Here is a 59,057-nt window from a genome sequence, read left to right on the forward strand (position 1 = left end):
CGCGTGAGCTGCAGCTTTGGCACTTCTGGCTCTTCCTGGGCATCTACTTGGCTGCGCTCCTGGGCAACGGCCTCATCATCAGCACCAGAGCCTGCGACCAGCACCTCCACACCCCCATGTACTTCTTCCTCCTCAACCTCTCCCTCCTGGACCTGGGCGCCATCTCCACCACTGTCCCCAAATCCATGACCAATTCCCTCTGGAACACCAGGGCCATCTCCTACACAGGTTGTGCTGCACAGGCCTTTTTCTTTCTCTTCTTGTTTTCAACAGAGTTTTCCATCCTCACCATCATGTCCTACGACCGCTACGTGGCCATCTGCAAGCCGCTGCACTACAGGACCCTCCTGGGCAGCAGAGCTTGTGTCCACATGGCAGCAGCAGCCTGGGGCAGTGGGTTTCTCTATGCTTTGCTGCACGCTGCCAATACATTTTCAATGCCCCTCTGCCGAGGCAATGCTGTGGAGCAGTTCTTCTGTGACATCCCCCAGATCCTCAAGCTCTCCTGCTCTCATTCCTACCTCAGAGAAGTTGGGCTTCTTGTGATTGGTTTCTGTTTAGCATTTGGGTGTTTTGTTTTCATTGTGGGGTCCTATGTGCAGATCTTCAGGGCCGTGCTGAGGATCCCCTCTGAGCAGGGACGCCACAAAGCCTTTTCCACGTGCCTGCCTCACCTGACTGTGGTCTCCCTGTTTCTCAGCACTGGCACGTTTGCCTACCTGAAGCCCCCCTCCATCTCCTGCCCATCCCTGGATCGGGTGGTGTCAGTGCTGTACTCGTTGGTACCTCCAGCAGTGAACCCGCTCATCTACAGCCTGAGAAACCAGGACCTCAGGGATGCTGTGAGGAAGCTGATGACTGGATGTGTTTCAGCAGCCGTACACTGCCTGCTTTCCTCTGCAAAGGGCTCCCAGTGTAGGTCATGACAGGCCAAGTCTGTCTTTTCTGCTTTAGAGTTGTTCTCCTGTTTCAATTTATGATGTTCTTGTCATCATAGAAATGACAATTTTTATCTCCTCCTACTTCAGTATCCACCCGTCTTGCGTGACCCACAGACACTGTGTCAGTGGGGGTGTCTCACTGTATTTAAGGGAAATAAATTACCCTGCAGCAACTTGTTCTCTATGCTATGTCCTCATGTAGCAAAAATGAAGGGGAAAGAAATCAGCTTTCTGGCTGCTCCACCTCTGGGATGGCTGCTCTGTGCCTGGAGCAGGAAGAGCTCTTGAGGAGCCCAAGGACCGGGGCTGTTGTGCTAGTGTGGGAAGGTGGGATGGCATGGAGGGGCTGCAGAGCTCTCACGGTGTCCTGGAGAGGAGAGCAGCAGACACAAGGTGCCTCCTTTCCCTTTTGACCTCCATGTTCACCCCTATGTGGGGCTGGCTCCTCGCTGACCCCCAGGAGCTGCCGTGCCCTGCACAGGGGCTGAGGCTGTGTGTGACTGCCCAGAGCACCCTGCAGTGGGCTCTGCTGTGGGGCCAGCCCCAACAGAGCTGTGCTGGGGAGAGGGCATTGGTGCTGCAGAGCGGGCAGGGGAGGTGAGAGAGCTTTGAGGGAGCTGGGCTGGGAAGTACCTGGGAGAGAACAACATCAGTGTCTGTGTCGCACTGCATGACCATGCAGGGTGAGGACTCACACCAGGGCGCTGTGGTGCAGAGCCAGGGCTTGTGGAAGGGGTCACAGACATGCAAGTGCAGGACAGAGGAGGCTGGTCTGAGCCCTTGGTGGCAGGAGCAGACCAGGGAGGTGTCCCAGGTCTGTTGTCACCACCCGGCCATTGGCCATGTCTCTCTGGCAACTGCCAGCCCTGGCTGCTTACCCCAGTTTATGGGTGAGTTTTGCTGTGGTTTCATCTCCATCCTCCTGCTGGGCTCAGTGCCTGTGTCAGGTCAATGGCCAGCCCTGCCCAGCCTCTGTCCTGGCCAGACCCTGGCAGACCTGGAGCAGGGCTGTCTGTGGAGCCCAACAGGGGACATGGGCTCTCCAGGAGCTTGGAGAGGCTGCCCCACAGGAAGGCCATGGGAAGACAAAGCACCAAGGAATGCTGTGGGCATCTTGTCAGAGGGACTGTTCCCCACCCTGAATGCACTCTCTGAGGGCACTGACAGGGGCCATAAAGCAGCTGCCAAGGGGTGACAGCAGCACAGGTACAGACAAGGGGTTTATGTGCATTGCCTTTGTGTGCAGGTGTGACTTTGGGAAAGGCAAAGCTCACCAGGAGCTGGTGCCTGCACGACAAAACAAGAGAAGAGCTTCAGGACTTGAGGAGGAAAATGCAGGGCTGCTGCTTGGTGAGGAGGTGACCAAAGAAGCAGCAGACACCCGTGGGGCTGAGGGACTCAATGTCTGCTTTGCATTTATGGAAAAGGTCTTGCAGACCTCTGTGATCAATGAAGGGGCTCCAGGAGGAGGAGAGCATGTATTGGCAGGAGCCCCAGGAAATCCCAAAGGGACAAATGCCAGTTTCTGCCCCTGCAGGGGACTCACCTGCACTGGCACAGGCTGGGGCTGCCTGGCTGGGAGCAGCCCATGGCAAAGGTCTGGGTGGGCAGGAGCTGGACAGGAGGCAGAGTGTGCCCTGGCAGCAAGGGAGGACAGCAGCATCCCGGGCTGTATGACCAGGAGCACGGCAGGAGAACAAGGGAAGGGATGCTCTGGAATACTCCATCCAGGTTTCAGATCCCCAATTCAGGAATGCTATTGGCAAGCAGGAGTGGGTTTAGCAAGGGGCCCTCAGGACAGGCAGGGACTGGAGCACATTGCCTGTGGGGAGAGGCTGGGGGAGCTGGGCTTGTCCAGCCCGGAGAAGGGAAGGCTGATGGGACCTGAGATCTTGGGAAGGGAAGGCTGTCGGGGACTGGCTGCCTGTACCGGCAAGGAGGCCATGGAGAATCCAGAGCCAGGCTCCTCACCATGGTGCCTGGTGGGAGGACAAAAGGCAATGGGGGATAGTGACAGAGGAGAGGTTCAGCCAGGACATATGGAAACCTTGTTCCCATAGGCTGGGGCAAGTGCTGCATCAGGTCACCCAGAGAGGCTGTGCATTCTCTGGCCTTGGGGTTTTCCAAGTGGGACTGAATCAAGCCTTGAACCACTTGCTCTGACCCTGTTTCTGACAGGTTGGACTGGAGACCTCCTGGGGTCCCTTCCAACCTCTCTTCTCTTCTCTCTTCTCATAAGCCCATCCTACAATGATGGGCTTATGAAGGGCCACAAAGATGCTCCAAGGGCTGGAGCACGTCTCTGATGAAGACAGGCTGAGAGAGCTGGGGGTGTTCAGCCTGGAGAAGAGAAGGCTCCAGGGAGACCTTACTAAGCCCATACCTAAACATGGCCTACAAGTAATCTGGAGAGGGGCTTCTTACAAGGGTGTGCAGTGACAGGACAAGGGGGAATGGCTTTAAGCTGAAAGAGGTGGGATTTAGATCAAACATTAGGAAGGAATTCTTCCCTGTGAAGGTGATGGAACACTGACACAGGGTGCCCAGAGAAGCTGTGGCTGCCCCATCCCTGGCAGTGTTCAAGGCCAGGTTGGACACAGGGGCTTGGAGCAACCTGCTCTAGTGGCCCATTCTAAAACACTCCCATAACACCCAGAAACACCCCTGAAACACCTCAAAAATAACCCCAATCCACCCCCACAACACCCGATGGATGCCCTAAAACATCCCCAGAGCCCCTAAAACACCACTGGGATCCCCCAAACTCCTCATCCTTGTCCCCTCCCTGCCATGATGCCATGGACTAAATCAAATCCTAACCCTAACGCTAAACCCTATACCTGAGCGAAACCCATGTTCCTGACCCTTACTCTAACCCTCACTTATTTTTATAATAAGTTATAATATAATGTAATTATAATTAATATCTATTATAAATTATGCTCTCTAATATAAATGCGTTTCAGCCCGGTGGGCCCATGACACCTCAGGCCACAGAAACTGGGGGAGTCACCCAGATGGGACAGATGGCTGCTCAGGTTGGGCTGGGTGTCACTCAGCGGGTGCTGAGCAATTATATTGGGCATCACTGCTGGCTATTGGTGCTTTCTTTCCCCTTTTGGTTCCATACCTCTCCCCTTGTTGTTTCCATTATTATTAATAACAATAATACTAATATTACATTGTACTTGATTTCAGCTTCTGACCTGTTCTCATCTCCACCTGCAGCTTTTACATTGTTCCCATTCTCCTCCCCATCCCACCCAGGTGCTGAGCGAGCGGCTGCTGGTGCTGAGTTCCCAGCTGGGTTTCAACACTGACCCTGTCTTGGCCCCTTTGCTGTGGCAGCAGGGGCTGGACGTTTGCACTCCTGGAGCTCGGCTCTTTGGATGGGCACGGAGCTGGAAGCAGCATTATTTGGCTGAGGAAGCGCAGCTCCCGAGTGTTGCTGGGGCTGGGGCAGTGCTTGCCAAGGGCAGGGGAGGCCCAGCAACAGCTCCTGTCCTGGCACTGTTGCTGTGGGAGCACAGGGGCTCCTGCGGGCATTGCCACAGTCAGGATTGCGCAGAGGTGACCAGAGCCCACCAGCTCCTTCCTACCATCTGCAATGCCCGGTGGGCTTCTGGGCTGTGCCTGCACCTGCCAGGGCCTTTGTCACCTTTCAGAATGCATTGCCAGAGCCAGGCAGAGCACTGGAGCCTTCCGCAATGCCCGGCGCTGGCCTGGGCTTTACCAGAGCCCACCGGGACCCCTCCTGCCTTCCGCAATGCCCGGTGGGCTTCCGCACGCGTTTCCGGAGCCAGGCAGGTCCCCTTGTGCTGAGCTCCCAGTGACAGCATCAGCAGCTGCACTGCCCAGGGGCTGCTCCTGCCCTCACACCTTCTCAGCACCTCTCACACCAGCAGCTCCTGCACACACAAGGCTCCTGCTTCGCCCCCAGCACCTCTGCAGCCACAGCTGAGCTCCAAGCACATGAACAAGCCCAGGGCCACCTCCTCACCTCTCCCCTGCTCCTCCAGCTGGGATGGCACCAGCACATCTCCTGACACCATCTCCTCCTTTTAGAGCATGCACCCACAATGTGGTTCAAGCGAACACTAAAGTCGAATTGAAAAGTCAAAGAACACGTACCTGGATGCGCAGGGCAGCCTGGTGAGATGCAGCCTCCTGAGGGAGGGGTCTCCTCTGCACTGGTTCCTGCAGGGCTCTCGCTCCTTAAATAGCCCACGCTCACCGTGAGGGCCCTCATCACAATGGGCGTCTCCACAGCGACCGCCACGGCTTTGTGATGGCAGCAGCATCGTGCCCATGGCCATTGGGCACCCAGGGGTGCTCTTGGAGTTCCTCCAGAGCAGGGCTTCCCTCTGCACCACGTGAGGGACAGGAGAAGACAGGTCCCTTGTCCCGGGGCTGGCTGCAGGGTGTGAATGTGGGTGTGCAGCCAGGGGTGCCCAGCACTGTCCTTGCAAGCAGGGTCCCTGCAGCCCAGGGGCTGTGTGCCGGGGCAGGGACTCTGCTGCCTGCCAGGGTCAGCACTCAGCCTGCCCGGGAGCTCCCCACAGTGCTGGGGGAGAAGCTGGGGGGGAAGGATTGACCCCAGCAGGGCAGACGAAGGGTGCTGCTGTAGAGAGGGTGCTGTGGGGGTCAGGGTTCCTCACACCTCCAGGTCACCCCAGGACATTTCCAAGGGGACTTTCCAAGGGGAAGCTCAAGGCAGGGGTTGCTATTAAGAGAAGGCGCTTTTCTGAGCCTGTGTTCTCCATTTCCTATTTGTGATGTATTTGGGGGTAGAAATGAAAAGGAGCTCTCATGCTTGAAGAAGTCTATGAGACTCCTGAGGTGTAAATGTGGGTGACCAGCAGGTCTGATATGAGCATCCTGAAGTGCCGTCAGCCACTCCTCTGCCTATGGACAGCACCAGCATCATCCATCAGGCTTGGTCTGACCTGCCCTTCTCTACCTGCAAACAGGAACATGTGCCCAGGCAGTTACCTTAAAACAGGCAGGTTTCTGGAGCATCAAGGTGAGTTCACATGAGGTTCTGTGGGCACTCACAGGGAAAGACATGGGACAGGGAAACACCTCCCAGCAGGAAATCTTCAGGTAGCAGGGATATGAACGGGAGAAAACTAAACCCAGCACTGCTGTGGCAGGGATGTTAGAAATCATAACGTTTGATTAACAGAAGTTTAATCAAGTTTTAATCTATATATATATTATAGTATTTAGTCTCACTGATTTGGTTAATTTGTGTTTTGTGAAGTTTGTTACTAGGTCAGAAAGGCCTAGTACCTGGGATGTGGACGTAGATTTATGAGACTATTCAAGCGATATCCTTATAAGGTGGTGGTTTGGTAGGAACAGTACTTTAAAGATTATTCAAGTAGAACTTTTAATTGTGTTGAGAAACAGAGTTGTATACTAAGAACCAGTCAAGGGGAGAGAGAAGAATACTGGCGCAAGCACAATCGTTGGGACTTATCCAGGACTCTAAAAGGTAAAAAGGACATAGCGAGGAAGACGTCTTACTTCATCTGAGGAAGACTACTTACTTCATCCTGACGACCACCAGAAGGGGGCTGCGCAAGCGCAGAAACAACTGATGATGTAATCAGGAGATGATGCAATTTATAAATACATATGTATGAGAGGAGGATGTAACCTGTTGAATATACATTAGATTGTGAAATCTCAGTAGGATAAATTGCGGGCGCGTTGTGACGGTCTTTGGAACCAGATTTGGGTGCGTACCCCTGGTTCCCGGGGCCTCGAAATAAAGCACCACATATAACCTCCTCAGAGCGGTTATGTGTTCTTCTCTCGGCTAACAGGGAGAATTCAGAAGTATCCGTGTGAGCCCTTGTATGCAGAGCCCTTCCTCTGAGCAAGTCCCCTTGGCTCCTCTCCCACCCAGCACAGCTCTGCCCTCAGGGCCAGGGTTCCAAGGCGTGACCCCCCCTCCCCTGCAGACAGAGCTCCTGCAGAGCCGTAGTGCCGCCTCCCCCACCCGCTGCCTCTGGGCCCCAGTGCTCAGGGGTAGACCTGGTAGCCCAGGCCCGGCAGCAGCCCTCTCCTTTGCCCCTCCCTCGTGCCTTCGGGCAGACCCGGCCTCCCCCAGCTCGCTAAGGGGGGTGAGGTGTGGGGGATGGTGACGGTGGTTGACCAGCCTCTGCTTTTCTTTTCCCCAGGACCTACCTCACTGTTCTGTGGTGTCGAGACGGCCTCCGGCCCCTTGCTCCCCCCCACCCCCCGCGCATTTAGGTCTGCGCCGCGCCCGTCCACCCAATCGATTCGTTAACGAGTTGGTGAACTATTCGTTCATGGATTCATGCATTCGTGAATTCATCCTTTTAGTCCTTCGTCCTGTTCTTTCTTTTTACTGAATACGTTTTGGTTTTTAATTTTATGATAAAATTTTTATTTATTCATTTTTCTAATCTACCGATCATCTCTCTCGCCCTCCCTCCGCAGCAATCGCCCTGCGGCCCTGCACTCCCTGCACCTCCCTCCCCCCCGGCGGGAAGGCTTCTGTGTGAAGAAATACGCACGCACCCTGTTTCTTTTTGTATTCTCCTTCCCTTTCTCTCTCGGGTTCTGGTCTCGGTCTCCCCGTCCCTCCCTCCCGCTCTCCTTTACCGTCAACCTTCATTGGATCCTGTTTCCCGTGGCCGGGAGCCCGCTCGTCTCTCCCGCCCGGCAATATCCCGGCTCTGCCGTTGGAGACGGGGAGGGGGAGTCAGGGCCGAGCGCAATGCCCGCGGGCGGGCTGGGCAGCGCCGGCTGCAAAAGAGAAGGCGGCGGCGCTGCCACCAGCGGAACAAACCCAGTTCATGTCTGTCTGCAGGGGCGCGCAGAACCCCCCGAGAGGCCCCTGGACCGACAGTCCCCCCAGTCCCAGCCTGTGCATGTGTGTGTATGTGCACATGTGTGTGCATGTGTGAGTGTGTGTGAGTGTGTGTGAGCATGTGTGTTCATGTGTGTGCGTGTGCATGTGTGTGTGCACGTGTGTGTGCATGCGTATGTGCATGTGTGTGTGTGCATGTGTGTGCTTGTGTGTGTGCGCGTGTGTGTACTTGTGTGGGTGTGCACGTGCTTTTGCGTGTGTGCGTGTGTGTGCGCTCATGCATGTGCATGTGTGTGTGTTCATGTGTGTGCGTGTGTGCTTTCATGTGTGCACGTGCGTATGCATGCCTACGTGTGCACATGTGTACGTGTGTGCGCGTTCAAGTGTGCGTGTGTGTGCGTGTGTGTGCATGTTCAAGAGTGCATGTGTGTGCGTGAGTGCTCCTGTGTGCACATCCGCGTGTGCAAGCATGTGTGCACATGTGTGTTAGCCGAGAGAAGAACACATAACCACTCTAAGGAGGTTATATGTGGTGCTTTATTCCGAGGCCCCGGGAACCAGGGGTACCCACCCAAATCTGGTTCCGAAGACCGTTACAACGTGCTCACAATTTATCCTGTAAAGTATTACATATGCATCACCTTTCCCACTATGCTGATACATATTCATGACCTATCCCTGCTTCGTATTATAATGAGTACAAAAGTCATTTCCATATGTTCTGCGCTTGCGCAGTGCCTCCTGGTGGTCGTGGGCAGGGGTCTCAAGATGAAGTAAGTAGTCTTCCTCAGATGAAGTAAGACGTCTTCCTCGCTGTGTACTTTTCACCTTTTGAGTCCTGGATAGGTTCCAACGATGATGCTTTCACCAGCATTCTTCTTATCTCTTTCTGACTGGTACTGGTATGCATCTTCGTTTCTTATCTTAAAGGTTCTGCTTTGAAGTAACCTGGGGAGTACTGCTTCGCCTGGGGAGTACTGCTTCGCTTGGATAGTCTCATATATTTATCTCCACATCCTAGTTACCAAACTTTCCAGTAGCCTTGAGTGCAGACACCCAGCTCGGCCAAGGTCTGTCTTTGCTGTCAGGACTTTTTATGCGGTACTAAAAAAACTCAGCAAGTTTCAAACTGTTAGCAACAGGCTTAACGGAACATAAATCAAGCAACTCACAAGTCTAATTACTCTATATATCTAACATTTCCCCCCTTTGAAAATACTTCATCTTTTGCAAGTATTTTCACTCATGTAGTAGTTTCCTGATAGGTAAGAGGAGGAGTTATTGGGTGTCGTGGATATTCTCGAGTCACTGCTCCAATGATTTTATGTGTCCAACTGGTATTCCGGGTTATTTTTCTTCGAATACAAAAATATACCAAATAGATTACGAGGAACACAAGCAATAGGATAAACACTGTCTCTATGAGGGAATGAATCCACCCAGTAAGGTGAATTCCCAATCCATCAAATAATGCTCCTACCCAATTTTGACTTATTTCTTCCTTTTGCTTTTCAGCTTCCTTTTCAATTTTCCCTAATTGAGCAATGTCATATTCTATATCTGCAGTTACGTTTGGTATATGCACACAGCAGTGATCGGCTCTATCCTTGAGATATCCACAAACACCATGTTCTTTCAACAACCATTTCACTGTTTCTTTAGCCTGATTGATGAGACAGGGAGAGGCTTCTGGCCATCCAGAAAAAGTGTCAACCCCTACTAACAAGTATCGATATCCCTGTATCTTGGGTAATTCCACAAAATCAATTTGCCAATAGTCACCCGGCTCTATACCTACTCTGATATTTCCCATTTCTACTTTCCTTTTGACTACTGGATTGTTTTTCAAACAAATTTCGCATTTAGATCCTATGGATTTTGCCATTGTTAACATCTGTGTAGAGATCATTCCTCGTTTTAAATATGTTACCAATGCTTCTGCCCCCCAATGACATTTTTGATGTTCAATTTGTAGAATCGTTCGCATGATAGCAGGTGGTACCACCACTTGTCCAGTAGTGGTTACGTACCATCCTTTCGAGTTCAATCGGGCCTTTACTAATTCAGCCAATTTAACATCTTCTTCTGAGTATCTTGGTTTTTGGTTCATATAATTCTGTAATGGGCTTACCTTCGTTGGTATCAGAGCCATAACTGTCCGTACCTGTCGTGCAATTCGTCTAGCCATCCGATCCGCAAATGTATTTCCTTCGGCTATCTTAGAACTTCCTCCTTGATGCGCTTTACAGTGCATGATAGCCACCTGTTTTGGTAATTGCACAGCAGTTATCAAATTCAGAATTTCCTCTTGATATTTTATGTTTGTCCCTTGTGAGGACAGGAGTCCTCGTTCCTTTCATAGAGCTCCATGTATATGGGCCACACCGAATGCATATTTCGAATCAGTCCATATATTTACCCGCTTTCCTTTGCTCAGTTCTAAAGCTCTGGTGAGAGCTATTATCTCTGCCCGTTGTGCTGAAGTCCCTGGGGGCAAAGCTTTTGCTTCTATTAGGGCGTTTTGTGTAGTTACTGCATACCCAGCATAACGGACCCCACCTTCCACAAAACTGCTTCCATCAGTAAAAAGTTCCTGATCAGGTTGCTCAAGTGGGGCATCCTTCAAATCGGCCCTCGTCGCATATGTATATTCAATCGTCTCCACACAATCGTGTTCTAATATGCCGTCCTCTGTGTTTGTACCTAGAAAAGCTGCTGGATTCAAGAAGTTAGTCGTCTTTAGAGTCACATCATCTTGTTCAGTTAATACTGCCTGGTATTTCATCATCCGACTTGGGGATAGCCAGTACCCCCCTTTTTGTTCTAAGACAGTCATTACCATGTGTGGCACATATACATCAATATGTTTTCCTAAGGTCAATTTTCTTACTTCTTGTATTAATGTCACTGTTGCTGCTACTGCTCGTAGGCACGATGGCCATCCAGCACTTACCGGATCCAGCTGTTTGGAGAAGTATCCCACTGGTCGCTTCCAGCTTCCCAGTCTCTGCGTCAGAACTCCCAATGCCAATCTCTGTCTCTCGTGCACAAACAGCTGGAAGTCCTTGGTTAAATCCGGTAATCCCAGGGCGGGTGCTTTTATTAACGCTTTTTTTAGCTTCTTAAAAGCTTCCTTTTGGGACCCTTCCCAAATGAAGGTCTGAGATTTCTGTGCCTCATATAAAGGTTTAGCTATCAGTCCATAGTCCGATATCCATAACCTGCACCAACCCGCCATTCCAAGGAATGTTCTCAGTTCATGTAAATTCCGAGGCTCTGGAATAGCACAAATTGCCTTTATACGATCAATTCCCAACCTCCGTTGTCCCTGGGAGATTTCACAGCCCAAATACATTACAGTAGTGCAGGCAATCTGGGCTTTCTCCCTCGAAACCTTATACCCATTTAGTCCCAATTGATTCAGGATCTCTATTGTTACTCGTACACACAGTGATTCTTGTTCAGTTGCAATGAATATATCATCTACATATTGCAATAAGAGATATTGTGTTCTTGGTACCTGAATTTTCCCTTGAGTTACCCAGAGTTCCAATTCTTTCGCCAGCTGATTTCCAAAAAGCGTCGGGCTATTCTTGAATCCTTGTGGGAGTCTCGTCCAGGTTAACTGAGTCTTACGTCCATTGTGCGGGTTTTCCCATTCAAAGGCAAAGAGTTTCCTACTACTTTTGTCAAGGGGAATGCAGAAGAAAGCATCTTTTAAATCAATTACTGTGAACCATTTATATTTCTCCTTTACAGATGTCAACAATGTATATGGATTAGCCACTACCGGATAGATATCCTTTGTTATTTCATTTATTGCCCTTAGGTCCTGTACTAACCTGTATTCACCATTCGGTTTCTTTACTGGAAAAATTGGTGTGTTATATTCTGATTCACATTCTTCTAAAATTCCAAACTTTAAAAATTTCTCAATCGTTTTCACTATCCCATATCGTGCCTCCAATTTTATGGGATATTGTTTTATCCGTACCTGTCTTGCCCCTTCTTTCAATTCCACTACTACCAGCTGAGCCATCTTTGATTTTCCGGGAATTTCTGTTTCCCAAACTGTGGGAATCACTGCTTCCTCTACTTCCCTAGGTATCCGGGCATTTGGACTGTTCTTTAACACTAGTATCTGTCCGGATTGTGATTCCGGTACCTGCATAATCAATTCCCCATTTTCAAAAATAATTTTAGCGTTTAATTTTGATAATAAATCTCGTCCCAACAGGGAAACAGGACAGTCCGGCATGTATAGAAACTCATGTATCAATTCCTTTCCCCCAAACCGTAATTCCAGGGGTCGCATGAATGACCGCACCTCCTCTCTCCCTGTGGCCCCTATTATTGTGGTAGTCTTATCCCCTATTTTCCCATACAGGTCATTTAACACAGAGTAAGTTGCACCAGTATCGACTAAAAATTGTACCTCCTCTCCCCCCAGCCTTATTTTTACTAGTGGTTCACCCTTTTCCGATTCTAGTCAGCTCTGACTCCCATATTCTCCCAGAACCATGGCTTTTGCCACCTCGGATTCCCGAAGGAGTATCCAGATTGCGGGTTCTGTCTCAGTCTCTGAGGGCATTCATTTTTCCAATGCCCCTCCTGTTTACAATAGGCACATTGATTAATGCCTAATCTGCCTGATCCTGACCTTGGATTATTAAATGTTCCAAATCCTCTTCCTCGCCCACGCATTATTCCTCTACCTCTTCCCCTATTACCTGGGGTACCTTGTCCTCTGCCTTGCATTATAGCCAATAAATTTCGCTGCTGCCTCTGAGCACCGTCTTTTTCTCGGTTATTATACACTTTCCAAGCTGTTTCCAGCAGCTTAGCTAAATCACGTAACTCAGCACCCTCTAATTTCTGCAATTTCTTCCTGATATTATCCTGAGATTGCCCTAGGAAAATTAGAGCCAGCTGAGCCTTAGCCTGTTCCGTTTCTACATCCAGATCCGTATATTTCCTGGCCACTTCTTTAAGTTGCTCCAAAAACACGGACGGAGATTCTGTCCTTTCCTGTCTGACATTATATAACTTTGACCAATTTATTGTTCTTGGCATAAGCCCCAGTGGATTGTTTCCAAAGCACCAAATCTCCCGGAGAAAAAGGAACTTTAACATACACAGGTCCCTCTGTACCTACTCCCTGATGGAGCGGCGCCAATAACACACTAGACGTTTGAATTCTTGCCTCTTTACCCTGCATATCTTGCTGTCGGGTCCGATGTGAAACCGGGGTGAAGGGACATTCCTGTTCTTTTCTACATTCACATCCTTTATTTACTTCTAGGTTCTTATCATCACTGTCATCCCTTACTTTCCTGCTTCTTAAGGCAGGTGGGATTGACGGAGTTGGTGGGGCTATCAACAAATCAGAATCATCATCATCTTTCTGAAATGTTGAACTTGCCCACCTCGGCGCTGCTCACCCTGCCGCTGCCGCTCTTTTGTCCTTGGCGGCGGGGCTCGCCGCGCCTGCGGAGGTGGGAGGCGACGTCAGTTGCCGCAGCCGGCGCCGCGCCGCGGACACGTCACGTGGCCCAGGCGCGCGGGGCGGGGGGGCGCGCGCGGACAAAGGTGGGACCCGCGGCGGGGTGGGGGGGGGGGCGCGGTGTGTGTGGGACGGGGCACGGGACGTGAGCGCTGCCGCTGCCACGGCCTGCTCCGAACGCCACGGACACGGCGGAGCTACCGGCACCGCCGCGCCCTCCCGACACACCCCCCACCCCCGATAGCGGGGCGCAGACTGATGCAACACCGGCGGGCGACTGTCACACCGCCGGACGGCGCCTCCCGCGCCGGGGCTGCCTCTGTGTTTACCTCCCCTCTTCCTCACCGGCGACACCGGGCATCCCCGGCGCTTTCAATGGGAAAATGCAAACCGGTCGCGGGACATCACCGCGCCGCAGCCGCTCGGGGTTTTTCCATCCCGGCGGCGTGTCCCTGGGCGCACCCGCCACCGCGTGTCCCGGTGGAGCACGGTGGGACTGGGCGGCAAGGTGGGGGGCTTCCGCCGGTAAAGGCTGCGCCCTGGAAGTCGCCCTGTTCTTCTTGCCGCGCCGTACCTTCTCCACAAGGTCCGGAAAGCAAAACATTATTCACAGCCATGCATCTCATACATTTCTTCTCACCCACACAGCCTTTACATTGTTCACTCGATTTTGCATTAACAACCATTATTCCACACGCCTTTCTCCATTCATCATTGTCTCTTAACATAAAGAACAGTTCCACATATGGGACCTCGTCCCATTTTCCTTCCCGTTTGCAAAATAACATTAATTGCATAATCGTATCATAATCTAAAGTTCCATTCTCCGGCCAGCGGACTTGATCCTCTAATTTATATTGCGTCCACCACACATTACAGTAATCAATTAATTTCCCTTTTTGCATCCCTTGTCCAAACCGCCCCTCCTTCCAGTGACTCAAAATACACCCTAACGGCGACGACTTTGGTATTGATGACATTCCAAGCTTATTTCAATACAGGCTAATACAGACAAATTCGATTTCAAAATATGAAAGTATACCAAATACTTTACCAGACCATGAAAGTATACCAAATACTTAACCAGACCACTGTTTGCCTGAACCTGCAGGCTTTATACCAAATAGTTTACCAGACCAGACCACTGTTGCCGAACCTGCAGGGCTTTCGCCACTGTCTGACGGACGGCGCCTAGGCTTCCCCTGGAGCTCCGTAGCCCAACCACGCACAGCTTTCGCCGTGTCTAACAGGCAGGCTTTTACCAGACCAGGAAATGGTACCAATACCAAATAATAAAGCACCGTCTCTTACCAATGCCGTTGGTCCGTCGAGAGCACCGGAGGTCGGTCGCGGTCGATGGCTCCCCGAGAATCACTCGGTGCCGGCTGGAGCTGAATCGATGCGCGAGCCGCCTCAGCAATGCCCGCGAGGTCCCATCTGGGTCGCCAAAACTGTTAGCCGAGAGAAGAACACATAACCACTCTAAGGAGGTTATATGTGGTGCTTTATTCCGAGGCCCCGGGAACCAGGGGTACCCACCCAAATCTGGTTCCGAAGACCGTTACAACGTGCTCACAATTTATCCTGTAAAGTATTACATATGCATCACCTTTCCCACTATGCTGATACATATTCATGACCTATCCCCGCTTCGTATTATAATGAGTACAAAAGTCATTTCCATATGTTCTGCGCTTGCGCAGTGCCTCCTGGTGGTCGTGGGCAGGGGTCTCAAGATGAAGTAAGTAGTCTTCCTCAGATGAAGTAAGACGTCTTCCTCGCTGTGTACTTTTCACCTTTTGAGTCCTGGATAGGTTCCAACGATGATGCTTTCACCAGCATTCTTCTTATCTCTTTCTGACTGGTACTGGTATGCATCTTCGTTTCTTATCTTAAAGGTTCTGCTTTGAAGTAACCTGGGGAGTACTGCTTCGCCTGGGGAGTACTGCTTCGCTTGGATAGTCTCATATATTTATCTCCACATCCTAGTTACCAAACTTTCCAGTAGCCTTGAGTGCAGACACCCAGCTCGGCCAAGGTCTGTCTTTGCTGTCAGGACTTTTTATGCGGTACTAAAAAAACTCAGCAAGTTTCAAACTGTTAGCAACAGGCTTAACGGAACATAAATCAAGCAACTCACAAGTCTAATTACTCTATATATCTAACATGTGTGTGCATGTGTGTACGTGCATGTGTTCATGTGTTTGTGTTTGTGCGTGTGTGTGCATGTATATATGTGTGTGCATGTGGGTGTGTGCACGTGTGCGCGTGTGTGTGGTTTTTTGCCTATATGTGCGTGTGTGTGCGTGTGCGAGCGCGCACGTGCATGTGTGCATGTGTGCATATGTGTGCATATGTGTGCGCATGTTCATGTGTATGCATGTGTGTTCATGTGTGCATGTGCACGCGTCTGCATCCATGAGTGTGTGTGTGTGCATGTGTCTCCATGCGTGTGAGCATGTGTGCACGTGTGTGTGCATGTGCGTGTGTGTTTTTGTGTGTGTGCGTGCCGCGGGGTGTGTGTACAGGCTGCGGCGTCTGCAGAACCCCAGCCGCATCGGCTGCTGTATTTCAGTGTCAACTAAAACCAGCCTCAATGACAGGGAATGAGGGCAAGTGATGTGAAGATGCGGGGGAACAACCTCGACCCCCAAAGCACACGCCCCATTGTGCACACACAATCCCGTCCCGTCCCCCCCCCCAACCTATGAGGAACATAGGAGTGATTAGTGTCAACAAATATGAAATCTTAGTGATTATTATGTGTAAAAGAATATGATAAATGTCCCTGTCGACATCACAGTAAGAGGGAAGAAGGGATAAGGGAATAATTCCTTGGTTAATCACACAATTGCTGAAAGAAATGTTTTGTTCCTTGTTTGGTTGCTTAGATGCTTTTAAGGGGTTAGGAAATGTATTCTGTTATTGAATGTTGTGGAACCTAACCATATAAAAATGGAATGTGTGAGGGCTAAGATGGTGATAAGACTCGTGATGGACATCTGTAATGTATATAGTTCCTATGTTTGCAATGTTTTTTTTGCAAGGTCGTTTGGCAGGCATTGCAGCATACCAGCCTAAAACCGGTCGGGCCGGTTTTGTTGCTAGCCGAAGCAGGAGAAGTTCAGGACACGCCTATCCCTGGGAGGTCGCTGCTAGCCGAGGCGGGAAAAGTCCGAAGCGGGAAAGTTTGAGACACGCCTATCCCTGAAAGATATATAAACCAGGGGCGGGAACTGTGGGGTGTGCGTCTTGGTGGGCAGAGACTCCCGGCGCACCCAGCGCTGTTTGCTTGCCTTTATTCGTTTAATAAATTCTAAAAATCCCATTTGGGACTCGATTAATTTATCACAATTGGGGGCTCGTCCGGGAGGGCTTTTGCTCCTGATTTCTGACTTGATCCAGGGGGAGGCGCCCCACCATTACATTTTGGTGGCTCCTGTTCGAGTCGGGTTGGGACTAACGCCATCCTGAACCTGAATAGAGGCAAGCAAAGAAAAATTTTTTATATAAGCTCCCTTGCCGGCTGCAGCACTAGGTTTTGCCCGTAATTCTGCACGCGAAGATCTGAACGAAGATGACTGGGTCGTAAGTATAAAGCGTATACCGTTCGGTTGGGTGGGATTCGGTTGCCTGTGTGTGGAAGAGTGTGACTGAGACACGGACTGGGTATCCTGGATCTGTGAAGGTACGGGCCAGGACATCGAGATCTGTGAAGTGAGTGTGGAGGTCTTCTAACCGCGGTTCCAATCTCCCGCGAGGGACTTGGCCAGTGAAGGACCGAAGCGCTTCCTATAGGAGGATTCGTGGGTGGGTGATAGACTCCAAACCCCGTGCAAGACACTCTTACAAGGTAACCAAGGGCTGTAGGAATTGCCATATTAAAATTCCTAGATGGGTCAGAGTAGGAGTCGTAACTCTGGCCCAGGAAGGGGCCCACGGAGAGGTCCCAGGAATAGAAAAGGGAGCACACTACCGGACATACCACCAGAAAGTCCATTAGGAATAATGATTAGGAACTGGGGCTCTTGTCCGTCCCAAGAGGGAAAGAGCAAAGAGAAAATGGTCCATTACTGTATGGAGGTATGGACTAAAGAGGAAATTCGGCCTGACCATCTATATTGGCCAATATTTGGATCCTTTGATGATTGGATTTGTCAGGTTTTAAATTTATATGTAAATGGCAAAGAACCTTTTAGCCAGGAGGAGAGCGATTATGCGGCATTGTGGAAAGGATCATTTGTAATGGTTTCGTTATTTCCCCTAAGGGAAAAGAAAGGGAAAACAAATAAAACAAATGAACCCTCATGGGAGCCGTTGGATAATTTACCACCCCCCTATCAAAGACAAAACTCGGGAAATAGTGGAGGTGGCATTTATCCTCCGTTATCTCCCGACTTTACAGAAACGGCTCCCCCTTCCTCCCCTCCCTCCAGTCGTACTAGAAGTAAGACAGAAGTACAGGAGGAAGAGATCCTCAGGAGAGAGCAGGAGAAGGAGAGGCTTTGTTTCCCCTCCGAGAGGTTCTGATGGGAGGAAATATAGGAGAGATTGGATTTGTGGCAGTGCCCCTGAACACGGGCGATGTAAGATCTTTTAAAAAGGAAATGGGTCGGTTATTAGACGACCCTTTTGGGGTTTCTGAACGATTAGATCAATTTTTAGGTCCTAGTATTTATACTTGGGAAGAGATGCAGTCAATATTGGGAATATTATTTACTGCAGAAGAAAGATCTATGATTAGGCAAGCCGGAATGCGAAATTGGGAGAGACGACATCAGCAGGGTCCTCCCGGAGAGCAAAAATGGCCTAATCAAAATCCTAATTGGAATAATCAAAATGGTCATGATAGACAAAACATGGCCGATTTGAGAGAAATTATTATACAGGGAATTCGGGAAGCAGTTCCGAGAGGACAAAATATTAATAAAGCTTTTAGTGAACATCAGGAAAAAAATTAATCTCCTACCGATTGGTTAGAAAGATTAAGGAAAACATTGCAAATGTATTCTGGAGTTGATCCGGCTTCCCCGGTAGGAGAAGCACTTTTAAAAACCCAATTTGTAGCACGATCCTGGGGGGATATCAGAAGAAAGCTGGAGAAATTAGATGATTGGCAGGATCGAGGGTTGCAGGAGTTACTAAGGGAAACCCAAAAAGTCTATGTATGGAGAGATGAGGAGAAACAGAAAGCAAAGGCAAAAATATTTGTAGCAGCAGTGTGAGAAACTCAGAAACGAGAACAGCCAAGATCAATACCCAAGGTTTCAGGACCTGGGTACTGAGAAAGGAAACAGACAGAACAGAAGGAAAAAACTAGGACCCTCTCTAGAGAGGTACCAGAATGTTATTATTGTGGAAAAAAAGGACACCTTAAGAGAGATTGTAGAAAGCGGATGCGGGATGAGAAGATGTTTCAAGATGAGGAATAGGGGTGTCAGGGGCTCTATATTCTGGGGACAAGAGCATCGTCAGAGCCCTTGATAAAATTAAAGATAGGTCCCCAGGGAGAAGAAATAATATTTTTAGTTGATACTGGAGCCGAGAGATCTACGGTTCGGCATCTTCCTATGGGATGTCAGATAAGTAAAGATACCACCATAGTGGTGGGAGCAAAAGGGGAACCCTTTAGGGTCCCTATTATCAAAAACGTAGAAATAGAATCTGAAAAGAAAATTTGTATAGGGGATTTTCTATTAGTGGAAGAAGCAGAGAGTAACCTATTAGGACGAGATTTAATTATAAACTTAGGAATAAATTTAGAGGTGGAAAAGGGAATGATTGCTGTAAACTTATATCAATTAACGGAAAAGGATGAGGAGCGGATTAATTTAGAAGTCTGGCACAATAAGGGGGAAATAGGAAAATTGGACATCGAACCTTTGGAGGTGGAAGTAACTAATCCAAAAGAACCCATTAGGGTCAGACAGTACCCGATTTCCTTGGAAGGAAGAAAAGGATTGAAACCAATAATTGAAGAATTAATACAGAAAGGGACTTTGGAGCCCTGTATGTCACCACATAATACTCTGATACTATCGGTCCGGAAACCAGATGGGAGTTATCGGTTAGTTCAAGATTTGAGGGCAGTCAATCAGAGAACTGTTACCCGGTTTCCAGTGGTGGCGAACCCATATACATTGCTAAATAAGTTGTCCTCTGAACACACATGGTATAGTGTAATTGATTTAAAAGATGCATTTTGGGCCTGTCCTTTAGCCGAAAAAGCAGGGATTATTTTGCTTTTGAATGGGAAGATCCAGAAACAGGCAGGAAACAACAATTACGATGGACAGTATTGCCCCAGGGTTTTACTGAATCACCTAACCTGTTTGGGCAAGCCCTAGAGAAACTGTTAATGTCCTTTGAGACTGAAGGAAGTGTGAAACTCCTTCACTATGTTGATGATTTATTAATAGCTGGGAAATCAGAAGAGGAGGTTCGGGAGAATACGATAGCGTTATTAAATTTTCTTGGAGCTAAGGGACTAAAAGTTTCAAAGTCAAAATTACAATTCACGGAACCAGAGGTTAAGTATTTGGGTCATTGGTTGAGTAAAGGAAAAAAACGATTAGACCCAGATCGGGTTGCAGGAATCATAGCTTTACCAGCACCAAAAACCAAAAGGCAAGTTAGACAGCTACTAGGATTATTAGGATACTGTAGACAGTGGATAGAGGAATTTAGTGAAAAAGTAAAATTTTTATATGAGAAACTCACTTTGAATGTTATGAAATGGTCTTTGGAGGATGAAGAGAAATTTCAATATATAAAGGAAACCTTAATGAGGGCTCCGGTGTTAAGCTTACCAGACCTAGGAAAGCCATTTCAATTATTCGTAAATACGAGCAATCAAACCGCACATGGGGTATTGACCCAAGATTGGGCAGGGAGCAAGAAACCCATGGGATATTTCTCAAAGTTATTAGACCCTGTGAGTAAGGCTTGGCCAACCTGCTTACAAGCCGTGGTGTCGGTGGCCTTGTTGGTCGAGGAAGCCCGGAAAGTCACTTTTGGGGGATCCCTAGTAGTTTATACTCCTCATGACGTAAGGGGAATCCTCCAACAGAAAGCAGATAAATGGCTTACTGATAGTCGATTGTTAAAATATGAGGCCATCCTAATACATTCCCCTGATTTGGAATTAAAATCAACAACAGCTCAAAACCCAGCCCAGTTTTTATTTGGAGAGCAGGGGGAAACTTTAGCTCCTTTTCACGATTGCATAGACATGGTGGAGTTACAGACAAAAATTAGACCAGATTTAGAGGAAGAAGAATTGGAAGAGGGAGAAAAATTGTTTGTGGATGGATCTTCACGAGTAATTAATGGGAAACGAAAGTCAGGATATGCAATTGTGGATGGAGGAAAATGGGAAGTAATAGAATCCGGACCATTGAGCACAAGCTGGTCAGCACAGGCATGTGAATTATATGCCCTGTTGAGAGCACTAAAAAGGCTACGAAACAAAAAGGGGACTATATTCACAGATTCAAAATATGCTTTTGGTATAGTTCATACTTTTGGAAAAATATGGGAGGAAAGACGTGTAGGTAGTTAAGGTCTGGCGGCCGGAAGATATCGCGCTGTACGGAAAGAGAGAGCCCCTCTCCTGACTTTTCTGATAGCCAATAGCGTTTAGCTTAGCTTATGATGTAAGCGGACGGAAGTGACGTCATAACACCTAAAGCTATATAACGCTATGCTACTTAACAATAAACGCCATTTGCCATCCACCACATTGGTGTCTGTGAGCTGATGGCCCGAGCGGCCTGGGGTTGGTCGCCGTGCCGTTCCTGAACCAGGTCGCCACGCCTTCAGAAGGCAACAAGTGGTGCCGAAACCCGGGAATAGTCGCCTGGATTTGGGTGAACGGCGGCCGGAGCGGCAGGACCAGCCCGGCGGGGAGGACGCTCCCGGACCAGCAAGGAGGATGGAAGCCCTTGCGAAGGTCGTATCACAATTATATAAGCAATGGGGTGGGTTAACTGAGGAGGCCAGGGGCGCCGGGGAGGGACCAGAGCCCGAGGAAGTCTGGGCTAGACCGCCGCCCTACGCGCCGCAAGATGGCGCCGAGCAGAAAAGGGAAGGGCGGGACGAAGATGCCTATGGCGGGAACTGGGAGAGAACACTGACATTAACAAGCGCAAGTACATGGGAAGGGGAGGAGAACGAAAAGGAGAAAGGTGGTGGGAGCGAACGGGGAGAAGAGGGGAGCACGAGCGAAGGGCGGAAACCCAATCAGAGCGGCCGTCTGAAAAAATGCCCTTATAGGGCAAACACCCCACCGAGCAGAGGGCGGGGCGAACCAAGAGGGAGGGGACCGCCCGCCTGCAAGGGAAGCGGGCGGGGCCGGAGCTTGACAAAAAGGTACCGGAAACCAGAAGTAACCAGTCAGTCAAGTTCCGAACCCGGATCAGACACTAGCGGGGACGAGTGGCCCGCAACTGATTCAAATTCAGAGGAAGAGGAAATGAGAATAAATACAGTCAAAAGCCGAAATATTCCTGTCCGAAATAAAAAAGGACCATGAGGGGAAGAAATCCCTCTCACAGATTGGAGGAAAATTAAGATTGCGTGTGCCGATTGGGTTCCATCAGCCACGCTAGCGTTCCCAGTCCGGGTGATGGACGGGGGACAAAGGGTTCACTCACCAATAAACCCTAAAGATATACAAGCGATTGTTAAGGCAATTGCAGACAAAGGGCTTAATTCTGCCATGGTCTCCACCCTCATAGACGGTGTCTTCGGGGAAGACGATATGCTCACATTTGATATAAAACAAACCTGCAGATTGATCTTTGACCGGGAAGGAATGATCGTTTTTAAACAAGAATGGGAGGACAACTGTGCAAGGCAACTAGCCCAAGTAACCGGGGCGGATCACCCGCTACATGGCTCCAGCCTGCAGCGGCTGATGGGTACAGACCCAACAATGATTACCCCCCAGGCGCAAGCCCAGGGCCTACGGGCCCATGAGGTTATGACAACTACTCGTGCGGCCAGAGAGGCCATTCGCACAGCCTCTAGAGTCATTGTCAAGCCATCGCCATGGTCTACAATTAAGCAAAATGAAAGTGAGAGCTTCACGCAATTTGTGGATCGTCTCCAGGCAGCGGTTGACTCCTCGACCCTGCCTGCGGAAGCGAAAGGCCCGGTTGTTGCAGATTGCCTACGCCAGCAGTGTAAGTCGGCAACGAAGGAAATCCTATGATCACTGCCAGTGGGGTCAAGTATTGCGGACATGATTAAGCATGTCGCAAAGGAAGAGCATCTAGCCCCGATTCAAGTGGCTGTTCATACCGCAATAGCCAATGTGATGGCATGTTTTAAATGTGGTCAGGCGGGCCATGCGGTGGCAAACTGCCCGCAGCTGGGAGACCTGCCAACAGCATCCCCCTCGCACCAAAATCGACCCAGAGGACCGTGTTGGGCCTGTGGAAAGAAAGGGCACTTCGCCAAGGAGTGCCACTCGAGCGTTAGAAGAAGGCCCGTTGGTCATAATTAAAAATGAGCTGGGAGAATGGGAACAAGGGTGGAAGCTAGTCCTTACAGGGCGAGGGTATGCCGCTGTTAAAAAAGATGGAAAAGTTAAGTGGTGCCCACTTAAGTCCATTAAACCGGACTTTCAGAATAAAACTAATGAAAACTGTGAGTTTTTATCCACAGGACTGGATTGTCGGATGCCCTCGTAACCCGTATGCCCCAGTGACAAATGAAGACGATAAGCCGACAAGCATCCTGTCCACACCCGGGAGTTCCACACCGGTAAAACCTGATTCTTAACCCACGAATAACCACGCCTCTACCATATACAACCATGAAGAGTGCCGAAGCTTCCGCATCAGTAGCGACACGCACCACCAAAATTTCTGACGGAAACCCTCTCTGAAAAATGATGCAAGCTAGCTACCAATTACTGAACAAAACTCACCCAAATCTTACGGAGCATTGTTGGTTGTGCTATAGCATTAAACCACCCTTTTATGAGGCTGTAGGGGTGAGTGACACACCCACGTATACAAATGAAACAAATCCGACCCAATGTAAGTGGGACACAGAAAAACAAGGGCTTACATTAGCACACGTGGTAGGTAGTGGCGTGTGTGTAGGTAAAGTCCCAGAGCACAAAAAACAACTGTGTGTCAATAAGACACAAGAAACCTCTGCAAGGTGGTTAATTCCGGCCAACAATACCAAGTTGGTTTGTTCTATTATGGGAATTACACCTTGTTTGTCGTTGGACAAATTTAATAAAGCCTCAGAATATTGTGTCCAGGTAACTATAGTCCCAAAAATCTTTTATCATGCCGAAGACTTTGCCTACGCCTATGACTCACAAATTACCTTAGAACATCATCTGTCAAAACGAGAACCCTTTACAGCATTAACAATAGCTACTCTTATGATCATAGGAGGTGCGGGAGTGGGTACAGGAGTAGCATCCTTGGTGCAACAGAATAAAGAATTTAGCATATTGAGGATAGCAGTAGATGAAGACTTAGCTAGAACTGAACAATCGATAAGTGCATTAGAGAAATCAATTAGATCACTATCTGAAGTAGTGTTGCAAAATCAAAGAGGATTAGACCTGATGTTTCTACAGCAAGGGGGAGTGTGCGCTGCACTAGGGGAAGAGTGTTGTGTATATGCGGACCACACTGGAATAGTAAGAGACACTATGGCCAAATTGCGAGAAGGTTTAGAAAAACGAAAAAGGGAACGAGAGGCACAGCAAAGTTGGTTTACATCATGGTTTAACCATTCACCATGGCTGACCACTCTGGTATCCACCTTGATAGGACCAATCGCAATGATCGTGATAGCATTGATTTTTGGACCCTGTATATTGAATAAGCTCGTATCATTTGTTAAGAACTGGCTAGAAAAGGTTAACGTTATGTTAGTAGAACGCCAATAATTGCTTTAGAAATGTTTTCGTTTAAAATTCCCTTTAGCTACCCCCAGTTATACCCCACTACTCCCAGTTATCCCCCAGTTATCTTCTGTTTAGCGTGCCTTATGTTTTCTATTCAAGTTTGTGATACATATTTCGAGATTGTTATAGAACATAGAATAAGAACAGCATACATTTAGTACGTTTGTATCCAAGTTTATGATATATTTTTTAAGATTGTTATATTTTAGCCAATTTAATTTTGCATAGGGAGGGGGGAAATGTAGGTAGTTAAGGTCTGGCGGCCGGAAGATATCGCACTGTACGGAAAGAGAGAGCCCCTCTCCTGACTTTTCTGATAGCCAATAGCGTTTAGCTTAGCTTATGATGTAAGCAGACGGAAGTGACGTCTATAACACCTAAAGCTATATAATGCTATGCTACTTAACAATAAACGCCATTTGCCATCCACCACATTGGTGTCTGTGAGCTGATGGCCCGAGCGGCCTGGGGTTGGTCGCCGTGCCGTTCCTGAACCAGGTTGCCACGCCTTCAGAAGGCAACAAGAGGCTTGATAAATACCCAAGGAAAAGGGTTAGTACATGGGGAATTAATTAAACAAATATTACGAGCTATAAGGAAACCTGAAGCAATAGCTGTAACCCATGTTAAAGGACACCAGAAGGGGCTCCATTTTAGAATCAGAGGAAACAATCTGGCAGATGAGGAAGCCAGGCGGGCAGCTCTTTTAACCTTAACCACTGGAGAACATCTAGAAAAAGAGGAAGAACAGATAAACGAACCTAAAATATACTCTCAAAATGAGTTAAAGGAATATGAAAAATTGGGGGCCAAATTTGAAAACGATAAATGGGTATTACCAGATGGGAGAGAAATGTTACCTAAGGGTTTTGCTAGGAGAATATTATGCAGATTACATCAGCAAACACATTGGGGAACAAGAGCACTTGCTGATCAATTTTTAAAATTCTATGGCTGTATTGGACTTTTTGAAATAGCAAAACAAGAAGTACAAGGATGCTTAATATGTCAGAAAATTAATAAGAAACAAATGAGACAGGCCCCAAAGGGGGGGAGGCCTTTGGCTCATCGACCTTTTGAAAGAATACAGGTCGATTTTACCGAATTGCCAAAAGTAGGATGGTATAAATACCTGTTAGTAATAATAGATCAATTAACACATTGGGTTGAGGCCATCCCCACTGCAAGGGCAACGGCTCAGGTGGTGGCGAAGCAATTATTGGAGGAAATAATTCCCAGATATGGGATGATCGAAATAATAAATTCAGATCAGGGGTCTCATTTTACGTCTGAAGTCCTTAAAGATGTTATATCAGCTTTGGGAATCCAATGGGATTATCATACTCCTTGGCATCCCCAAAGTTCTGGGAGGGTAGAAAGAGTAAATCAGACCCTAAAACATCAATTGTCAAAATTAATAATAGAAACTAAAATGCCTTGGACAAAATGCCTTCCTCTAGCCCTATTGAATATTAGAACTATGCCAAATTCGATAACTGGAATCTCACCTTTTGAGATGTTATATGGGATACCCTACACTCAAGGGCTAGCAATAAGTCACCCCAAATTGGAAGATGAGACTATCCAATGATATATCACTATTTTGAATAAAAACATACAAGAACTCAGAGCCAAAGGAATGCTAGCTCAAAGCACTCCTTTGGAATTCTTAATACATAAAATTCAGCCCGGGGACAGGGTATTGGTAAAAAGCTGGAAAGAAGAAAGTTTGTCCCCTCGTTGGGAAGGACCGTTTCTTGTTCTTCTAACTACAGAGACAGCTGTAAGGACCGCCGAAAAGGGTTGGACTCATGCGTCGCGAGTGAAAGGACCTGTGAAAGAGTGGAAGGTCATGACTGAGCCAGGAGACACCAAGATAACGCTTAAAAGGACCTAAAGGTAACTGAGGGAATTCATATTGACTCCTCTAAATATGATATAGGAACGCAGGTATAGTTGAAAATATATTATTGCTTGTGGGAAAGACTAAGAACAATTTTTTTAGAAGAAATTAATCATAATTCCTTGCATTCAGTGTGAGACCACAACCTTGTTGGAGCAGTTGTTGTGGGACGAATATTATTTATTATAATAGCCAACGGGAAATATACCCTTGATCTACCAGAGAGGGCAAGACCAGAGGGAATCGGTGCTGCAGCAGGAAAGGTCTGCTGAGGGCTGCAACCCCTGGGGCTGTGACCGCTGAGCGCTATGATCCTGACCGGACCTCTTTTGGTGTGGGTTCTGATAGGAACCATAGGAGAAAATACCGTGGCTTCCGAGAACATCCCCAATAACTGCAGTGAATGCGTTACCACAACAAGACGAGGGAGAATAACCTCTCAAACACTGGTTTATCACACTGTATATGAATGTAAAGGAACAATAATTGGCTACTGTATACATAACCTAACCCAATATGGACTTTGTAAAGAGAGGAAAAGCAAAACGGTATGCTTTAACCCAAAAGAACTCCCTTATCAATATTGGGTAGAAATGAAGACAAATTCAGAAGCAGGGAGATTAATTCGAACAAGTAAGGCCCTAGCCAATTTGAATGCATCAGTGTCGGTAATCTTTGATGCATGCGATATTATAGATGATGATCTAGATACTAATTGTGGAAGTTTGGAATGGAGACGATATTATAGTAATCAACCAAAATACATCTGCCCCAGTGCATATCAATGTCAAATAGATCCCAATTATGTACCTAGTCCAACAGCAAGATATCAGTCGACACACCTATGTGGAAGGAGAGATTGGTCCTGTGTATGTTGGGATACTGCAGGCTGGGGATATGATTATCAATGTGGGGATTTGCAAGCCTCAATCGCAAGGATGCAAACGGACAGTAATTGTACGACCCGTACTTGCAATCCAGTAAATTTAACTCTTATAAATTTAGGAAATTGGAAACAGAAAGGAGTAACCAAAATTGAACTCAAGGTATATGGGTCAGGAGAAGACCCGGGTGTGATCATATATATTGAAATCAAAGAAGAGAAAAGAGAATCCGTGCAACACCATTTATTATTCAATTCTTTTTATCATGAAATGGAAACAGGAGTCCGGTATGAAATTCCCACAGTCGCTAAAAATCTTTTTGTAAACTTGGTTGAGAATATAGCTAAAGCATTAAATGTAACTAACTGTTATGTTTGTGGGGGAACTAACCAGGGGGAGAGATGGCCCTGGGAGGCGATGGAGAGTAATATAAGCAACCCAGCCATCTGGAAAAATCGAGAAGGGAACAACAAGAGACAGCAATGGATCTTACAAACGAGTATAATTGGGAAAAATTGTTGGCAGAACCTAGAAAATGATGAGGAACCAGTAGGGAATTTACTTTGTGAAGGGGGATATATATGGAACAAAACAAAGAAAGATTGGGAAAAATGGGGAGATCCTATGGAAATAAATCAACAATTTAGTAATTGGACTAATGGAACTAATATACCAAAAGGTTGGCCCACCCCAGATGGACATTATTGGATCTGTGGTAAAATAGCCTTTGCATTCTTACCTCGAAATTGGGCAGGATCATGTATCTTAGGAACAATTAGACCTAGTTTCTTTTTATTACCTATAAATCGAGGGGAACGCTTGGGAGTCCAGTTATACACAGAAACAGAGGAACTAAGGAAAACACGATATAAAAGGGAACTGCAAATCGGTAATTGGAAAAATAATGAATGGCCACCAGAACGAATAATCTCTTACTATGATCCGGCGACTTGGGCTGAAGATGGGTCCTGGGGATATAGAACCCCTATATATATGTTAAACAGGATTATCAGGTTACAAGCTGTAGTAGAAATAGTAGTTAATAAAACAGGAGATGCATTAGGATTGGTTGCAAAACAAAATACCAAAATGAGAACTCCAATATATCAAAATCGCTTGGCTTTAGATTATTTCCTAGCTCAGGAAGGAGGAGTTTGTGGAAAATTTAATCTTAGTAATTGCTGCCTAGAAATTGATGATGAAGGAAAAGCTGTAAATGAACTTGTAAAAGAAATGAAAAAGATTGCCCATGTTCCAGTGCAAACATGGGATGGAATCAATCTTGGGGGAATGGGATCCTGGGAACAATTTTTTAGTGGGAGCTGGATAACTAAAGTTGGTATAGTGATAGTGGTGTTAGCCGAGAGAAGAACACATAACCACTCTAAGGAGGTTATATGTGGTGCTTTATTTCGAGGCCCCGGGAACCAGGGGTATGCACCCAAATCTGGTTCCAAAGACCGTCACAATGCGCCCGCAATTTATCCTACTGAGATTTCACAATCTAATGTATATTCAACAGGTTACATCCTCCTCTCATACATATGTATTTATAAATTGCATCATCTCCTGATTACATCATCAGTTGTTTCTGCGCTTGTGCAGCCCCCTTCTGGTGGTCGTCAGGATGAAGTAAGTAGTCTTCCTCAGATGAAGTAAGACGTCTTCCTCGCTATGTCCTTTTTACCTTTTAGAGTCCTGGATAAGTCCCAACGATTGTGCTTGCGCCAGTATTCTTCTCTCTCCCCTCGACTGGTTCTTAGTATACAACTCTGTTTCTCAACACAATTAAAAGTTCTACTTGAATAATCTTTAAAGTACTCTTCCTACCAAACCACCACCTTATAGGGATATCGCTTGAATAGTCTCATAAATCTATGTCCACATCCTAGGTACTAGGCCTTTCTGACCTAGTAACAAACTTAACAAAACACAAATCAACCAAATCAGTAAGGCTAAATACTATATATATATTGATTAAAACTTGATTAAACTTCTGTTAATCAAACGTTATGATTTCTAACATTTCCCCCCTTTGAAAATACTTCATCTTCTGCAAGTATTTTCACTCATGTAGTTGTTTCCTGATAGGTAGGAGGTGGAGGTGTTGGGTGTCGTGGATATTGTTGAGTCACTGCTCCAATGATTTTATGTGGCCAATTGGTATTCCGGGTTATCTCTTTTCGAATACAAAAATATACCAAATAGATTACAAGGAACACAAGTAATAGAGTAAACACTGTCTCTATGAGGGAATGAATCCCTCCAGTAAGGTGAATTCCCAATCCATCAAATAATGCTCCTACTCAATTATGATTTATTTCTTCTTTTTCCTTTTCAGCTTCCTTTTCAATTTTTCCCAACTGAGTAATGTCATATTCTATATCTGCAGTTACGTTTGGTATATGCACACAGCAGTGATCGGCTCTATCCTTGAGATATCCACAAACACCGTGTTCTTTCAACAACCATTTCACTGTTTCTTTAGCCTGATTGGTGCGACAGGGAGAGGCTTCTGGCCATCCAGAAAAGGTGGCAACCCCTACTAACAAGTATCGGTATCCCTGTGTCTTGGGTAATTCCACAAAATCAATTTGCCAATAGTCACCCGGCTCCATACCTACTCTGATATGTCCCATTTCTACTTTCCTTCTGACTACTGGATTGTTTTTCAAACAAATTTCGCATTTAGATCCTATGGATTTTGCCATTGTTAACATCTGTGTAGAGATTATTCCTCGTTTTAAATATGTTACCAATGCCTCTGCCCCCCAATGACATTTTTGATGTTCGGTTTGTAAAATTGTCCGCATGATGGCAGGTGGTACCACCACTTGTCCAGTAGTGGTTACGTACCATCCTTCCGGATTCAGTCGAGCCTTTACTAATTCAGCTAATTTAACATCTTCTTCCAAGTATCTTGGTTTTTGGTTCATATAATTCTGTAATGGGCTTACCTTCGTTGGTACCAGGGCCATAACAGTCTGTACCTGTCGTGCAATTCTTCTAGCCATCCGATCCGCAAATGTATTTCCTTCGGCTATGTTAGAATTTCCTCCTTGATGTGCTTTACAGTGCGTGATAGCCACCTGTTCTGGTAATTGCACAGCAGTTATTAAATTCAGAATTTCCTCGTGGTATTTTATATTTGTCCCTTGTGAGGATAGGAGCCCTCGTTCCTTCCATAGAGTTCCATGTATATGGACCACACCAAATGCATATTTCGAATCTGTCCATATATTTACCCGCTTTCCTTTGCTCAGTTCTAAAGCTCTGGTGAGAGCTATTATCTCTGCCCGTTGTGCTGAAGTCCCTGGGGGCAGAGCTTTTGCTTCTATTAGGGCGTTTTGTGTGGTTACTGCATACCCAGCATAACGGACCCCACCTTCCACAAAACTGCTTCCATCAGTAAAAAGTTCCTGATCAGGTTGCTCAAGTGGGGTATCCTTCAAATCGGCCCTCGTCGCATATGTATATTCAGTCGTCTCCACACAATCGTGTTCTAATATGCCGTCCTCTGTATTTGTACCTAGAAAGGCTGCTGGGTTCAACAAGTTAGTTGTCTTTAGAGTCACATCATCTTGTTCAGTTAATACCGCCTGGTATTTCATCATCCGACTTGGGGATAGCCAGTACCCCCCTTTTTGTTCTAAAACAGTCATTACCATGTGTGGCACATATACATCAATATGTTTTCCTAAGGTCAATTTTCTTGCTTCTTGTATTAATGTCACTGTTGCTGCTACTGCTCGTAGGCACGATGGCCATCCAGCACTTACCGGATCCAGCTGTTTGGAGAAGTATCCTACTGGTCGCTTCCAGCTTCCCAGTCTCTGCATCAGGACTCCCAATGCCAATCTCTGTCTCTCGTGCACAAACAGCTGGAAGTCCTTAGTTAAATCCGGTAATCCCAGGGCAGGTGCTTTTATTAACGCTTCTTTTAGCTTTTTAAAAGCTTCCTTTTGGGACCCTTCCCAAACGAAGGTCTGAGATTTATGTGCCTCATATAAAGGTTTAGCTATCAGTCCATAGTCCGATATCCATAACCTGCACCAACCCACCATTCCAAGGAATTTTCTCAGTTCATGTAAATTCCGAGGCTCTGGAATAGCACAAATTGCCTTTATACGATCAATTCCCAACCTCCGTTGTCCCTGGGAGATTTCACAGCCCAAATACATTACAGTAGTGCAGGCAATCTGGGCCTTCTCCCTCGAAACCTTGTATCCATTTAGTCCCAATTGATTCAGAATCTCTATTGTTACTCGTATGCACAGTGATTCTTGTTCAGTTGCAATAAATATGTCATCTACATACTGCAACAAAAGGTATTGTGTCCTTGGTACCTGAATTTTTCCTTGAGTTACCCAGAGTTCCAACTCTTTCACTAGCTGATTTCCAAAAAGTGTCGGGCTATTCTTGAATCCTTGTGGAAGTCTCGTCCAGGTTAACTGAGTCTTACGTCCATTGTGTGGGTTTTCCCATTCAAAGGCAAAGAGTTTCCTACTGCTTTTGTCAAGGGGAATGCAGAAGAAAGCATCTTTCAAATCAATTACTGTAAACCATTTATATTTCTCCTTTACAGATGTCAACAATGTATATGGATTAGCCACTACCGGATAGATATCCTTTGTTATTTCATTTATTGCCCTTAAGTCCTGTACTAACCTGTATTCACCATTTGGTTTCTTTACTGGAAAAATTGGTGTATTATATTCTGATTCACATTCTTCTAAAATTCCAAATTTTTTAAAAAAAATTTCTCAATTGTTTTTACTATCCCATATCGTGCTTCTAATCTTATGGGATGTTGTTTTATCCGTACCTGTCTTGCCCCTTCTTTCAATTCCACTACTACCGGCTGAGCTATCTTCGATTTTCCCGGAATTTCTGTTTCCCAAACTGTGGGAATCACTGCTTCCTCTACTTCCCTAGGTATTCGGGCCTTTGGACTGTCCTTTAACACTAGTATCTGTCCGGATTGTGATTCCGGTACCTGCATAATCAATTCTCCATTTTCAAAAATAATTTTGGTGTTTAATTTTGATAATAAATCTCGTCCCAACAGGGAAACAGGACAGTCCGGCATGTATAGAAACTCATGTATCAATTCCTTTCCCCCAAACCGTAATTCCAGGGGTCGCATGAATGGCCGCACTTCCTCTCTCCCTGTGGCCCCTATTATTGTGGCAGTCTTATTCCCTATTTTCCCATACAGGTCATTTAACACAGAATAAGCTGCACCAGTATCGACTAAAAATTGTACCTCCTCTTCCCCCAGCTGTATTTTCACTAGTGGTTCACCCTTTTCTGATTCTAGTCAGCTCTGACTCCCATATTCTCCCAGAACCATGGCTTTTGCTACCTCGGATTCCCCGAAGGAGTATCCAGGTTGTGGGTTCTGTCTCAGTCTCTGAGGGCATTCATTTTTCCAATGCCCCTCCTATTTACAATAGGCACATTGATTAATGCCTAATCTGCCTGATCCTGACCCTGAATTATTAAATGTTTCAAATCCTCTTCCTCGCCCACGCATTATTCCTCTACCTCTTCCCCTATTACCTGGGGCACCTTGTCCTCTGCCTTGTATTATAGCCAATAAATTTCGCTGCTGCCTCTGAGCACCGTCTCTTTCTCGGTTATTATACGCTTTCCAAGCTGTTTCCAGCAGCTTATCTAAATCACGTAACTCAGCACCCTCTAATTTCTGCAATTTCTTCCTGATATCATACTGAGATTGCCCTAAGAAAATTAGAGCCAGCTGAGCCTTAGTCTGTTCCATTTCTACATCCAGATCCGTATATTTCCTGGCCACTTCTTTAAGTTGCTTCAAAAACACGGACGGAGATTCTGTCCTTTCCTGTCTGACATTATATAACTTTGACCAATTTATTGTTCTTGGCATAAGCCCCAGTGGATTGTTTCCAAAGCACCAAATCTCCCGGGGAAAAAGGAATCTTAACATACACAGGTCCCTCTGCTCCTACTCCCTGACGGAGCGGCGCCCATAATACACTGGACGTTTGAATCCTTGCCTCTTTACCCTGCATATCTCGCTGTCGGGTCCGATGTGAAATTGGGGTGACGGGATATTCCCGTTCTTCTCTACATTCACATCCTTTATTTACTTCTAGGTTCTCATCATCAACGTCATCCCTTACTTCCCCGCTTTTTAGAGCAGGTGGGGCTGACGGAGCTGATGGGGCTATCAACAAATCAAAATCATCATCCTCTCTCTGATGTTGCAAAACATTATTCACAGCCATGCATCCCATGCATTTCTTCTCACCCACACAGCCCTTACATTCACTCGATTTTGTACTAACAACCATTATTCCACACGCCTTTCTCCATTCATCATTGTTTCTTAATATAAAGAATAGTTCCATGTATGGGACCTCGTCCCATTTTCCTTCCCGTTTGCAAAATAACATTAATTGCATAATCGAATCATAGTCTTAAGTTCCATTCTCCGGCCAGCGGACTTGATCCTCTAATTCATACAAATACAGACAAATTAAATTACAAAATATAAAAATATACTGAATAATTTACCAGACCAGACCACTGTTGCCGAACCTGCAGGGCTTTCGCCACTGTCTGACGGACGGCGCCTAGGCTTTCCTTGGAGCTCCGTAGCCCAACCACGCACAGCTTTCGCCGTGTCTAACAGGCAGGCTTTTACCAGACCAGGAAATGGTACCAATACCAGATAATAAAGCACCGCCTCTTACCAATGCCGTTGGTCCGTCGAGAGCACCGGAGGTCGGTCGCGGTCGATGGCTCCCTGAGAATCACTTGGTGCCGGCTGGAGCTGAATCGATGCGCGAGCCACCTCAGCAATGCTCGCGAGGTCCCACCTGGGTCGCCAAAACTGTTAGCCAAGAGAAGAACACATAACCACTCTAAGGAGGTTATATGTGATGCTTTATTTCGAGGCCCAGGGAACCAGGGGTATGCACCCAAATCTGGTTCCAAAGACCGTCACAATGCGCCCGCAATTTATCCTACTGAGATTTCACAATCTAATGTATATTCAACAGGTTACATCCTCCTCTCATACATATGTATTTAGAAATTGCATCATCTCCTGATTACATCATCAGTTGTTTCTGTGCTTGTGCAGCCCCCTTCTGGTGGTCGTCAGGATGAAGTAAGTAGTCTTCCTCAGATGAAGTAAAACGTCTTCCTCGCTATGTCCTTTTTACCTTTTAGAGTCCTGGATAAATCCCAACGATTGTGCTTGCGCCAGTATTCTTCTCTCTCCCCTCGACTGGTTCTTAGTATACAACTCTGTTTCTTAACACAACTAAAAGTTCTACTTGAATAATCTTTAAAGTACTGTTCCTACCAAACCACCACCTTATAAGGATATCGCTTGAATAGTCTCATAAATCTACGTCCACATCCTAGGTACTAGGCCTTTCTGACCTAGTAACAAACTTAACAAAACACAAATTAACCAAATCAGTAAGGCTAAATACTATATATATATTGATTAAAACTTGATTAAACTTCTGTTAATCAAACGTTATGATTTCTAACATTGGGAATATTTGGAGGATTGTTAATTATTCCATGTATGATTCCATGTTTCACTAAGCTAATACATGCAGTTGTACAAAACATGCAATTAACTGTCATGCCGTTGGAACCAAACAAGGAAGAAACTTACCCATTAATGATATTAAAACCTAAAACGACTTCAATGTTATCCGCAGCTCGTAAAGCAGTTATTGAATTGGAAGCCAAGACACGAATCAATAATTTACACAAAAACAAAGGGGGGAATTGTGAGGAACATAGGAGTGATTTGTGTCAACAAATAGGAAATATTAGTGATTATTATGTGTAAAAGAATATGATAAATGTCCCTGTCGACATCACAGTAAGAGGGAAGAAGGGATAAGGGAATAATTCCTTGGTTAATCACACAATTGCTGAAAGAAATGTTTTGTTCCTTGTTTGGTTGCTTAGATGCTTTTAAGGGGTTAGGAAATGTATTCTGTTATTGAATGTTGTGGAACCTAACCATATAAAAATGGAATGTGTGAGGGCTAAGATGGTGATAAGACTCGTGATGGACATCTGTAATGTATATAGTTCCTATGTTTGCAATGTTTTTTTTGCAAGGTCGTTTGGCAGGCATTGCAGCATACCAGCCTAAAACCGGTCGGGCCGGTTTTGTTGCTAGCCGAAGCAGGAGAAGTTCAGGACACGCCTATCCCTGGGAGGTCGCTGCTAGCCGAGGCGGGAAAAGTCCGAAGCGGGAAAGTTTGAGACACGCCTATCCCTGAAAGATATATAAACCAGGGGCGGGAACTGTGGGGTGTGCGTCTTGGTGGGCAGAGACTCCCGGCGCACCCAGCGCTGTTTGCTTGCCTTTATTCGTTTAATAAATTCTAAAAATCCCATTTGGGACTCGATTAATTTATCACAAACCCAGTAACCAAAGCCCACGCCTCACAACCCCGATTTTGTGCCAGGGGCCGCCGCTTCTGCCCGGTCAAACCCCCACCCCCCCCGCCAGCGAGAGGGTGTCCTCGGAAGAGTGGGGGAAAGTGGAACAAAAACCCCCAAAACCCCAAAATCCCCACCAAAAAACAAAACAAAACAAAAGAAACAAACAAAAAAAGAAAACCCTCAACCAAACAAACCCCAAGAAACCTACCCAACCCAAGCCACCAAACCAACACCAAATGAGTTGGCCAGCTTGATTTCTACTTGCCAGGTTGTCACATAACTCACCCTATATACAATAGACCCTAGGTGCTCTGGTTAGGCTCTAGAGAGTACGGACTAATGCTAGCACGTCACAGAGAACAGGGACTTCAAGCTACATAGCTTCTAATTTCTAAGCTAACACAGCATCCCATGCTAATGTAGAGGCTTAGTTCTTGACTCAAGATGTCCCAATAGAGAACTGCTCCATAATCAAACACAAAACAGAGACAGATTCAGTAAAACTGAAGACAATCTGCACCGTGGGGCTGTTTCCCCGGGGGGTCAGGGGCTGCTGGGGCAGCCGATCCCCGGCACCCAGGAGGGGTCAGAGGGGGCGGGTGACTCTGAGCCAGGCTTTGGCTCCTGGAGCCACTCCTTGTGCCGGAGCCTGGCCACGCCCCTCCCGCCCCTTATTTGCATACAGCGCGCCCCCCGGGCCAGGGCCCAGCCCCCATCGCACCCCAAAAGCCCGGCCTGGGGCACGGAGCCTGGGATCGCGCCCGAGCCCCAAAATCCCCTGACAGGGGTTCCCTGCAGACCCCACCAAAACTCCATCCTTCAGGTGCCATCGGGTCATTTCTCCTGTTAATTCCTGAGTCCTCATGACAAATAAGGGAATAAAGTTGGGATAAGCCCAGGACGGCAGGGGCCCCTGCCTCAGTATCTATCCCGCAGTGGGTCTGTTCCTGGTTCAAGGAATGCAGAGAGGCAGCGCTGCCCGGATTTACCACTGATTTAATAGAGATTTGCTGGGAAGGAAGGAGATTCTATTTAATAAGGGTCAGGACTGAGAAAACGCTCCCTGCTCATGGCAAGATGGGAATAAAAAAACTGATAAACCCCCAATTTACTGGATTTGGGCGGTGGTGACCCCTACAGCACCCCTAGAACATCCTCAGGAAAGGGGAATGGGAAAGGGAAGGGGAAGGGGAAGGGGAAGGGAGAAGGAAAATCAAAGGAGGAAGGGAAAGGAGGAAGGGAAGGGAAGGGAAGGGAAGGGGAAGGGGAAGGGGAAGGGGAAGGGGAAGTAAAAGCAAAGGAAAGGGAAGGGAAGGGAAAGGGAAAGGAAGGGGAAGGGGAAGAAAAGAGAAAGGGAAAAGGAAAGGGAAAGGTGAAGAGGAAGGGAAGGGAAAGAGGAAGGGAAGGGAAAGGGAAAGGGAAAGGGAAAGGGAAAGGGAAAGGGAAAGGGAAAATGAAAGGGAAAGGAAAAAGGAAAAAGGCAAGGGAAAGGGAAAGGAAAACGGAAAGGGAAAGGGAAAAGGAAAGCAAAGGGAAAGGAAAAAGGAAAAAGGAAAGGGAAAGGAAAAAGGAAAGGGAAAGGAAAAATAAAGCAGGAAAATAAAGCCTCCTTTCCAGTGTCTAAAGCCTCCCTTTGGCTTTCCAAAGTCTTAGGTTTCACTTCTAAAGCCTCAGGTTTCACTTCTAAAGCCTCGTTTGCTGGGTCCAAAGGCTCATGTTCAGTTTACAAAGTCTCCTTTCCAGATTCCAGGATGTCATGTTTAGGATCCAACCAGGCATTTCAAATTCTGCAGTTGAAAGACTCATTTGGAGGCTCCAAACCCTCATTTTAAGGTACAAACTGCTCATTTAGGTATCTGTCCTGGTTTTGTCTGGAATAGAACTAACTCTCTTCCCTGTAGCTGGTGCAGTGCTGTGTTCTGGCTTTATGCTGGGAGTAACGCTGGTAACACACCGATGGTTTAGTTGTTGCTCAGTAGCGCTTACCCCAAGCAAGCACTTTTCACTCTCCCATGCTCTGCAGTGAGGAGGGGCACAAGAATCTGGGAGGAACCACAGACAGGACACCGGACCTGAACTAGCCAAAGTGGTATTCCATGGCTGTAGTTCTGGTCACTGCTGTTTCCATGCCACAGGCAGATTCTCAGTCTGCAGCTGAGGGTTGCTTTTCTCCAGGGGGGTCTTGTCTGGGGATGGGGCGGGAGGAGCTGGCCATGGCTGCCCGCGCTGTCGGGTCTGGCCATGGGACCGAGTGTTGAGCCGGAGAGATTTGTGTTCATAGCTAATAGTGCACAGTGTAGGGAACGCAGGAATCTTGTTTGTTTGTTTTCCATGCAGATTGAAATAAAAGGAAGCACTTGATGGATGGAGCCACCCCTTTATTGCAGGATTGCAGGATGAAGAATGCTGCGAGTGTGCGGAGTGCGGGGGAGCACAGGGTGGCTGCTGCGGAGCCCAGCGGTTTGTCTCCCAGCGAGACTGATTCTGCAGGTCCCCAAAGGCTCCCCGAGCCGCGTTACCCAAGACCAGCCCCCGAGAGCAGCACGGAAGGGCTGGATCCAGCTCTCCGCGGGTCGGGAGTGGGGGGAAGGTTGCCCGCGATGAATAGCGGCGGCGCTGGGAGAGCGGGTGGGACAGGGTCCGGGCACCGCCGGGACGCGGGGAGGCCGCAGGGAAAAGGGATTGAGCGAGGAACAGGCCTCCCGCGGTGGGCTCGGACGGGGAGCGCCGCGGTCCCAGCGCCGCGGTTCGGCCGCGGGGATGCTGCAGCCGGGCGGGGGGCGCACGAGCCCGCTCGCGGGGCTGGGCAGGGCCCGCTCCGCCGTTCCACGGGCTCCCGCGGCCACGAGCCCCCCCGTGCCGGCCGCTCCATCCGGTGGCAGCAGGCGCGCGGGGCGCGCGGTGGCAGAGCCGTTGCGAGCAGCGGCAGCAGCAGCAGCAGCATTTGCAGCAGCGGCAGCGGCAGCATTCGCGGCAGCAGCAGCAGCTGTCGCGGCAGCAGTCGCGGCAGCGGCAGCGGCAGCAGCAGCAACAGGTCCGGCGGCGGCAGCAGCTCTCAGCGGCTCGGAGCCCTCTCTCCGCTGCTCCCCGCGATGGTGCCCCCCGCCCAGCCCCCGACCCCATCTCCCGGCCGCCCCGCCAGGGCTCGCCGCGCCGCTCGGCTCTCCCGGTACTGGCCGTGGCGGCGCTGGGCGAGCCGCCGCCGCTGGGTCTGCCGAGGCAGCTCCGCCCCCTGGCGCTCCCCGGCCCGCCCCCAGCCTCCGCTCCGCCCGGAGCTGGCCGGGGGCCGCCACCACAGATGGGGGCCCGGCGCGGCGCGGAGCAGCCGGTCCGCGGCCGCTCCGTCCCCGCCCCGCAGCCGCCCGGCCGCCGCGACCCCCGAGCCCCCGGTGCGCGATGCGGCTGCGGGGGTACCGGCACCGGGAGCGCGGTCGGTCAAGGTGCCCATGGTGCTGCTGACACGGCTTGACCCATCCGCCTATCTGCGGTCCGCGACCGGCGGGGAGCGGCACGCCGCGGAGCCTTAGCAGGGGAAGGCCGGTAACGACCCCGCTCCGCTCGGCCCAGAGCAGCCGGTGGGGGCCAGCGGAGGCCCCGCGCGTAGCAGTAGCAGCCGCGTCCGGCGCACGGGTAAGGAGAAGGAGCCCCTGGAGCGGCTTTATCGTGTGGAACCGCTGCTGGGGAGAGGTGGCTTCGGCTCCATCTACTCGGGGGTCCGCCTGTCCGACGGCGCCCCGGTAAGTGGCGGGGCCGGCGGCGGGGCGGGGAGGCGGCGCGGCGGGGGCCAGCTCAGCCCAACGCTGCCCTTGACTTGCAGGTGGCGATCAAACGGGTGGCTCGGGAGCGCATCTCCTCATGGGGCGAGCGGGTGAGTGCGCGGGGCCACCGGGACAGCGCGGGGCAGGGCGGGCGGTGGGGCCAGAGGGGGAATACCGGGCCAGCGCGAGGGGAGCAGGCGTGGAGTCACCGGGGGATGCAGAGCATCCTGGGCAGGGGGTGCCCAGTACTGGTGAGGTTGGGCAGGGGGGCACCAGAGCATCCCCGGGGCAAGGGGAGGCACCTGGGAACAGGGGGGCCGGGCAGGGAGGCATCAGAGCATCCCAGGCAAGGAGGCACAGGATCCCCGGTGCAGCATCAGCCCCGCTGATGGCATTGTGGTCCCCCTGCAGCCCAGTGGCACTCGCATTCCAATGGAGATAGCAATGATGAGGAAGGTGCGCTCCGGCTGCAGTGCCATCATCCAGCTCCTCGATTGGTTTGAGCTGCCCAACTGCTTCCTGTTGGTGCTGGAGCGTCCAGACCCATCGCAGGATCTCTCTCGCTTCATCAAAGAGTGGAGGGTCTTGCCTGAGGATCTGGCGTGGGGCATTTTCATGCAGGTGTTGGTGGCTGTGCTGCACTGCCACGGCTGCGGTGTCCTGCACCGAGACATCAAGCCCAAGAGCATCGTTCTCAACCTGGGCATGGGAGAAGTCAAGCTTATTGTCTTCGGCTGCAGCACCTTCCTTAGGGACACGGTGTACACCAAATTTAGCGGTGAGCCCACAGCCGACGGTGACCCCAGTACCAGGCAGTTGGTGAACAAGAGTCACGTGCTGGGCTGGGGTGGTGGGTCACACTGAGTGTGTGTCTCCCGTCCTTGGGCCCACCGGTGCATCCCCCACATCCCTGGGGATGCTCGGGTGAGGATCCGGGAGCAGGCAGCATCCACCTGATGAGCTGCACCTGTATCCTGTTGTAGGAACACCTGTGTACTACCGCCAGAGTGGTTCCACTACCACTGCTACCACGGCCGTCTGGCGGTGATCTGGTCCCTGGGTGTGCTGCTTTATGAGATGATCTGCACGGTCGTCCCCTTCCGGCGCTGCAAGGACATCATCCGCGGGCAGCTCTTCTTCCGGCGCCAGATCTCTGCCGGTGGGTACCCGGTTTTGCAGCAGCAGGGGGAGAATGGGATTTGGGAGGTGGCAGCTGATCTGCCTTGGTCAGCTGGAGGAGGTGGCACATGTCCTGCCATCCTGCTCTCCTCCAAAACGGATCATGGAGCGGGAGGTTCGGGTGCGGCTCTGAGCACACCCAGGCCTGGACGCTGCGGACAGTGGCACAAGGTGGGCAGGAGCCTCCTGCAACTGAACAGTGGTTCCCCGGGTTCTCCCCAGAATGCCAGCACCTCATCAAGTGGTGCTTGTCCATGTGCGCTTGTGACAGACCATCCCTGGAGGACATCTTCAACCACCCTTGGCTGCAAAGATCCTCCTGCCCCAGGAGCCAGCAGCCGGGCAAGTAAGTGGGGGGTGCTTTTTGGGGGGGGTGTGGTGTTTGAGGGGTTTGGGGTTTTTGGGGGGCTTTGCAGTTTTTGCGGAGAGTTGGTGGCTTTGGGGTTTTTGGGGGTTTTGGAGTTCTGTAAGGTTGGGCGTTTATTGGGGGATTGGGTGTTTTCTGGGGACTGGTGCAGTTTTTGGGGGGGTTGCAGGGATTGGTTTCTGGGGTCCTTGTAGGGCATTAGGTATCAGAAGGACAGCTCACGAGAGTTCATTCTCCTCCCTGTAGCTGGGGTAGTGCTGAGGGTGGGCTTTAGTCTGAGGATAACGCTGGTAACACACCCGTGGTTTAGTTGTTGCTCAGTAGCACTTACCCTGAGCAAGGCTGATTCAGTCTCTCATGCTCTGCAGTGAGGAGCAGCACAGGAAGCCAGAGGAGCAGAGACATGATGTGGTGGCAGAACAACAGACAATGCAGCTACTCCAACACCAGCCACAAGCACTGGGGCTATTCCAACCACAGCGACAGGCACTGCTGGTATTCCAACCACAGCAAAAAACACAACAGCTACTACACCCCTAGGCCCAAACTCTGCGGCTTCTAGAACACCAGTGACAGGCACTGTGGCTGCTACATACAAACAACAGGCATAAACATTGCAGCTATTCCAACTACTGCAACAAGCAGAGCAGCTGCTTCAGTGCCAGCCACAGCAATGTGGCTACTCCAATATCTGAGACAGACACTTGCGGCTACTCCAACCTCATTAAGCAGCAGTGAGGTTTCTCCACCTGAAGCCACAAGCACTGGGGGTACTCCAATTACCGCGACAGACACATCAGCCACTCAAACGCCAAAGACAGGCGCCGTGGCTACTACGACCCCATATACATGAACTGTGGCTATAATCCAATCCCAGCCACAAGCACCGCAGCTACTCCACCACCAGTTTGGTGCTCCACAGCTACTTCAACTCTGGGAAGGAGCACTGCCACTTCTCCAAGGCCTGCAATGGATACAGTGGCTACGTCAACCCCAGCCGCAAGCATGGCAGCTACTCCAGTGCCAGCCACAAGCACTGCAGCCTCTCCAATGCCAGTGACACACACCATCGTTATTCCAACCCCATCAACAAGCAGTGAGGCTTCTCCAACCCAAGCCTTAAGAACTGTGTCTACTCCAACCAGGGTGACAGGCACATCGGCTACGCCATTGGCTACGCCAACACACAAGGACAGGTGCTGTGGCTACTACAACTCCAGCGACATGCACGACAAGTATTCCAACCATGGCAGAAAGCACTGCAGCTGCTCCAACGCCAGCCACAAGCACTGCAGCTACTACATACCAACAACAGGCATAAACATTGCAACTATTCCAACCACTGCAACAAGCACTGCAGCTACATCAGTGCCAGCCACAGCTGGAGCTGATGGGGCTATTCCAATATCTGAGACACACACTGCTGCTACTCCAACCCCATCGACAAGTAGTGAGATTTCTCCAACCCTGGCCATAAGAACTGTGTCTACTCCAACCATGGCAACAGGTACATCAGTTACTTCAACACCAGGGCAGGTGCTGTGGCTACTACAGCTCCAGCAACATGCACTGCAGGTATTCCAACCCTGGCAACAAGCACTGCAGCTACTTGAGCGCCAGCCACCACTGTGGCTACTCCAACCCCATTGATGAGCAGTGAGGCTTCTCCAACCCACAGCCACAAGCAGTGCGGGTACTCCAAGTACTGCAACAGACACATCAGCCACTCAACTGCCAAGGACAGGCAGTGTTGGTACTATAAGCCCATGCACTGTGGCTAATTGAGACCCAGGCACAAGCACTGCAGCTACTCCACCGCCAGTTCTCTGCTCTGCAGCTACTCTAACTCTGGGAGGGAGCACTGCCGCTACTCCTAAGGCTGCAACATATGCAGTGGCTTTGTAAACGCCAGCCACAAGCACTGCAGCTACTCCAGTGCCAGCCACAAGCACTGCAGCCTCTCCAACGCCGGTGACACACATTGCTGTTACTCCAACCCCATCAACAAGCAGTGAGGCTTCTCCAACCCAAGCCATAAGAACTGTGTGTACTCGAACCAGGGTGACAGGCACATCGGATATGCCAACACCAAAGACAGGTGCTGTGGCTACTACAACTCCAGCAACATGTACTAGAGGTATTCCAACTATGGGAAGAAGCAGTGAGGCTTCTCCAACACCAGCCACAAGCACTGTGGCTGCTCCAATGTCAGCCACAAGCACTACGGCTGCTCCAACCTCAGAGACAGGGACTGCGACTACTACATGCCAACAACAGGCATAAACACTGCAGCTATTCCAACCACTGCAACAAGCAGAGCAGCTGCTTCAGTGCCAACCACAGCAAAGCGGCTACTCCAATGCCTGTGGCAGACACTGTGGCTACTCCAACCTCATCGACAAGCAGTGAAGCTTCTCCAACCCAAGCCACAAGCATGCGGGTTCTCTAAGTACCGAGATAGACACATCGGCTGCTCAAACACTAAGGACAGGCACTGTGGCTACTACAACCATTTCAACATGCACTGTGCCTAAGCCAATCCCAGCCACAAGCACTGCAGCTAATCCAACACCAGTTTTCCGCCCAGAAGCTACTCCAACTCTGGGAAAGAGCACTGCCGCTACTTGCAGGCCTGCAACATATACAGTGGCTACGTCAACCCCAGCCACAAGCCCTGCAGCTACTGCAGTGCCAGCCACAAGCACTGCAGCCTCTCCAACGCAGGTGACACACACTGCTGCTACTCCAACCCATCCCCTCCTTTCCTTCTCCTTCTCCTTCTCCTTCTCCCTTCCTTTCCCTTCCCTTCCCTTCCCTTTCCCTTCTCCCTTTCCCTCCCCTTTCCCTTCTCTCTTTCCCTTCCTTTCCTTTCCTTTCCTTTCCTTTCCTTTCCTTTCCTTTCCTTTCCTTTCCTTTCCTTTCCTTTCCTTTCCTTTCCTTTCCTTTCCTTTCCTTTCCCCCTACTCTCCTCTCCCCTCCTCTCCTCTCCCCTCCTTTCCCCTCCTTTCCTTTCCCTTCCTTTTCCTTTTCCTTTTCCTTTTCCTTTTCCTTTTCCTTTTCCTTTTCCTTTTCCTTTTCCTTGTCCTTGTCCTTTTCCTTGTCCTTTTCCTCTTCCTTTTCCTTTTCCTTTTCTTTCCTTTCCCCTCCTTTCCTTTTCCCTCCTTTTCCTTTTCCTTTTCCTTTTCCCTTCACCACCACCTTCTCCATCTCCTTCCCTTTTTCTCTCTTTCCCCTTCTCCTTCCCTTCCCTTCCCTTCCCTTCCCTTCCCTTCCCTTCCCTTCCCTTCCCTTCCCTTCCCTTCCCTTCCCTTCCCTTCCCTTCCCTTCCCTTCCCTTCCCTTCCCTTCCCTTCCCTTCCCTTCCCTTCCCTTCCCTTCCCTTCCCCTTCCCCTTCCCCTTCCCTTCCCTTCCCTTCCCTTCCCTTCCCTTCCCTTCCCTTCCCTTCCCTTCCCTTCCCTTCCCTTCCCTTCCCTTCCCTTCCCTTCCCTTCCTCCTTTCCCTTCCTCCTTTGATTTTCCTTCTCCCTTCCCCTTCCCCTTCCCCTTCCCTTTCCCATTCCCCTTTCCTGAGGATGTTCTAGGGGTGCTGTAGGAGTCACCACCACCCAAATCCAGTAAATTGGGGGTTTATCAGTTTTTTTTATTCCCATCTTGCCATGAGCAGGGAGCGTTTTCTCAGTCCTGACCCTTATTAAATAGAATCTCCTTCCTTCCCAGCAAATCTCTATTAAATCAATGGTAAATCCTGGCAGCGCTGCCTCTCTGCATTCCTTGAACCAGGAACAGACCCACTGCGGGATAGATACTGAGGCAGGGGCCCCTGCCGTCCTGGGCTTATCCCAACTTTATTCCCTTATTTGTCATGAGGACTCAGGAATTAACAGGAGAAATGACCCGATGGCACCTGAAGGATGGAGTTTTGGTGGGGTCTGCAGGGAACCCCTGTCAGGGGATTTTGGGGCTCGGGCGCGATCCCGGGCTCCGTGCCCCAGGCCGGGCTTTTGGGGTGCGATGGGGGCTGGGCCCTGGCCCGGGGGGCGCGCTGTATGCAAATGAGGGGCGGGAGGGGCGTGGCCAGGCTCCGGCACAAGGAGTGGCTCCAGGAGCCAAAGCCTGGCTCAGAGTCACCCGCCCCCTCTGACCCCTCCTGGGTGCCGGGGATCGGCTGCCCCAGCAGCCCCTGACCCCCCGGGGAAACAGCCCCACGGTGCAGATTGTCTTCAGTTTTACTGAATCTGTCTCTGTTTTGTGTTTGATTATGGAGCAGTTCTCTATTGGGACATCTTGAGTCAAGAACTAAGCCTCTACATTAGCATGGGATGCTGTGTTAGCTTAGAAATTAGAAGCTATGTAGCTTGAAGTCCCTGTTCTCTGTGACGTGCTAGCATTAGTCCGTACTCTCTAGAGCCTAACCAGAGCACCTAGGGTCTATTATATATAGGGTGAGTTATGTGACAACCTGGCAAGGTAGAAATCTAGCTGGCCTCATTTGGTGTTGGTTTGGTGGCTTGGGTTGGATTGGTTTGTTGGGGTTTGTTTTGTTTGGTTGGGTTTTTTTGGTTTTTGTTTTGTTTTTTTTTTTTTTGGTGGGGGTTTTGAGGTTTTTTTCCACTTTCCCCCACTCTTCCCAGGACACCCTCTTGCTGGCGGGGGGGGTGGGGGTTTGACCGGGCAGAGGCAGCGGCCCCTGGCGTGAGATCAGGACTGTGCGGTGTGGGTTTTGGTTACTGGGTTAGGGGAGGGAGGGACGGGACGGGACGGGACTGTGTGTGCACAGCAGGGCGTGTGCTTTGGGGGTCGAGGTTGTTCCCCCGCATCATCACATCACTCGCCCTCGTTCCCTGTCATTGAGGCTGGTTTTGGTTGACACTGAAATACAGCAGCCGATGCGGCTGGGGTTCTGCAGATGCCGCAGCCTGCACCCACCCCCTGCGGCACGTGCACACGCAAAAGCACACACAAAAACACTCACGCACACATGTGCGCACACAGGCATGCACACGTGCACACACACACGCTCACATGTACGGACACACACACATGCAAGTACGCAAACACGTGCACACACACACGCACGCACACGAACACACACACATTGGTGCACACTTGCATGCACGTATGCACACATGCACGTGCACACACACATACACGCATGCATACACATGAACACACGCACACACGCACGCGCATACACACACGTGGACACACACGCGGACACACACGCAAGCATGCGCACACACACACAAACCCATGCGCATGCACACACACATCACACACGAAAACACACACACACACATATGAATGCACACGCACACACGCACACAAAGGCAAAAAAGCATACATGCATGCATGCACACACACGTGCACACACCCACACGCACATGTGTATACATGTGCACACACGCACACACACGCACATGTGTTCACGCACACATGCACACAAACACACGCACACACACACATGCACATGCATGTGCACACACGCGCACACACACACGCACTCTTGAACATGCACATACACGCACACACATGTGCACATGCACACACCCATGCACGTGCACACATTTAAACACTCGCACAAACCCACGCACATGCACACACATGCACACACAGATCGCACATGAACACACACATGCACACAAATGCACACACATGAACGCACACATGTACGCACGCACACATGCAATTACACACACAGGCACGCACGTACGCATGCACACATGCAAGTACACACACTCGCACACACGTACTGATACACACATGCAAGTGCACGCACGCACACACACGTGGACACACACACACACACACAGAGGCACACACGTGCTCACACACACATGCACAGGCTGGGACTGGGGAGGGGGCTTCGGTCCAGGCACATCTCGGGGGTTCCGCGTGCGCCCGCAGACAGACATGAACTGGGTTTGTTCCGCTGGTGGCAGCGCCGCCACCTTCTCTTTTGCAGCCGGCGCTGCCCAGCCCGCCCGCGGGCATTGCGCTCGGCCCCGGCACCCCCCACACCCCCCCAGCCCCCATCCCCAAAGGCAGAGCCAGAATATTGCCGGGCGGGAGAGACGGGCGGGCTCCCAGCCACGAGAAACAGGATCCAATGAAGGCAGACGGTAAAGGAGAGCGGGAGGGAGGGACGGGGAGGCCAAGACCAAGACCAGAACCCGAAAGAGAAAGGGAAGGAGAATACAAAAAGAAACAGGGTGCGTGTGTGTTTCTTTACACAGAAGACTTCCCACGTGGACGGGAGGGAGGTGGGGGAACGGGGCGGCGGGCAGGGCCAGCGGGCGATTGCTGCGGAGGGAGGGCGAGAGAGATGATAGATAGATAGATAGATAGATAGACAGACAGACACATAGATACATAGTTACATAGATACATAGATACATAGATATACACATACATAGATAGACAAATAAATACATAGATCATAGAATCATAGAATCATAGAATCATAAGGGTTGGAAAGGACCTTAAGATCATCTAGTTCCAACCCTCCTGCCATGGGCAGGGACACCTTGCCCTAAACCACGTGGTCCAAGACTCTGTCCAACCTGGCCTTGAACGCCGCCAGGGATGGCGCATCCACAACCTCCCTGGGCAACCCATTCCAGTGCTTCACCACCCTCACTGTAAAGAACTTCCTGCTTATATCTAATCTAAACTTCCCCTGTTTAAGTTGAACCCATACCCCCTTGTCCTACCACTACAGTCCCTAAGGAAGAGTCCCTCCCCAGCATCCTTGTAGACCCCCTTCAGATACTGGAAGGCTGCTATGAGGTTCTCCACGCAGCCTTCTCCAGGCTGAAACAGCCCCCAACTCTCTCAGCCTGTCTTCATACGGGAGGTGCTCCAGCCCTCTTATCATCCTCGTGGCCCTCCTCTGGACTCGCTCCAACAGCTCCATGTCTTTTTATGTTGAGGACACCCAGAACTGTACGCAGTACTCCAAGTGAGGTCTCACAAGAGCAGAGGGGCAGGATCGCCTTCTTCGACCTGCTGGTCACGCTTCTTTTGATGCAGCCCAGGATACAGTTGGCTTTCTGGCTGCAAGCACACACTGAAGCCAGCTCATGTTAATCTTCTCATCAACCAACACCCCCAAGTCCTTCTCTGCAGGGCTGCTCTGAATCTCTTCTCCACACAACCTGTAGCAGTGCCTGGGATTGCCCTGACCCAGGTGTAGGACCTTGCCACTTGGCTTGGTTAAACTTCCATAACGTTGGCATCGGCCCACCTCACAGCGTATCAAGGTCCCTGCTGGATGGCATCCCTTCCCTCCAGCGTATCAACTGAACACACCAGCTTGGTGTCGTCGGCAAACTTGCTGAGGGCGCACTCAATCCCACTGTCCATGTCGCCGACAAAGATGTTGAAGCAGAACTGGTCCCCAACACCGATCCCTGAGGGACACCACTCGTTACAGGTTTCCACTGGACATCGAGCCATTTACCCGCAACTCTTGCGTGCGGCCATCGAGCCAGTTTTTTTATCCACGCGAGTGGTCCACCTATCAATTGATGTCTCTCCAATTTAGAGACAAGGATGTCGTGCGGGACAGTGTCGAACGCTTTGCACAAGTCCAGGTAGATCACATCAACTGCTCTGCCCCTGTCCATCAGTTCCATGGCTCCATCATAGAAGGCCACCAAATTGGTCAGGCAGGATTTCCCCTTAGTGAAGCCATGTTGGCTGTCACCAACCACCTTGTTGTTTTTCATGTGCCTTAGCATGTTTTCCAGGAGAAACTGTTCCAAGATTTTGCCAGGCACAGAGGTGAGACTGACTGGTCTGTAGTTCCCTGGGTCTTCCATCTTCCCCTTCTTGAAAATGGGGGTTATATTACCCTTCTTCCAGTCATCGGGAACTTCACCTGACTTAGATAGTTAGATACTTAGATACATAGATAAAAATATGAATGAATGAATAAAAAAAAAAATAAAAAGAAAAAGCTTTAAAGCCCCCAAAACTGGATTCCATAAAAAGAAAGAAACGGATGAAGGAATAAAAGAATGAATTCATGAATGCATGAATCCATGAATGAATAATTCACCAACTCATTAATGAATCAATTGGCTGGACGGACGCAGAGCAGACCTAAAAGCGCGGGGGCGGAGGGAGAAGGGGAATCTATGAGCTGGAGGCCAGCTCGAGGCCACAGAACAGTGAGGTAGGTTCTGGGAAAAAAGAAAAAGCAGAGGCCAGGTCTGCCACTGTCACTGCCCCCACCACACCTCACCCTTCTCCCCCATAGCGAGCCGGGGGAGGCCAGGTCTACCCGGAGGCACGACGGGGGAGTAGCACTGGAGCTCAAAAGCAGCAGGTAGGGTGGTGAGCACCATGGCTCTACGGGAGCTCTGCTTGCAGGGGAGGGGCGTCACGCCTTGGACCCCTGGCCCTAAGGGCAGAGCTGTGCTGGGTGGGAGAGGAGCCAAGGGGACTTGCTCAGAGGAAGGGCTCTACATACAAGGGCTCACACGGGTAGTCCTGAGTTCTTCCTGCCACAGCAGTTTTGGGTTTAGTTTTCTCCCGTTCCCAGATCATATCCCTGCTACCTGGAGATTTCCTGCTGGAGGTGTTTCCCTCTCCCATGTCTTTCCCTGTGAGTGCTCACAGAGCTCATGTGAACTTCTCTGCACTCACGTTGGCCCTCCACAAACCTGCCTGTTTTTAAAGGAACTGCCTGGGCACATGTTCCTGTTTGCAGGTAGAGAAGGGCAGGTCAGACCAAGCCTGATGGATGATGCTGGTGCTGTCCATAGGCAGAGGAGTGGCTGACGGCACTTCACGATGCTCATATCAGACCTGCTGCTCACTCGAAGTTCCACCTCAGAAGTCTCATTAGACTTGTCAAGCATGAGAGCTCCTTTTCATTTCTACCCCCAAATTCATCACAAATAGGAAACGGAGAACACAGGCTCAGAAAAGCTCCTTCTTTTTATAGCAACCCCTGCCTTGAGCTTCCCCTTGGAAAGTCCCCTTGGAAATGTCCTGGGCTGATCTGGTGCTATGAGTAACCCTGACCCACACAGCACCCTCTCTACAGCAGCACCCTTCAGTTGCCCTGCTGGGGTCAATCCTTCCCCCCGAGCTTCTCCCCCAGTGTCGTGGGGAGCTCCCGGGCAGCCTGAGTGCTGACCCTGGCAGGCAGCAGAGTCCCTGCCCCGGCACACAGCCCCTGGGCTGCAGGGACCCTGCTTGCAAGGACAGTGCTGGGCACCCCTGGCTGCACACCCACATTCACACCCTGCAGCCAGCCCCGGGACAAGGGACCTGTCTTGTCCTGTCCCTCGCATGGTGCAGAGGGAAGCCCTGCTTTGGAGCGACCCCAGAGCACCCCTGGGTGCCCAGTGGCCATGGGCACAATGCTGCCGCCATCACAAAGCCGTGGCGGTCGCTGTGGAGATGCCCATTGTGACAGGGGTCTCCATGGTGAGTGTGGGCTATTTAAGGAGCGAGAGCCCTGCAGGAACCAGTGCAGAGGAGACCCCTCCCTGGGGAGGCTGCATCTCCCCTGGCTGCCCTGCGCATCCAGGTACGTGTTCTTTGAGTTTTCAATCCTAGTTTAGTGTTCGCTTGAAACACATTGTGGGTGCGTGCTCTAAAGGGAGGAGAAGCTGTCAGGAGATGTGCTGGTGCCATCCCAGCTGGAGGAGCAGGGGAGAGGTGAGGAGGAGGCCCTGGGCTTGTTGATGTGCTTGGAGCTCAGCTCTGGCTGCAGAGGTGCTGGGGGTGAAGCAGGAGCCTTGTGTGTGCAGGAGCTGCTGGTGTGAGAGGTGCTGAGAAGGTGTGAGGGCAGGAGCAGGCCCTGGGCAGTGCAGCTGCTGGTGCTGTCACTGGGAGCTCAGCACAAGGGGACCCACCTGGCTCCAGCAACGCGCGCGGAAGCCCACCAGGCATTGCGGAAGGCAGGAGGGGTCCCGGTGGGCTCTGGTAAAGGCCAGGCCAGCGCCGGGCATTGCGGAAGGCTCCAGTGCTCTGCTGCGCTCTGGCAATGCATTCTGGAAGGTGACAAAGGCCCTGGCAGGCGCAGGCATAGCCCAGAAGCCCACCGGGCATTGCGGAAGGTGGGAAAGAGCTGATGGGCTCTGGCCACCTCTGCAGAATCCTGACTGCGGCAATGCCCGCGGGAGCCCCTGTGCTCCCACAGCAACAGTGCCAGGACAGGAGCTGTTGCTGGGCCTCCCCTGCCCTTGGCAAGCACTGCCCCAGCCCCAGCAACACTCGGGAGCTGCGCTTCCTCAGCCAGATAATGCTGCTTCCAGCTCTGTGCCCATTCAAAGAGCCGAGCTCCAGGAGTGCAAACGTCCAGCCCCTGCTGCCACAGCAAAGGGGCCAGGACAGGGTCAGTGTTGGAAGCCAATTGGGAACTCAGCACCAGCAGCCGCTTGCTCAGCACCCGCGTGGGATGGGGAGGAGAATGGGAACAATGTAAAACCCATGGGTGGAGATGAGAACAGGTCAGGAACTAAAATCAAGTACAATGTAATATTAGTATTATTGTTATTAATAATAATGGAAACAACAAGGGGAGAGGTATGGAACCAAAAGGGGAAAGAAAGCACCAATAGCCAGCAGTGAGGCCCAATACAATTGCTCAGCACCCACTGAGCAACACCCAGCCCAACCTGAGCAGCGACCCGTCCCTTCTGGGTGACTCCCCCAGTTTCTGTGGCCTGAGGTGTAATGGGCCCCCCAGGCTGAAAAGCATTGATATTAGAGTGTATAATTTATGATAGTCTTATAGATATATTATAAAATCATATCTATTGTTATAATAGATATTTATTATAATTACATTACATTATAAGTTATTATATAAGTAAGTGAGGGTTAGAGTTAGGGTCAGGAATAGGGGTTTCATCAGGGATAGGGTTTAAGGTTAGGGGTTAGGGATTGATTTACGCCACAGCATCATGGCAGGGAGGGGACATGAGGAGTTTGGGGGATCCCAGTGGTGGTTTGGGGGCTCTGGGGATGTTTCAAGGTATCCATCGGGTGTTGTGGGTGTGGTTTGGGGTTTTTTTGAGATGTTACAGGGGTGTTTCTGGGTGTTATGGGGTGTTTTAGAATGGGCCACTAGAGCAGGTTGCTCCAAGCCCCGTCCAATGTCACTTTCAACACTGCCAGCTGTGGGACAGCCACAGCTTCTCTGGGCACCCTGTGCCAGTGTCCCACCACCCTCAATGGGAAGAATTCCTTCATAATGTCTGATCTAAATCTGCCCTCTTTCACTTTAAAGCCTTTCCCCCTTGTCCTGTCACTGCACGCCCTTGTAAAAAGCCCCTCTCCAGATTTGTTGTAGGCCCTGTTCAGGTATGGGCTTAGTAAGGTCTCCCTGGAGCCTTCTCTTCTCCAGGCTGAACACCCCCAGCTCTCTCAGCCTGTCTTCATCAGAGACGTGCTCCAGCCCTTGGAGCATCTTTGTGGCCCTTCCTAAGCCCATCATTGTAGGATCATAAGAGAAGAGAGGTTGGAAGGGACCCCAAGAGGTCTCAAGTCCAACCTGTCAGAAACAGGGTCAGAGCAAGTGGCTCAAGGCTTGATTCAGTCCCACTTGGAAAACCCCAAGGCCAGAGACTGCACAGCCTCTCTGGGGGACCTGATGCACCGCTTGCCTGAGCCTATGGGAACAAGGTTTCCTTATGTCCTGGCTGAACCTCTCCTCTGTTGCTATCCCCCATTGCCTTTTGTCCTCCCACCAGGCACCATGGTGAGGAGCCCGGCTCTGGATTCTCCATGTCCTCCTTGCCGGTACAGGCAGCCAGTCCCCAACAGCCTTCCCTTCCCAAGATCTCAGGTCCCCATCAGCCTTCCCTTCTTCCGGCTGGACAAGCCCAGCTCCCCCAGCCCCTCCCCACAGGCAGCATGCTCCAGTCCCTGCCTGTCCTGAGGGCCCCTTGCTAAACCCACTCCTGCTTGCCAATATCATTCCCAATATCACTGGGGCTCTGAAACCTGAATGGAGTATTTCAGAACATCCCTTCCCTTGTTCTCCTGGCCGTACTCCTGGTTGTACAGCCCAGGATGCTGCTGTCCTCCCTTGCTGCCAGGGCACACTCTGCCTCCTGTCCAGCTCCTGCCCATGGGCTGCTCCCAGCCAGGCAGCCCCAGCCTGTGCCAGTGCAGGTGAGTCCCCTGCAGGGGCAGAAATTGACATTTATTCCTCTGGGATTTCCTGGGGCTCCTACCAATAGGTGCTCTCCTCCTCCTGGAGCCCCTTCATTGAGCACAGAGGTCTGAAAGACCTTTTCCATAAATGCAAAGCAGACATGGAATCCCTCAGCCCCACGGGTGTCTGTTGCTTCTTAGGTCATCTCCTCACCCTGCCGCAGCCCTGCAATTTCCTCCTCAAGTCCTGAAGCTCTTCTCTTTGCTCTTGTTTTGTCGTGCAGGCACCAGCTCCCGCTGAGCTTTGCCTTTCCCAAAGTCACACCTGCACACAAAGGCAATGCACATAAACCCCTTGTCTGTACCTGTGCTGCTGTCACCCCTTGGCAGCTGCTTCATGGCCCCTGTGCAGGGTACAGCAGCTCCTGGTGGTCAGTGAGGAGCCAGCCCCACATAGGGGTGAACATGGAGGGAAAAAGGGAAAGGAGGCACCCTGTGTCCCCTGCTCTCCACCCAAGGACACCCTGAGAGCTCTGCAGCCCCCCCATGCCATCCCATCTCCCCACACCAGCAGAACAGCCCCGGCCCTTGGGCTCCTCAAGAGCTCTTCCTGCTCCAGGCACAGAGCAGCCACCCCTGAGCTGGAGCAGCCAGAAAGCTGATTTCATTCCCCTTCATTCCTGTCATGTGAGGACATATCACTGAGAAGGAGCGGCTGCAGGATCATTTATTTCCATTAAATAAAATGAGAAACACTCCCCCCCCTCCATGGGCACAAAGTCTGTGCATCAGACAAGACATGCAAATACTGAAGTAGAAGGGGCTGAAAACTGACATTTCTATGAAGACAACATGATCACAAGTGTAAAACAAATGTAAAGCAGGAAAGACAGACATGGGCTGTCATGACCTACACTGGGAGCCCTTTGCAGAAGAAAGCAGGCAGTGTATGGCTGATGAAACACATCCAGTCATCAGCTTCCTCACAGCACCCCTGAGCTCCTGGTTCCTCAGGCTGTAGATGAGAGGATTCAATGCTGGAGGCACCACCGAGTACAGCACTGCCACCACCAGATCCAGGGATGAGGAGGAGATGGAGAGGGGCTTCAGGTAGGCAAAGATACCAGTGCTGATAAACACAGAGACCACGGCCAGGTGAGGGAGGCACATGGACAAGGCTTTGTGGCGTCCCTGCTCAGAGGGGATCCTCAGCACAGCCCTGAAGATCTCCACGTAGGAACCCACAATGAAAACAAAACACCCACATGATAAACAGGAAGTAACCACAAGAAGCCCAACTTCCCTGAGGTAGGAATGTGAGCAGGAGAGCTTGAGGATCTGGGGGATTTCACAGAAGAACTGCTCCACAGCATTGCCTCGGCAGAGGGGTAGTGAAAATGTATTGGCTGTGTGCAGCAGAGCAGTGAGAAACCCAGTGCCCCAGGCAGCTGCTGCCATGTGGACACAAGCTCTGCTGCCCAGGAGGGTCCCGTAGTGCAGGGGCTTGCAGATGGCCACGTAGCGGTCATAGGACATGACAGTGAGGAGAGAATACTCTGCGCCAATGAAGAAGAAGAAAAATAAGACCTGTGCAGCACATCCTGCATAGGAGATGGCCCTGGTGTCCCAGAGGGAATTGGCCATGGATTTGGGGACAGTGGTGGAGATGGTGCCCAGGTCCAGGAGGGAGAGGTTGAGCAGGAAGAAGTACATGGGGGTGTGGAGGTGCTGGTCGCAGGCTGTGCTGGTGATGATGAGGCCGTTGCCCAGGAGCGCAGCCAGGGAGATGCCCAGGAAGAGCCAGAAGTGGCAGAGCTGCAGCTCCCGTGTGTCTGCGAATGGCAGGAGGAGGAAGTGGGTGATGGAGCTGCCATTGGACATTTGCTGCTTCAGGGTATGGAGCACTGTCGAAGGAGGAACAGGCAGTGAAAAGTTAGAACTGACTTCTCAGCAGCTGTGATACACAGAGCAGGACACAGCCCTTGGCAGCAGAAGCAAAGGACTGAGCGCAGATTGCTGACCCCCAAGGGAAGGCTCCGCACTCGCGAGGACCCTATGAGAGAGTTGTGCCTGTCTGGGGGCAGGCAGGCCAGGCAGGACAGGCAGAGCGGACAGGCAGGGAAATGCAGAGGAGATGTTCTAGAGAGACAGTCAGCTCCTTGCCCAGCAGAGCATGGCCAGCAGCCACCTCCAGTGCCAGACACCAAGAGAGCTGCCTGAACGCACCCTCCCCAGGCCTGGGCTGCACTTTCCCCCCACTCCCTGCCCATGGCTCTGCTGCCTGGAGCTGTCCCTGCCAGGAGCTGCTGCTCTGTGCCCAGCTCTGCTCCCTCTCAGTGCTCCCAGAGCCCATCCCATGGGCTGTGTGCTCAGCCCTGCCCTGCACACCCCTCCCGGCAGCAGGGCTCTGCCCAGGGGCATCTCTGCCTGGGCAGGCTCTGATGGGAACCTCGCACCAAAGCTGGGGAGGCTGGAAAAGTGACACGGATGCTGTCTCTATACAATGGTGTGTTGATTTCTCAGAGTCTATTGATTATTCAGAAAAAGATGTTGAATTTCATTGCTATGTTCTAAATCAAGACATTAATTTTTATTTTAAATTCCCCACCCAAAAAAATCAGAGCAGAAACTGATAGAACAGGATCCTTCCCTTTCAGGTAGCTCCTGCCTTGCTGTGCTTCTTGATAAGTTCCCCAGGAAACTCTTGTAGTGACGTGGAGCTGTGAGTAACCCTGACCCACACAGCACCCTCTCTACAGCAGCAGCGCCCTTCGGCTGCCCTGATGGGGTCAATCCTTCCCCACCAGCTTCTCCTCCAGCACCGTGGGGAGCTCCCGGGCAGGCTGAGTGCTGACCCTGGCAGGCGGCAGAGTCCCTGCCCCGGCACACAGCCCCTGGGGTGCAGGGACCCTGCTCGCAAGGACAGCGCTGGGCACCCCTGGCTGCACACCCACATTCACACCCTGCAGCCAGCCCCGGGACAAGGGACCTGTCTTGTCCTGTCCCTCGCATGGTGCAGAGGGAAGCCCTGCTCCAAGAACTGCAGCTGCATTGCCCTGCACCCAGAGCCTTACCACGCACAGGGCTGGGAAGGTTTCTCCTGCAGGCAGCTCTCAGCATCCTCCACTGCCAAGTGCCTTTAAGCTCTCTGAGGCTCGCAGGTCTGCCCTCGGTGCCTGCAGGCAGTGCCCCAGCCCTGCTCCTGGCCAGAGCTGTCTCTCTGCAGCACTGCCCGCTTGCCAGCATCTCTCTGCATCCCAGGAGCCCGGCCCAGCTCAGCAGCAGAGGCCCAGCCCAAGGTGGCGCTGCCTCTGCCCCTCTGGGCTCCCTCCAGGGCTCCCTGGGCCCTAGGGGAGCCTGCTGTGAAACAGGCTGAAGCAAGCACTGATGTTCCCTCCCTCAGCTGGGAGACACACTGCCTTCCTGCAGTGTCATTTCTCTGCTGAGAGACAGAGTTTGGTCTGAACATCAGCTTTTCTTAGAACTGTAGAATCATTTAGGTTGGAAAAGACTCTTAAGATCAAGTCCAATCATTAAGCAAACACTGTCAAGTCCACCACTGAGCCACGTCCACACGTGCTACATCTACATGTCTTTTAAATACGTCCAGGGATGGTGACACAACCATTTCTGTGGGCAGCCTATTTCTTGTCCCATCATTAGACAGGACAGGCAGACCAGGACAGGCAGGGATCTCCTTTACCCCTGCTGAAGGAAGGGATTCAGCCTGGTTAGTTGAGGCATCTCCTCCTGGGACTGTAGCCCTGGGGCTGGAAGGAGACTCAGCTCCTTCCCAGGCTCGCCACAAACCCACAGGAGGTGGGATTCCTCCTGCCTCTGGTCAGGTCTTCATTAAAAAGGCACCTACATGTGAGCTCCTTGTCTCAGCTCTCATGGTCATTAACAGTGATGGGGCCCACGAGTGAGGTGTCCAGATGCAAATCTCTGGTAACATTTGGGGTGACAGAGATGGTCAAAGTTATATGCAGATTATAGAAACAGATTCAAGATACGTGCAGTCTGATATAGAGACTGGACAGCATCTGGGGGCATATTCTTGTAGCATTGCAGAAAGATGCCCCTCTGCAAATCTTGGTTGCCATCACAGGCATCAGCCATCAGATTCTACCAGTGATGCAAGCTCTGTCCTTTCTTCAACTCATTAGCTGCAGGCACTGAGTGACCAAACAGATCTGCTTAGCAGAGTCTTTACTTGCTCCCTTGCCAAAGATCAGCCCAAGCATTTTAACTGTGTGCCTGGGTCCATCTGGCCTTCAGAGACAGCATCCTCCAAGCACAGCGATGGGTCATGGCAAAACTCAGTATAACTCAAAACGGGAATTCAAGGGCACCAAGATGAGCTGCTGCTACTTCAGGAACAGGTAAAGAAGAAACAAGACAACAGAGGACCACTACTAAATAAAGCAAGATTACATGCAGGTAGATCTCAGATAGCCTATCTCCTCTTTGCCTCAGTTCCCACCAGCAAGGTCTCCCAGGCCTTTGTGCTTTGAGGCAGGACTCTGGATGGGAAAGGGGAACAACCAGCGCTGGATGGGGATCAAGCCAGGAGTTACTTTGCAAACTACACCCTTACCAGTGCATGGGACCAAAGGGGCAGCATCCAAGATGCTGAGAGAAGGTTTTTCCCCAGGATGTGCTGGTCTGTTCTTGTCCCAGGAAGAAAGGCACTGGACTCTGGGAGGCATCATTTAAAATGCTCTTCCTTAGATCTAGCTCTGTAAAGGGAGAATTGTACAGATAATCTCATGTCCCTTTGATGGCTGGAACCCCAGCAGGTGTAGCATGGGGACAAGAAGGATAAGTAGGGTGAATGCCCCCTGCATGAAGGGGAAGCTTGGATTTATGGAGTTCCTCCATGTGACAGGCAACAGGTTGGGCTCACTTTTGTGACTGAGGATCAGAGGAGTCGGTAAGAGGGACATTGTGCTCACAGTTACAAACTACTTGACCAGGGAGGGGAAACAGAAAAGGTCTTTTGTCAGCACCTGAGGAAGTCTCCAGGTTAATGAGCAGGTTCCTATGGAACTGGAATTGCCCCGGCATTCACTGGCCAGGCAAACAACAGGGTGCAACAGTCTGGAGGATCTTGGGGCAACCTGGAGTATACAAGCAAGGAACTAGGACATCTGAGGTGATTGAGGACTGTGAGCATGGCTATGAAAGAAGCTGGACAGGTTGTGGGGAATTCACAGGCATTGCCAAATGCCCAGAAAACCACAGCTTTGTGTGCAAAGCAACACAATCTACCACCAAGTTGCACCCACACACTCCCACTGACCCCAGGCAGAGCCCTGAGCGCTGCAGGAGGGAAAGGATCTCCTTTACCAGGTCCTGGGGGTCAGGGCTTGGCTGCTCTGAAGATAAACAAACACAAGGGCCTCCATGGACAGAGGGGCCTCCAGCGCCCTCAGAAACTTGGGGTTTTCTTGTGCCTTCTGTTTCTTGAGAGGCTTGTGCGTTCTCTCAGTACCTGCAGTTCAGGAACTGGCACCACAGGGCTCATTCACATGGAAAATGCTCTTCCAGTTCCAACCCTTGCCACGGGCAGGGACACCTTCCACTAGAGCAGGTTGCTCCAAGACCCTGTGTGCAACCTGGCCTTGAACACTGCCAGGGATGGGGCAGCCACAGCTTCCCTGGGCACCCTGTGCCAGTCTCCCACCACCCTCGCAGGGAAGAGCTCTGCTTGAGATCTCATCTCATCTCCCCTCTCTGTCAGGTTAAAGCCATTCCCCCATGTCCTATCACTACACATCCTTTAAAAAAAATCCCTCTCCAGCTTTCTTGTAGGTATCCCGTTAGGTACTGGAAGGCAAATTCATTGTCTAAATCATCATCTGAATTATCATTTACATCATCTTCAGATCATTGTGAAATCACAGTTGAAATAAAATTTAATTGTTAATCACCATTGGATTCCCATTTGATTTTAATTCAGTCACCGATTAATTACCATTGGCCATTAATAAAGCCCTTTCAGTTATCCCCACAAGGATGGCTTCTCTGAACCATTCCCCTGTGAAGCACAACGAGTCACAGCTCCAAGTCCATTTCCCTTCAGGCGTGCAGCAGCAGATAGAGCAAGTGCCCCTGTTGCCCACTGAGGGCCATGGCAGCTGGAGGCAGCACAGCAACA

General features: G+C 50.2%; 3 protein-coding genes and 1 long non-coding RNA gene across 4 annotated transcripts; 3 read left to right on the plus strand and 1 right to left on the minus strand.

Annotated features, from left to right (window-relative positions):
- The first annotated feature begins 70 nt into the window (after window positions 1-70).
- LOC115603162 (olfactory receptor 14J1-like) lies at window positions 71-931 on the plus strand. Its single transcript, XM_030474848.1, has one exon. The coding sequence runs from the start codon at window positions 117-119 to the stop codon at window positions 924-926; it is 810 nt and encodes a 269-aa protein (XP_030330708.1). The 5' UTR covers window positions 71-116; the 3' UTR covers window positions 927-931.
- Window positions 932-20,989: 20,058 nt separating this feature from the next.
- On the plus strand, window positions 20,990-25,412 carry LOC115603165. Its single transcript, XR_003989778.1, has 3 exons — window positions 20,990-21,242; window positions 23,641-23,650; window positions 25,399-25,412. It is a non-coding gene; the product is annotated as an uncharacterized LOC115603165 (long non-coding RNA).
- Window positions 25,413-38,784: 13,372 nt separating this feature from the next.
- LOC115603163 (serine/threonine-protein kinase pim-1-like) lies at window positions 38,785-43,596 on the plus strand. The gene is given in 9 exon segments (XM_030474850.1): window positions 38,785-39,013; window positions 39,113-39,214; window positions 39,295-39,345; window positions 39,647-40,013; window positions 40,219-40,230; window positions 40,233-40,394; window positions 40,637-40,760; window positions 41,150-41,277; window positions 41,855-43,596. Coding segments are annotated over 9 exon segments (1,086 nt in total). The 5' UTR covers window positions 38,785-38,923; the 3' UTR covers window positions 41,905-43,596.
- Window positions 43,597-53,729: 10,133 nt separating this feature from the next.
- LOC115603164 (olfactory receptor 14A16-like) lies at window positions 53,730-54,781 on the minus strand. Its single transcript, XM_030474851.1, has one exon. It carries the CDS (start codon window positions 54,776-54,778, stop codon window positions 53,801-53,803), a length of 978 nt encoding a protein of 325 aa, XP_030330711.1. The 5' UTR covers window positions 54,779-54,781; the 3' UTR covers window positions 53,730-53,800.
- Window positions 54,782-59,057: the final 4,276 nt, after the last annotated feature.

Source organism: Strigops habroptila, unplaced genomic scaffold (genome assembly GCF_004027225.2).
Source record: "Strigops habroptila isolate Jane unplaced genomic scaffold, bStrHab1.2.pri NW_022045617.1_ctg1, whole genome shotgun sequence".
In the NCBI taxonomy this organism is placed as follows: Eukaryota; Metazoa; Chordata; class Aves; order Psittaciformes; family Psittacidae; genus Strigops; species Strigops habroptila.

Bases quoted from the DNA above. Each gene is read 5' to 3' on its own strand.
- LOC115603162 (XM_030474848.1), top strand. From the start codon at position 117: ATGTACTTCTTCCTCCTCAACCTCTCCCTCCTGGACCTGGGCGCCATC.
- LOC115603164 (XM_030474851.1), bottom strand. From the start codon at position 54,778: ATGTCCAATGGCAGCTCCATCACCCACTTCCTCCTCCTGCCATTCGCA.